This window comes from Benincasa hispida, chromosome 9 (assembly GCF_027475165.1).
Source record: "Benincasa hispida cultivar pf3 chromosome 9, pf3_genome.v1.1, whole genome shotgun sequence".
In the NCBI taxonomy this organism is placed as follows: Eukaryota; Viridiplantae; Streptophyta; class Magnoliopsida; order Cucurbitales; family Cucurbitaceae; genus Benincasa; species Benincasa hispida.
In genome coordinates, this window is record NC_143486.1 from 77,757,890 (window position 1) to 77,829,978 (window position 72,089).

The 72,089-nt window shown below is 31.7% G+C and overlaps 3 protein-coding genes, 1 long non-coding RNA gene and 1 pseudogene across 4 annotated transcripts; 4 read left to right on the forward strand and 1 right to left on the reverse strand.

The window, feature by feature from the left end:
- The first annotated feature begins 8,826 nt into the window (after window positions 1-8,826).
- TPR12 (Tetratricopeptide repeat (TPR)-like superfamily protein) lies at window positions 8,827-12,455 on the forward strand. The gene is made up of 7 exons (XM_039041077.2): window positions 8,827-9,135; window positions 9,525-10,390; window positions 10,475-10,843; window positions 10,942-11,275; window positions 11,363-11,567; window positions 11,654-11,754; window positions 11,829-12,455. The coding sequence occupies exons 2-7, from the start codon at window positions 9,546-9,548 to the stop codon at window positions 11,979-11,981; spliced, it is 2,007 nt and encodes a 668-aa protein (XP_038897005.1). The 5' UTR covers window positions 8,827-9,135; window positions 9,525-9,545; the 3' UTR covers window positions 11,982-12,455.
- A 10,685-nt stretch (window positions 12,456-23,140) lies between these two features.
- LOC150034082 (uncharacterized) lies at window positions 23,141-29,829 on the forward strand. The gene is made up of 8 exons (XM_090318345.1): window positions 23,141-23,358; window positions 23,824-23,966; window positions 25,968-26,037; window positions 26,143-26,207; window positions 28,755-28,824; window positions 28,940-29,014; window positions 29,094-29,185; window positions 29,615-29,829. Exons 1-8 carry the CDS (start codon window positions 23,236-23,238, stop codon window positions 29,697-29,699), a joined length of 723 nt encoding a protein of 240 aa, XP_090174471.1. The 5' UTR covers window positions 23,141-23,235; the 3' UTR covers window positions 29,700-29,829.
- Window positions 29,830-33,650: 3,821 nt separating this feature from the next.
- On the forward strand, window positions 33,651-34,716 carry LOC150034083 (uncharacterized; annotated as a pseudogene).
- Window positions 34,717-46,900: 12,184 nt separating this feature from the next.
- Window positions 46,901-51,595, forward strand: LOC120085417 (sulfate transporter 1.3-like). Its single transcript, XM_090317338.1, has 14 exons — window positions 46,901-47,251; window positions 48,015-48,379; window positions 48,495-48,543; window positions 48,637-48,844; window positions 48,963-49,137; window positions 49,233-49,298; window positions 49,390-49,503; window positions 49,586-49,702; window positions 49,793-49,919; window positions 50,031-50,317; window positions 50,426-50,616; window positions 50,776-50,861; window positions 50,969-51,045; window positions 51,150-51,595. Exons 2-14 carry the CDS (start codon window positions 48,035-48,037, stop codon window positions 51,291-51,293), a joined length of 1,986 nt encoding a protein of 661 aa, XP_090173464.1. The 5' UTR covers window positions 46,901-47,251; window positions 48,015-48,034; the 3' UTR covers window positions 51,294-51,595.
- Window positions 49,809-51,264, reverse strand: LOC150034084 (uncharacterized). Its single transcript, XR_016531789.1, has 2 exons — window positions 51,126-51,264; window positions 49,809-50,531 (listed from the first exon to the last, which is right to left on the reverse strand). It is a non-coding gene; the product is annotated as an uncharacterized LOC150034084 (long non-coding RNA).
- Window positions 51,596-72,089: the final 20,494 nt, after the last annotated feature.

The window sequence follows — 72,089 nt, forward strand, 5'->3', positions numbered from 1 at the left end:
GCATGTAGGTTTTTCATAGCCACGCAAATAGGTGAGTCTTCTCAATTTCTAATGGTTATTCTTTTTCTTACATTTTATTTGTTTTAATTTTTTTTCTTGATATTGTTAATTTATTTAATTTTTATAAATATGTTTAAATTAAATTTATAATTCACGTATATAATTAATTTTATTAATAATAATACTAATATAATAATTTATTTTGTTCTTATGAATTAATATGAAAAACCATCATCTTTAGAAAAAATGTGAATAACCATAATTATATTTCTTTTAATTAGTCTTTAAAATCTTTTTTTATCATATTTCTTTTTATTGGTAATATATATTGACATAATTAATTAATTATTAAAATTAATTTATTAAAATTATTAATTAGTCTTGAAAATATTTTTAATTAATTAACTAATAATAAAATATATTTTTTTCAATTGAATAATCTTGTCTACACTTCTAGTTTTAATCTATAATTATAGTTATTTTTTAAATTTAAAACATTGTTTGATGATTTAAAATCAATTAGTTTATACTAACTTCTTTTATATATATATATAAAAGGCTTATAATTGACATTAAACAATCAACTAGTTAACTCTTCAATTAACAAAACTACATAAAAAAAAGAAAGAAAATAGATATTTAAATTAATTATCGATAATTTTTTTTAATAAAAATTGATATAAATATGCAATATAAAAAATTTAATTGATAATAAATACATTAAACTGGAGGATGAATAGGTAAATTTATTAAAAGTTAATAGCTTAAAATTAATTTAATAACTTAAAGTAATAAAAATAAATTAACAAACAAAAATTAATTATTGAAATTATTTTTTTATTAATTTTATATTTTATAATGGCATAAAATAGTTGAACATCCTATTCTTATTCTCATACATAGCTAAATACAACAATCTTTGATTCCTAGACATTTACATCCTATTCCCAGTTTTCAGACATCTATAAAACCTTGAACCAAACGATCTATTAAAAATATTAAGACTACAATTGGAACACTTACTTAAGTTTAAGCTCCAATTTGATGAAATTAAAATGTTAGTATTAAAATTGATAGGATTAAATAACTGGATAACTTCAAAAGTCAAATTAAAAAAATAATAATAATTAATGGCTTTTTGAAGTTGGAAAAATTGGAAGGTTAGATTTGAGATGAGATAATAGAGCATAGGAAAGTGGAATAATGAAAGAATGAGGGGGATATTATGAATGGCAGAATCGCAGAGAGAATGTCTTGCAAAATATGAATCCCAATGTAAGAAGAAAAAAGAGGCAACAAAAATATTAATAGAAGAAGTAATTTAATAAAGGTAATTAGAAGTTGGGAAATGGGAAATTGGATCATGTGTCCAATCCAATCCCTTCTTCTTTACGTCCATTTTTACACACCAAATACGCATCATCTCAAGCCTTAAATCACAAGCCTTTTAATTTCCTCCAACAAACCAATCCCCTCCCATCCTCCATCCCCATGTGACACATAAATGAAACTATTTTTAAAATTCAACCCCCTTTTCGTATAGTTCAATAACTTCCAAAAGCCTTTCATTTTAAGTTCCAATATCTTTTCAACTCTAAGATCCCAAAATAACGTACCTGTACAGAGAACCAACCAAAAAAAAAAAAAAAACGAAAAATAAAGTGGTGGTTGAAGTTCTAAGCCAGATAATCATTTTCATTAGAGTTATTATTAATTTTGCGTTGGGTATTGAGAATTCCACTTGAAAAAATTAAGACCATATACATTACTTAAACAAAAACAAAAATCAAATGGAATCAAATATGTGTATGAGATTTATGAGCTATGATAATCTATTAATAATATGAGGTTCTATCTCAAAACTAATTAAAAAGGTGAGTAACTCTTCTATTTTATAAAGAGTATAAGATCTTTTAATTTTTCAATATAGAATTGCTGATTTTTGTAAAGTCCTAAAACCCAAAATTCTTCTTCAACTTTGCGTAACGTACGTACTCTTCCTCATACCAAACAAAACTCTCCCTCCAGGCGCCGGGCCCCACTCCTCCACCTTTTCACTTTCTCGCTTTTTTTCCCCAACTAATTAAGAAATCTTCCATAATTAAAAGAACTGTAATTAATTGAAGGAGATTTTTTTTTTTAAAAAAAATGACAAAATAACAAAATTTAATTTTGTTTATAGGGATTGACTGAAATCTATTAATATTTATTAGCGATAAAATCTGATAGAAGTCTATCATTAATAATATATAATAGACGTAGTATTTATCAGTATTTATTTTTATTTTTTAAATAATTTGATACTTTTCTAATTAATTTTATTATTATTATTATTATTATTATAGTCACTATTAAAATTAATTTTAAATTTTCACTTCATAATTATTTTAAATTAATTAATACACAAAGAGTAAATATATTAAAAGTGGAAAATAAAGAAAATAGACATACCACAATCAAATTTACACTACCAACGAAAATGAAATTAGATATTGTTGTTAATATACACATAGATAGATAGATATAAGAACGTTTATAGTACAAAAGTATTATACTTTCTTCATATTATAGTATTATATTTATAATTTTTTAGTATTAATAAATTTTACTTTATCTTTAAAAAAAATCTATAAGATGTGACAAACAATTTTGAAAGGTATATCGATACTTTTCTAACATCTAAAAATTTTCAAGATACATAAATAGGTACACATATCCATCTGATAATTAAGGTAGATTAGATTTAGGGATCATGTAGAAGACATGAAACATCTATCATTCATTAATCTCATCAATCAAAAGTATGGCTTTCAATTCTATCTCCATAACAACTTTTGAGCCTTTACATTATATATATATAAAAGGTTCGGAATAAAAATTTGGGGTCTTGAAGAAAAGGAAACTGTTAGGAAATATCAAATATGGGCCGATTTTGTGCCGTACTTCTAAATACAAAATAATAATGGACCCCAATATATATAAATATTTCCCCCCCTAAATTTTATCCTTTTTATTATTCTAAAAGAAAAAGGCAAAAAACTAGCTTTAGATGGGAGACTGTTTTTATTTAAGTTGAAAACTTTGACTGCATTTTCCATCTTTTTGCAATATCTTAAAAAAGCCATTTATTTATATTTATATTTTAACAAATAAACCATTAAATATTTTGCTTTTCTCTGTCGGCAAATCAATCCCCCTCTTACTGCATTCCCATTATTTATTCCATACTCTCTTAATATTCGAATATCGTATCCTTCTTTAAAAATCATAATTAAAAAATATATTTTTGAGAAACAAGAATTTATAGCATAAATCAGCTGAAAGTGATGTATATATGTAGAAGGAATTTTGAGATATGAAGAGGGGTTGAAATTTGGATATTAAATAGGGAAAAGGGAAGAGAAGTCAATTTAGGAGCTTGGTGAGCTCGTGTGCCAAAAGATGATTTTTCTTTTCTTTTTTTTTTTTTTTAAATTATTTAATTAATATATATATATAGTAATATATATATTATTATATATATATATATATATATATTTGTAATGAATTTGTTCATGTCATAAATGAATGTAATAGTGTTTATTGTAAGATGGATGTCCGGTGGTTGGCCATGCGCTCTTTACTTTATAAGATTTTCGGGAATATATCTTTGCCTCACCTTACACTAACTATAGGATAATTTTTAATATCACACAATTCCAAACTTTAACACTATTTTATAAAAATCTTATTTTGTTATATTTCAATTCAACTTTTTCTTATCCCTAGCATATACTAATTAAATTAGCGAAAATGCTTTCATTTTTTGGAACTATTTCATAGTATTTCCTCACAAAACTAGAATTTAAGGTTTGTGGGTCCCACGCCAAAACAAGGAATGAGAATTGAGAGGTTCCTCATTTAGAGAAATGAGAAATTCCCCCTAAAAAAAATGGCATAACTAATCTCGTTTTCATTTCCTATATTCGTCACCCGACAATTTTTATGTTATTTATAGGGTAAACACATTTTTCTCCCTTCAAATTTTAGATTAGATTTTTATTCCAATCTATTTGTTCCCAAATCTTAATACCTTTTTGCCGTTGGGTTTTAACAATGCACTTAATTGGTATTGAAAATTTGAGATAAAGATTTGAAATTCCAACTTTAAATTTTAAAAAAAATAAATGTCCATTTTGTTATAAAAATATTAAATTACACTAAAAAGAAGATGGCCTTACAACCGGAAGTCAATACATAAATAAAACATAACCACAAAAACAATAAAAAAATAATAATAATAACAAAGAAAACAATCAAACTCGTTCTAAAATCATCGATACAACACAAGTCAAGGAATTAGGTCGTTTTACATATAAATTTCCTCAATAGAAGTTTCAAGTCATTTAGAACAACATAAAAAAACATTACTTGAGGTGGGTGTAAAGTAGTATCATGAACGAAAAGAAATAATACCATATATATATATACTTGTTTTGGCCTAAGATATCTCATTTTTATCTGTTTATATTAATTATAGTTATCTAGTGACACGAGATTTAATTTGAATTTTTGTTATTAGGAGAGAAATTTAGCATAATAATGGAGAAATGGGTTTTACATTAAAAAAAAGAGTGGATTATTATTATTGTTGTGATATTGAACTAAGAAGAGTTAAAAGGAATTGCCGACCCACACGACACCGACAGCTTTTTAGTGAGACAGAAAGTCCACATTTTTGTTACAATGTTTATGTATGTACCACTCCCCTATATCTCTTCCCCTGATTCCCTAAACATATCCAAAAACCCTAAATTAAAATTCCCTCTATGCTTCAATTATATTTAGGCCATATCCTAATTCCAAATATTAGACTTCCCTATAATTATAATAACACCACCAAAAAAAAAAAAAAACAACCTCAAAAAGAAAATTAATGGATCCTTTAAATCTTATTGGGGGGTCCCCTTTTGATCCTAATGATCAAAACTTTATAATATGATTGAAAATGTTTTGAAATGGCAACAAACCCTACAAGCTTAAATTCTATAAACCCTTTGGTTTTTCATTTTTTTTTCCTCCTCTTTTTTGGCTGTTTCTTGGAATTGGGATCTTCGGAAATTAAGCTGTAATCCAGTTTAACAAACCGGATTTTTTTTTTGGCTATTATTTTCCCCTAATTATGAAAAGTGGAAGTTATCATTACGACAAATGCACAAATTCATTAATTTATTCCAACCAAAAGTCAAGTTCACTTCTCCTAATTGCTAACTTTTACCTATATATAATTTCGTTTACATCATTTTTTTTAAGGGTAAATGGTAAATTTAATTTCCATTAGAGGGATAAAATTATCGTAAATAATTCCTATCCTATAAATACTATTTGTGAGATTTTATCAAATTATATAGACTATCTATGATATTATATCAATTTATAAAATCTAAATTTTAATTTTTAAAATAATAAAAACTAAATTCGAACTAAATTTATAGTTTAATTTTTTCTTAAAAAAAAACTTAGTTTAGCTATTTTTCTTATCCAAAAATTTTCACAAAGAAAGGACAAACTCCCTTGTCATCATCAATGTTCTTCTAAATAACATATTAGAAGAATAGAGTAATGTTGATTATAAATGTGAAGACGACGTTATAATTATCACTTCAAAATTATTATATAGAAACTTGATCATATATATATATATTAAAAAAAACATCTCTTCAATCAAATTAACACATTTTTTTTTTAAAGAATATAGAAGTTGGTCTTATGAAAATACTGTGATATCACTACAAGTGATGGAAGAACAAGATGATAGTGATATCACTTTTAAAGAGTTTAGTGATAAGAGTGAAAATGACTTTAAATATTAGATTTGTAATTAAATAAACCACAAAATTTTAAACAATAAATAATTTTTTTTAAAAAAAAATTAAGTACATCAATGGTCCCTCTCTCCACTTGTTAAGTTTGATGTATGTATATTGAATAATTTTCAAAGCTAATTCTCCATCTCTATGTCCCAATCCTTGCAATCATTTTTTAGCAATATATTTGTGTGTTTTCTTGTTCATGTAATTGATTACCACAGTTGTTATATGTCAATTATTTTCAATGGAGATGATGAGATGAAAAGGAGGAATGTTCTTATCAACTGATGAGTTACCTTTTAAGTACTAAAGTTGGCTCTAATTTTATCTACCCAATTCATGACGTAAAATTAAAAGTAGATTAGAAAATAAAAAAGTAAAAAAGTAATAAAATCATATATATGTAATTCAATATTTTTCTTCTTTTGTCAAGTTTGTAGCTTTCATTTTCATGTCAGTTCAAGTATAATTCAATAGATAACCTAAGAAATATTACTATTCTAAAGGTCGATGGTGCGGTCATCATCTCAATTATTATTGGCGTTTTCTTTCTTAGAAAAAAAGAATCTTTCACAATTAATATAGAATTAATTATATATGTTAGGGACCTTTTTACTTAATCCTAGTTAGATTGGATTGATAAATATTTATCATAATTGCATTATGTGGCACATCAAATCCACCCTTAACAAACCTATGTCTAGTTTTTCATTCAACAAATATCTTAATTAATGTAAACAATTTTTTACCTACTCTTTATGATTACTTCAAGAATACAACTATTTTTAACAGAAAATAGTAACCTAATTCAAAGTAAAGGTTGAAAACACTAGAGACGATAACTTTGTTGATGACAAATTTTTCAAACTGTGTAAGATTTTCAATGGTTAAAGAGGTTTTACATAATTATAGTCAGAAACTTCCATCTAAACCTAAAATTATTTATTAATCAATAATTTAATTAAAAAAAGTAATTAGTTTGCTTTTTTAATTATTTTTTTAAAAAAGGAAAAAAAAAAAAAAGAACAAAACAAAACAAAGAGTTTGACCACCATGTCAATTACTTAATAAAAATGATCTCCGTTGTAGGAAAAAACCATCTTCCCGGAAAGACAAGTTAAATAATTAAGAGAAAATATGATTAAAGGCGAGAAGAAAAATAATGATAAAAAAACATTCGTTATTAAAATAATAAAACTAACAATAGAAACAAATTAAAACAATATTATATTGGAGTAAACCCATAATTTGTTTTTTTTTTTTTAATAAAAAAATAAAGTCGAATACATTGAGCCTTTGATTAGCAGTCTAATCTCCACCTAACAAAAATTAAGGTTGGGCCATGAAATAAAGACAGAAGAATTTCTCACATTTAATTATTTTGCCCCAACTAATACACGTCGCATATAGTTTTTGAACAAATCAAATTATATTAAAACACAAATTTCTCGACTCCGATTTTATATTGGAAATATATGGACACATCTTACAAATTTTAAATGATACACGAACATTACTTATTAATTTATAGATAAGATGAAGGATGTTGTTGGGTTTTGGTAGTTTCAGAGAAGAAGCACTGTTATCAAAGGAAAATAATATATAGAGATTAAACTTTGTTTTAATTAACGAATAATCAATCTAAAGTGCACCAGACAAGAACAACTTAATCATACATATCTCTTTTAAAAAAGAAATTCAGATGCTTTGTTTTTATGTGAAATGGGGCCACCAAATTTGGTGGTAAGATCTGGGTCTCTTTTAATTAATAAACATATGTAATTCATTCCAATAATAATAATAATAATAATAATAAAAGGTTTTTTTCCCCTTTATGCCGTAAAATTTATATATACAATAAAAGAAAATAGAAATGGGTAGGGACGCAATATTTGTTTAGAGATTAATCCCGCCCTGAGTTGAATCCCTTTTGTATGATTTATAAATTTATAAAATTTATAAAATTTGTCACATTTTCCTCTCTTACATACCAAACCAAAGGAAAGATAAAGTTGGTAACTTGGAAGCCACTCTAAAACTAGCCCATTATTTATTTATTTATTTGAGAAATAAAACTAGCCCATTAGTTTTTTCTACAACAAAAAATTATAAATAAATAATACCCAATACTAAAGCGTGGTTACTGAAGATACCCACATTCCCCCCCCCCCCCCAAAAAAAAAAAATAGACAAAATTTTCATCTTTATAAAAATACATAAGGGTCTGGCTTTCTACCAATATGTGTTGGAAATTTGATTTTTCTTTTTTAAAATTTTTTTTAAAAATTCTGTGATTCAAATATTGAAATTCTAAACCAACATTTTTATGTTACTACTGTATTTAAATTTTAAATTTTAAAATATAGAATTATATTAAATAAAGATAAAAATGTTATTAAATTATTTTTTAAAATAGAAATAAAACATGTATTATGTAATGTATTTTAAATTATATAATATTATAATTATACAATTTTTTTTGACATCAAATAGGTTCGTAAATCAATTAAAATAGTTTATAGTCAATTTTTATGGGTTGTTTTCAAATATTGGAAAATGAACCAAAATATTTACAAATAATAGCAAAATATCACAATATATCTACGATAGATAGATTACTATATGAGATATTTGTAAATATTTTTCGTAATTTTGTCATTTAAAATAATTTTTCTTAATATCTAGTGAGTAATTATAATCTAATTATATGATTTGTAAATATAGCATCAAACATATTTAAAACAACAGTTTAAATTAGAATCAAAATTTTGAATTGATTACCAACATATATGGAAAAAAAAATGAAATACAACTCCATTTTAATTAAAATTCATATTTTTTTTTTCGTTTTGAATTTATCTGTGAGATTCAAGTTGAGACATATTTTTTTTAAAAAAATGGACACATTATTTATTTAATTGTTCTCTCTTTCTCTATCATGTCAATTTTTTTAAGAAAAATTCAACCAATCAACTTTAAGATGGTAATGAATGTCTTTTTACCCACTAACTACGCTTAGATTGACTAATCAAAAGTGTCAATTGTTTATATGGAAATCATTTATGATATTAATGTGATTTAAAAGGAGAGTAATAAGTATATTGGGGTTGGTCCTTGTTTTGTAAGATTAGTGGAGCAGAAGAAATAATTGAAGAACCCTCTGTTCTTCTGTATATATAACAAGAATCTGCTCCATTTCCACCCACCCACCGCAAAACCTCAATTTTGCTTCCTTATCTTCTTCCTTGTTCCACTATTTTTCCTTCAAGCTTACAATACAAGAAAGGTATGATTCTAATTTTTTTAACTTTTTTTTTTTTGTTTCTTCTTTTTACTTCTTTTATGCATTCATTGCTTGTCTGTCTTGAAGTTTCTTTTGTTTAATGTTGATGACAATAGAGAGATCATTAATGAATCAACAATGTACCCGAAAATTGCTAGACTTAATATCATGTTAACTGCCACAAAAGAAGTATATATTAGTAAATTTAAAATATTTCTTTTACTATAAATAATGAACTATTGAGTACAAATTTATTTGTGAACATCAGCTGCCTCTGTTTTGTTTTGTATTCTTCGTTCTGTTCTTCAAAGTTTGGGAATCCAATTTTTTCTGCCTAGAAACTCAAACACCGTCTAAATCGGTTTTGACCCATTTTTTATTTTTTTGAACAGAATCAAATTGCAGTGAGAATTATGGAAAAAACAGCTGATTTCTCTCGTTGTGGTTTTATGAGAGGGATTTTTCAGCCACGGTGCAAATGGTTGAAGAAATCCTCTGTTCATTCATTACCCACAAACACCAACGAAAATGTCAACTTAAAATTACCCAAAATTGATAACCCAACAAGGGAAAGTCGGAGCTCTGTTTCCGACGATGCACCAAAAGCCAGAAGTTCAGTGGAACAAGATCAAAAGACCCCAAAAAAGCCCACTTCGGATCAACCAAGGTCTTCAATTTCTCAACAGAAGAATCAAAGTAGAAGACCTTCCGATGCTGCAAGAAGCTCCACATCGTCTTCTAATGGCTCTGCACAAGCCAGAGCGATGAATTATCATCCACAATTGAACGAACCCAAATCCCACATCCGAATATCTTTAAGTAATGGCGCGGTCTTGGGTAATTTGAAGCAAGTTGGCAGTGGGAATTTGTCGGCAAACAATAGTCCAAGGCTGAGAGAGATGAACTCAAGTCCAAAACTTGGAGGAAGTAGTACTGGAAGTAACAATATGGGGAACATTATTAGGAGAAATTCATGTGAATTTCGACAAATTCAAGGTTTGAGAGGTAGATTAGAGCCGGATGTTTTGAAATCCATGGGAAATGAAGCTTACAATAAGGGGAACTATGAAGAAGCATTGGCTTTCTATAACAGAGCAATAGATTTGGACTCAGAGAATGCTGTTTATTATAGCAACAAAGGGGCTGCTTTGATTGCCTTAGATCGTTTGATGGAAGCCATTGAAGAATGCAAAAAGGCACTAAAGATTCAACCTTCTTATCAAAGAGCCCATCATCGTTTAGCCACTACCTATCTCAGGTAATACAGCAAATCCCATTTTTCATGAACTTTTATGCCATTTGAAACCTTAATCACCAAAAATTGCCATTTTGTTGATTGTAGAATTGGAGAGCCTGAGAAAGCATTGGATCACATGGAACAATCTGGCCCTTACAGTGATATAAACGACATTAACAAAGCTCGTACTCTTCAGAGTTGCCTGAATAAGTGTAATGAAGCAAGAAAGTTACAAGAATGGGATACTCTGTTAAAGGAGACTCAATATGCAATTTCCTCTGTTTCCAACTCAGCTTATAAACTCTATGCCTTTCAAGCTGAGGCCTTAGTGAAACTCCATAGACATCGGGAGGCATATGCCATTTACCAAAAGGGTCGGACCCTTAGAACTAACTCTCTAATTAAGTCATTTAGTCTATCTGATAGTGCCCTTCTTTTATCCATCGAGGCACAAGTTTACATGACCATGGGCAGGTTAGAAGAAAGGAACAAAATTGATCTTCAAATTTAAACTTGGGTACTTTATTTCATTGAGGAATAAGTGTTTTGGGGTTGTGTTGTTATTTTTACAGATTTGAGGAAGCAGTAGCAGCAGCAGAACAATCAACACAACTTGATCCAACCAACAGAGAAACAAGTAGAGTTGCAAAATGGGCTAAAGTTGTTTCATCAGCTCGATTGAGAGGCAATTTACTTTTCAAGGAATCAAGATTCTCTGAAGCTTGTATTGCATATAGTGAAGGACTAGAAAACGACCCGTATAACTCGATTTTGTTATGCAATCGAGCCGCTTGCCGATCGAAGCTCGGCCAGTATGAGAAAGCTGTTGAAGATTGCACTGCTGCTCTTCACGCACAACCATCTTACAGCAAAGCCAGACTCCGTAGAGCTGATTGCAATGCTAAAGTAAGTAAATTTTGCCTCAAAACGCCTTCCTTTTTTGTACCCCCAATAACTTGTCTGTTAAAAGATATGGCCAAATTTTGTGATCAGATGGAAAGATGGGAAGCTTCAATTCAAGATTATGAGGTATTGATAAGAGAAACGCCAGGAAATGAAGAAGTAGGGAGAGCTCTGTTTGAGGCACAGATTCAACTCAGAAAGCAACATGGGGAGGATGTTAAAGACTTAAAATTTGGATCTAATTTGGTGTCAATTTCTAGCTATGAGCGTTTCAGGCACCTTGTTACTTCTCCTGGTAAGTTACTGTCAAAAAATAAGAAGAAAACTGATGTATCCATATAAAAAGTTTACATTTTTTTGAAGTAAGATTTGAATTGGCAGGGATGTCTGTGGTTCTGTTCTGCAATAAAGGCAATAAAAAACAGGGGATAGAAGTGTTTGAGCAAGTTTACAAGAGGTTTCCATCCGTTTACTTTCTCAAGGTAAATCTCTATACTTAGTATTTAGTTTCTGGTTCTGGTTCTTTAAATTGGTGCTAAATTTTGGAAACATTCAGGTGGAGATAGAAGATCATCCTTATTTAGCAAAGTTGGAGAATGTGAGTTCCATTCCAGCTTTTAAAATATATAGAAATGGAACCATAGTGAAGGAGATTCCAGCTTCCAAACCACATTCATTAGAAAGTTTAGTGAAGTTGTACAGCAGTTGAATTGGAGCAGAAAGCTTAGAGTAAAAAAAAAAAAAAAAAAACAGAGTTTGTTTTTGTTCACAAAAGATTGGGCTACTCCACTTGATTCTCCATTGGGCTTTAGACAACCCATTGACCCTTTATTGATTTTTTTTTTCTTTCTTTTGTTCATATGTACATATGAATGATGAAATTGGAAGGATGAAGAAAAAAACTTGCGTGGAGAATCAAATCTTAGATTATTATTTTTTCGAATCTTATTTGGTGGAGAAGAGAGAAAAAAGTAATCACTTCTAAGATTGAAATTGTAATTTGATTGGAGTGTGATTTGATCTTAATTAGTTTTTTTTCCTCTCTCTTTTGGTGAAAATTGTTGGACATTCTCACCTTCATTTATATTTTTATTAGTTTGAGTGGTTTGAGTAGTGTAATTTTATCCTTGAGGACATCAAGGAATTCATTTCATTGTATTAAATTAACAATTCCAATTTTTTAGAGGTTTTGTATCATTGATCTTAAAAGTTTGATCTCCGAAGGAAAAAAAGAGAGAAGAAAGTAGTACAAAATAGAGACAAAAACACAGAGAAAATTTATTGGATCCGTCCTCTATAATAATTTATACGTATTCTATTTTTTTTTTAATAAATAAAATGTACATATCTTTATATTCACATCTAAAAAGAAAAGAAGAAAAAAAATGTAAAAAGGAGTAAATGGAAGGTTGTAGAGGTGAGGCATGATTTGAGGAAAATGAGAAACACCGTATTATTGACTTGCTATCGCATGCCGGTAAGTTGGGGAAAATGCGGCAGCGCTGGGCCCAACGGATGACCAAAATGGTCGATACCCACCCCCTCAAATTTCTACTACTAAAAAGGTAAAAGAAAAATAATTAATACATTATTGGTACCATTCATCTTTCTACATTCCATTCCAAATTTTTCAATCATAATTGTCATATAGTAAATTATTTTGATTTTTTTTACAAAGGTATTGTAGTTAAAGTGTGGGGTGAAGAAATCGAACCTTTAAATCACGAGATTGATAGTATGAACACTATATTAGTTGAGCTAGTCACGTGGCAAATTATTCTTACTTATTTTTAAACAAATATTTTAATTCATTTTTCATGTAGGTAAAGATAGTGAGATGGATGCACCCAAGTAGTGTTTACAAATATTGGTAAGGAAAAAATGTAAATTTTATGTATACCCATCTATTGTCTATATTTTGTGAAGTGAAGGAAATTAAAAGAAAATATTTAAATGTCAAAATATTTACAAAAAAAAAAAAATATATATTTATATATATATAATATATATAATATATATATATATATATATATATATAATATATATATATATATTGATAGTCACTCATAAACTTTTATCAACGTCTATCAGTGATAGACTTCTACTACAAAACATAGATACTTCATGTGAGGCAAAAAAATCTATATTAGATTCGTATCATATACGGATACTTCCAATCTAAAATTAGGCAGTCTATTTAAAAAGCTCACTATTCGAGTTCAAAACTAAAAGTAAAAATAAAAAGTAAAAGACCAAACCCTAGAACCATCTTCACATTTAAATCCCTACAAAGTCTACTAAAATATAACCTACTTGAATATCTTCAACAATTAAATGAAAAAGTTTTTCGTTTATCTTCATATTTCTCTCTCTAATCTTTTTCTTCTTCTCTAATCAATACGAGTTGCTTTTTTATTGCATTTTATCGACTATTTTACTTCAACATCTTAGATGTTGCTTTTTGTATTGTATTTCAGTATTTGTATTGTATTTTGTACTACTATCATTTATTTTTATGCTAAATTTATCTATATTTTAGATTTTCTTAAGAAAAAAAACGTGTCTTCAATGTATCAATATCCTAGTTTTTTTAGAAATTGGTGTATCGCCGTATCCTATCATATCCGTATCTCGTATTTGTATCTTTATTTTATAGGACTTCTATCCGTTTCTATCACTAATAGACTTTTATCAGTCTCTATTAGCCTTTATAAAAAAAGAATAAACTTTTGCTATTTTATATAAATAATTTCCCTTATTTTTCTATTTTTGAAAATCTTTCGAAATTAAATAGTTTTCTTTTTTTTTTTTTTTTTTAGAAATGAAATTTGCAACCAAGTGAAGTATAATCCAATTAACTAAGCTCTATAGTCTCAATCATTCATAAAAAATTTAAATCTCCCATGATATTGAAATATTTATTTATTTTTATTATTGATAATGGCAAATGTACATAAAAACACGTGTCAATGTGTTATACCTCTCATTTATCTCAAATGAGTTAACGAAACACGATTCTCTCTTATAAGTTTTGAATTCTCAATTTGATACATAAAAGAACTATTTGCTAAAATACAAACTTTTAAAAATTTATTTTTCATAGGACCTAAGCACGAAAGTAAGCCAAAATTAATAGAGATATGTACAAATGACTTAAATCCATAAGATGAAATTATCAAAGCTTCTATTGTATATTCAACTATGCAACTTAAATCAACAAGGATTGTTTCTTACTATCAAATGAATAATAGTAGGCTCAAACATATTGGAAATCACAATTAAGTATTCGATTCTAAAACTTTCAATAATCTTGTAGAATCAAGAGGTTACTGATATTGGTATCTACTCAGCAAGTAATATCACTAATTGAAAATTTATGGACCTTACATAGACTATTTACCCTTTATATAGGTTACCATTTAAGAAATTGATTTAATTGATTTAATTAATTCAAACATCCAATCACCTCTCATAGAAAGAGTATAGTTTTTGAATTCTGGATCTAATGCATGACCATCTCCATATTAATTCCAATGCAGAGGCGTTACTTCTTTATGCTAAAACATAATCCTCTCTTTTACAACTACTCTTCCCTTCCTACTATGAATTTTACCTATAATATAATAATCCATTCTTCTTTCTATTGTCATTTAATAAAAACAAAGAAAAAAGAGAATTTGACTAAGTATTTTTTACTCCGTTGATAATTGAAGTAAAGATCATTGTTGATAAAAACCTCACACTTCTACCGCAAAAAATAAACAGAAAATAACAGAGAAAATAAAAGAAAGCAATAAATAAGAATACAAGAGGTTACGTGGAAAAATTCCCAATTGGAGAAAAACCACAGACCAGAAAAATTTACTATGTGAACAATTGCTACAATCACACATAAATCTCTCCCCAACTCCAATTACAAAATCACTCTCTTCAATACTTTGGTTTGCTTACACCATTTTTCTTTTACCCACTCTCAAAGTAGAAAATGCAAAAGAGGGAATTTAACTAGCATACATAACTTAAAGTACTTTGCTAATGGGAATGATTTAAAACAAAGGACATGAGTTTCATTTATAGGTTGGAGCCCACCCCCTCCCTAAAAAATTACGGAAACTTGTACTAGATAATACAATAAGGGAAATAATCTGACAATATAGTACATGTTTAAAATATTTGTAAATATGGAACATATTGACCGGTCAACTTGGATTTTTTTAAAAAAATTATCTTCTCATTCACTTTTTTTTCTTTTCTTTTTTCTTTACCCTTCCGTGTGTCACGATCATACTTCTCCAACCGTGCGGAACCATGATTCTCACGTATTCATGGTCAACCTTAAGGGAAACTCAAGTCCCAATTCACTTTTTGCTCGACCTTTTAAAGCTTCGTCGGACCTTATGTGAGGTTCCTTCATCCTCGTCGTATCTCTCTTCATCATCTAGGTTGCCAACAACATGTCCCCAATACTCTTACATCGCTTCAAAACTTCAATGGGATGAGTTGGGCCCATTCATTAGGCCAAAACAGACTTATAACACTTTAACGGGACTTATTGGGACATAACAATGCTTACTAGGCTCTATCGGTCTACTTTGGCACCTATCGGGCTTCTACCAGCCTAATGGTCGTCTACCAGGCTTTACCGGGCCATTACAATGCTTACTGGGACAACTCGGGTAAGTATCGAGCAAACCGGGAACTATCGAGTCCCACTAATGCTTCAGGATGCCATCTTGAGTGTCGGTATGTCATCATCTTTCTCTCTTCTACTCAGACATGCTTATCGAGAACCATTGTCAACCAACTCATAGGAAACAATCCAACTTAGGACTTCCCGGACATCCATCCATCCAGACATAATCAAGACTTAGACCTTTCCAAGTCCTTGTCGAATCAAAATAGTATATCGGGTGCTACATCGAACCTCTGCCCTATGGGAAAGGTCGTAATGCTAGCACACCCATGTCGTCCGGCACTGTCCATGAGATCTTATTCTTGATGAAAGATGCTCAAGACACTTGTCTTGTAACGCTCGCTCACGCCATGACATGCACATATAACATGGGGTAGCTCACTTAGGCCACAGGGCCTAGGAGTGGTGGAGAGCTGATACCATGCCTCTTCCTATAGTGCATTCTGAACATTTTCCTCTTTGGCACCCATGCATATGAACTTGGCAAACGGTCACTTACCAACGTAGAATGTCCGCTTCAATTGACATAAAATCCGACGTGCTTGCATATCTTATCAATATGCATCTAACTTTAAAGTCACTCATCCAAACTCGTGACAGAACCCTATCTTTCGAGGTCACGGTCTAGGCCCTATCTAGCCCCACACTAAGCTTGTTACTGACACCAATGATGATATGGTTGTTTGTCTTTCTACTTAATGTTCAACATGGCATGATTGGCCACTTATGTTGGTGTGCTGAATGATGTACCGTTCTCTTCGGTCGCATCATGACACTTCTCTTAGCCCTCTGTCTTTGCCATATGTGTCGACACTCACGTATCACCACTCCACTGTCTGTATAAGTGGGTTCAATCTACTATCTCAAAGTTAAATTATGACACTCTCCCCCACTTAAACTGTCATCTTCTCGATGACAAACTTGGGGGTGCAATCTGTTGGGTTGTATATAGAGATGTCCATAGGGCAGGGTAGGGCCGGGGATGCCATTCTCCATCCCCGTCCCCGCTCCCCATTTCATTCCCCATCCTCGTAAAATTTTCCACGGGGATCGGGGCGGAGATTCTCTGTGGGGAATCCATGGGGATCGGGTTCCCCGCGGGGAATTTTTCCCCGTTACTTTTTTTTTTTTTTTTTTTTGTAAAAGCTAATTAATTTAAATCATTAATGTGAGCAAATTTTAATTAAATAATTAACTTTATCACTAAATTGTTTATTATGTTTAGTTTTATATGACAATTTGAATTTAAAGATAAATTACTCAAAATTTGGCATAAAAAAGCTAATTAATTTTTTTTAGTAGAAAAAAATAAATATAAATCAAATTATTCACATATATAATCTAAATTTAAACATATTCATTATGTTTCCCAATAAATAATAAAATTTGAAATTTAAATGTAATATTTATATAATAATAATAATAACATCACATTAGATAATTATACTAAATAAATATGTAAAAGCTAATCGGGGCGAGGACGGGGAACGGGGCGGGGATGGGGAATGCATTCCCCGTTCCCATCCCTGTTTAGCTCACAATTTTTTCCCCCATTCCCTCCCCTATTCCCCGCCTAATCGGGGAATCTCCGTCCCGTTTGGGGCGGGGCCTCGTCCCCGTGGGGAAATTGTACATCTCTAGTTGTATGTCCTAAAACTCGTAGTTTATAAATAGTAAATATATATGAAGTTTATTCAGACAAGTTTTGTTGATTGTTTAATAACTTTAAATCCAATAAACTACGAATCCTTGCTTATTGTCATGAATACTTGGACTTTATGTGGAGACATAAACTTGATCAAGTTTGAGTAAAATAGCATAAACCGTCTATAGTATTTGGATTAGGTTGGGTATCTATTTCTGAAGATACTATTAAATACGACCCGCTTTATGATTGTTACAAATGTTGTAACGTGTCATAAACGATGTGATCAGTTCGTTCATGTAGAACATGTGAGTGAGGGGGTTCTACATATTGAGATTGTATAAGACAGACCATGAAATAATTACTGTTACGTATTAACACTGTTTATTGTTAACATTGATTAATTTCACTTATTGATGACCTAGATAACTTGATTTGAATCTTGAGTTATCTATGAACTCCTGTTTATTCGCGATTGTCCCTTGATCTGCATAGGTGAGGGTAAGCTCAACATCACTGCTCAATATGCCTCTTATTTCAGGGATAAGACCGAGTAGATGGCTGGGGAGATAGAATTTGCAAGATGGAATTCACTCCTACTCTTTTTAGGGATAGTAGAAAAGTTGTTCTCTTAAGAGCTGATCTCGGGTCTTGAATAAAGGGCCCCATCCTCTCGTTGGCCTAAAAGGGAATAGATTTAGTGATTAAGATCCTAAATCATTTGTTCATTAGAATGACAGTGGTACTTAAGGAGAAAAGACGTAACTCAGGGGTATATCAGTATCTGACCTAGCTGAGGTTATGAACAACCTGTGAAGGATTAACTTATCGATGACGATTATATCAAATTAATACATAATATATCTACAATGAGGAGAGTGCAACTACAGACTATAATGGATAGTCATGTTAGTTAATGAATGTTAATTAACTAGGTTAAAGAATTTGACTGGTTAGTCTTGGATCGATGGAGTCCATGATCTGTAAGTCCATCGGGTCTCCTTGCTAGCTCACTACGGACAAAATAGAAGAACTAAGCGAAGTAAGAATTTGAAATGTTCAAATTCGGGCTTTAGAAAAAATTGTATTTTATATAAGATTTAATTTAAAATTAAATAATTAATTTATTACTTTATTATTTTTTAGAGTATAATTGATCATTAGCATGAAAGTGTTTTTTAAACTTGATTAATGTGATTAATCAAAGCTAGGTGTCAAAGACAATTTAATATGTGAAATCAAATTTTTTTATTTTATTTAATTGAAATTATTTTAATTAAATAATTTCTAAATTTGAAAAATTGTATTTCAATTTTTTAAATTAGTTAGTGAAAAAATTCAATTGTTGGATTTTCCCAATAATTAAGTGGACTCTTAAGTGATATTTCCCAAGCTTGATACCTAAAGATTACATGCTAGTGGAGTTTGAGGTGGAAGACATGTAAGATAGGATTTTGCATGTATTTTTTCTATAAATAGTTTGGTTTTTTGATATTGTAAAATCTAATACTTCTTTGACCTTTGACCTAAACTTTTCCACCAAAATCTCTTTACTCTCCTTTTACTAAAGTGATTTTCCCTTGTCTTCACTAACAAAATGGTCTCATCTCCGTCTTCTTCAATCGGAGAATAGCAAGGATTTATCGTTGGTGGTGTCGATCAAGCTCGGGAGAGGAAGATCGCGGTGGGTTCTACAAAGGTTTTAATTTCTAACCCTTATGCATGTTTATTCTTGTTTTTTTATATGATTAGAAAGTTATTGATCCTTCCTTCCGCTGTGCATGTGCTCTTTATATTCCAACACAATCCACTTTCATTCTCGTTGGATTGCAACACTCTCCCTCACTTCATCTCGGCATCGTTCCGATAACGATCCAAACATGGGTTGGCTTGCTAACGAACTCGTTGAAATAATGTGCATCAAACCCAAGTATGGAAAGTGCCACTACGTATGAGCTATCTCACCCACGGGCCTTCTCGCGCCCTACTCTGAACTTGGCTTCCGATACTCGCAACATACGCATGACAAAAGCTCCGACATCCTCTCGCCTCCGCTAAAATGGGATATCTTTTCATCCCACACAACTTAGTCATCACAACTATAACATATACTTTCTGAGCACACATTATGATGCACCCCTCGGGGTGAGGCTCGCAGGCCTACCACTAAGTGGTCTCATCGTGGCACCTACCCACATAATTGTAAAGTTGGAAACAAAACACGACCCCCTATTTCACAGACACTACACTTCAGCCAACTCACTAGCCACCTTGTGTTGCAACGCTGCGAAGATGATTCTCTTGCTCTTGATGTAGCTTATTTTCTCTTTCTCTGAACTGTCAGACTGTTGGTTATCTCTAACCCGCTGGACTCAACAACTATGAAGCCATCCCACTTAGGCATGTAGAATGACCTAAGGGACATACTGGCTCCACACAAAGAGCGCATTCTTGCAGGACAATAACCTATTCTTACAAGTTACTTCTTAATCACTTGGCTCTGTTAGCCATGACGTCCGCCCATCTAGACTCATGATGCACAAATGTCTTGACTGGCGCATGTCTTCTTGACCCTGATTCTTCTGCCTGCAACCATTAGCGCTATCCCTCTAGTGGTAATGGTTCTTTCGAAGGCACACTACCTAGTACACCTTCTATGCTTCTTCTTGCCAATGGAACACCCAAACTCTTGGCAAACGAGCTTGGTTCTTACTTCCTAATGGGATGGATTTCCTTCATATGTGAAATCCGGCTTCGACCCACACACTAACTCTGATATTGACTCACATCTGCCTTGCCAAACTAGCACTCTTGACGCAACTGTGAAGTCTTCAATTCACTCTAAGGTTTCTTTCTCTCTACCTTGTCTGACTCCACTCAAAAAGTGTGGCTCTGATACCAAGTATCCCGATCGTACTTCTCCAAATGTGCGGCACCATGATTCTCATGCATTCATGGTCAGCGTTAAGAGAAACTCAAGTCACAATTTACTTTTTTCTCGACTTTTTGAAACTTCGACGAAACTTAGGCGAGGTTCTTTCATCTTCGTTGTATCTCTCTTCATCATCTAGATTCCCAACAACACGTCCCAAATACTCTTACATCGCTTCAAAACTTCACTAAGATGAGTTTGGACCCTTTGTTGGGCCAAAAAGGCTTATAACACTTTATCGAGACTTACCGAGACATAACAATGCTTACTGGGCTTTACCGGCCTACTTTGACGCCTATCGGACTTCTACCGGCATAATGGATGCCTATCGGGTTTTATCAGACCATTACAATGCTTATCGGGATAACTCAAATAAGTATCGAGCCAATCAGGAACTATCGAGTCCCATTAATGCTTCAGGATGCCATATCAAGTGTCAGGATGTCATCAACTTTCTCTCTTATGCTCGGACACGCTTACTGAGAATTATCGTCAACCAACCCATGGGCAACAATGTAATTCGGGACTTCCCGGACATCCATCCATCCAAAAATAATTAAGACTTAGACCTTCTGAGTCCTTTTCGAATCAAAACAACATACCGAATACTATATCAAAGCTCTAGCCCATGGGAAAGGTCGCAATGTCGGCACACCCATGTTGTTCGACACTGTCCATGAGATCCCATTCTCGATGGAGGATGCCCAAGACACTTGTCTTGTAACGTTCGCCCATGCCATAACACACGCATGTGCCATGGGGTAGTTCACTTAGGCTATAGAGCTTAAGGGTGGTGGAGAGTTGACACTATGCCTTCCCTATAGTGCATTCTAAACCCCACCTTCCTCTTTGCCACCCATGCATATAAAATGTGGCGAAAGGTCATTCACCAACATAGAGCGTCCGCCTAAAATTCGATTGACATAAATTCGACGTGCTTGCATATCTTACAATATGCATCTAACTCTAGAGCCGCTCATCCAAATTCACGATAGAACCCCACCTTCCGAGGTCACAGCCTGGGATCCCGTTTCGCCCCCACCGAGCGTGTTATTAGCACCACCGATGACATGGATGTTCAACATGGCATGTTTGCCCACTTATGTTGGTGTGCTGGATGATGCACCATCCTCCTCGGTCGCATCATGACACTTCTCTTAGTCCTCTATCTTTGTCATATGCGTCAACACTCACGTGTCGCTACTTCACTGTCTGCACAAATGGGTTCATAATCTACTATCTCAAAATTAGATTGTGACACAATGTACCTGTTCCCATCTTCTCCTTCACTTTTTTTCCTTTTCTTTCTCCTTTTCCCTTCAGTGCGCATGTTTTCCTGAGATCTATGCCACTGATTAACGATCGAAAGTCGGATATATTGCCATCATTCAGCGACTCCACGGTATAAGTCTGATATCACCACCACCGATCGACGCTCCATAACGGCGTACTGGCAGCATGAAGCTGCCAAAGTTAGAGGTTGATCGCAAAGAGAGAGAAAGATAGACCGAAGCTCCCTATAGAAGCGACAACGACGACAACACCTTCAACAACAGATGGGCAGACGATGCGGTGGCACTATGCAACGAGTGGCGAACGTGAGTGATTACGAAAAGTAAGTACGAAATGCAAGGGGTAGCTAATGAGGCTGGTCAGACCGACGCAAATGACGGTGTTGAGTGGCTGGATGGTTGGAACTGACAGATGGCTGATCGATGTGCGATACGGGGTGAGATTTGAGGCGTGGATGGCAACTGGAGCTCACTTGGGTAGTAGTGATCTTCAAGGCAAGGGAAACACGCGAGAGAGAGAAGGATGAGGGCATGCTTCTTGATCAGTCCCTTTTTAATATATATATATATATATCACTTCTCGAATTGAAAGCTAATTGATAGCACATTTCTCAAATATAAAGTTTGATAACAACTATCATTGATATTCACAGTTATTAGTGATAGCAACTGTTAGCATATTTCTAAAATGGAAAGATATCACTGATAGCAGCTATTAGTGATACAGCTATCACCGCATGGACTGGACATGGGTCTTTTAGTCTTTTATCAATTTTCGTTTTATATATATAATTACTTTTTCCTTGTTCTATAAATTATAATATTTATGGGCCGATGGCTATTTATACAAATAGTGCAAAAATTACGGATGTGGGGTCACATCTTGCTAGACCCAACAGATCATCTCTCTCACAAGTTACGTGAAATAAAGATAGATGATCCTTCTCCAATTTTGGTAACTCTTTTTTACCTTTATGTTTGATAAACAATTTTATTTTTTTATTTTCTCAAAATTTCAAAATCGTTGGCTTTTGTTGGAGGTAAACAGTTAAGTTCTTAATCAGATTCTGAAAACAACCGTAGATTTTTCACAGCCATTTAAGAAAAAAAATGGATTAATTTTCTAGAATATAAGAAGAAAACGTAGATAATAAAGACATAAAGACTTAAGGGTTGAAGAGTAATTATAAGGTTAGTTTTCAAAAATAAAATGATTTTTAATCGGAGGAGTTTGCCAAATCTGAGTGTGGACCCCACAGGATTTCTTTTGGTGCTTAAAAAACCTCTACTTAATTTTTTACAAGGTGTCATTTGTTTTTACTCTCATTTGGGATCTTAAAAACTTCTCCCATATCTTCAGCTTGATTATTATTATTATTATTTTCTTTTGTTTCTAAGGAAATGGAGGCTCAAAACATTGGTAGTGATGAATCTGTTTCCTCCGGGCCTTGTATTGATTTTCAGCTTAACTTCAACAACAATATCCAAAATAACTGTGAAATTACATCTGCCAATTCCTCTAATGTAAGTTAATTTCTTCTCTCTTTAACTCAGCTTTGTATTGAAAAATTTATATAAAGCTACTTTGCATGAATAAAGTGGTCGATAAACAAAAGAGAATAGAATTTTCGTTCTAGTTGTAAGAATTAATTAAGATGGCAGCAGATCGACTATATCTATGTGTGTTTATGTTTGATAGCTATTTATTCTATGATCTAATGTGTCATTTATTTGATTTTGGAAATTAACTTGTATCCCTTTTATTGAATTAACATTCAACAAACCTTCACCAATTTCAAATTTTCTGATAAATAGTTAAGCATGTATTTGAGTTTGAAAATCTTTCAATTGTGCAGCTTTATTATTGTATTATTCTTATGAAATGCATATAGATAGTAGAACTAATCCATATTTAAGGCTTGTTGCTTAATTAGACATAAAGTAAGTTAATTTGGATGAATTTGGAGTTTATGTGTTGATGATGATCAGGTGGGATTGGGATTATTGGGAGCAAGTGTACAAGATGGGGCAGTTCAATTACAACAAGCTGATTGCTATCATCAAATCCATCAAAATAGTCACCCAAATAATTCAACCATTGCAAACTTTTCTCCACTTGGGGATTTGTCTTTGTATGTCACCAAATCTTTCTTTTTATTTTGGTTCAACTATCAGTTTTTTTTTTTTTTTTTTTTTTTTTTTTTTTTTTTTTATTGATTTATTACATATAAATCATTTTTTTTTAAAATATTGAATAGGCTAATGACCTATTATACACAAGATTGAAAATTTATGTATCATTTAGTAATAATTTCGTTTTTTGTTGTCTACTTTAAATTTATGCATGTTTTCTTCTAATTTTGTAACTATGGATTTCACCATTTTTTTTTAAATAAAAAAACAATTGAATTTCTTGCCAAATTCTTAAAATAATAATAAGTTTTTGAAAACTATTTATTTAGTCTTGTTTGGTAATCCTTTTATTTTTTTGTTTTTTAAATTAAACCTATAAATACTATTTTTATTTCCAAATTTCTTCCGTTGTTATCTATTTTTCACCAATAGTTTAAAAAATCAAGTCAAATCCTAAGAACTAAAAACAATAGCTTTCAAAAAGTTGTTTTTGTTTTTGAAACTTGACTAAGAATTTAACTATTTTACTTGCAAATCATGATAGCAAGAAATGTGGATGATATAGATTTAATTTTCAAAACAAGATAGTTACAAAAAGGGACCTTAATTTTTCAAATTTTACTTAACTTTTTATAACATTGGTAGAAAGTAGATAACAAAACCTAAAAATATGTGGATGTAGAAGAAGTATTTTTAAGTTTAATTTTCTAAAAAAAAGAAAAGAAAAGAAAAAAGTCAAATGGCTAGTACTAAATGCACTCTTCATTTTTTTTTATTTTTTATTTTTTTTGTTTTTGAAATTTACAATGTTTCATATGAAAATTTCAATTAAGGTTTTCATCTTTATTGAAGAAATACTTGAATTCCTTGTTAAATCTTATAAACAAAAACAATTTTTCTTTTTAAAAAAATATGTTTCTTCAATATTCAAATGTTGGCTTAAATTTTGAAAATATAGAGGCTGTTTGGATTGAAAATATTGTTTTGGGTTTTAAATGTTTAGACATTAAATATCTAAGATCTAAATATTTGGATTTTAAATGTTTAGATAGTTAATGTCTGTTTGGATGTGCAGGATAATTAATGTTTGGAAGTTAAATATTTTTGTTAAATTTAATAATTTGTATATAGAAATTAAAAGTAAATAATTACTTACTTAAATGTAAGAGATCAATTAAATTTAACATTAATTAATCTATTGTTAAGTTAATTAGTTAAAATAAAAAATAAATAAATACTTTTTAACTAAACATAATTAACATAATTACTATAATTAATTAGAATATCGATAATTAATAATAATAATTTATATTAAATAGTTAAGATAGTATAAAATATTAATGGTAAAAATATTAGTTGAAATTTATTAAGTCTAAATAATATATTTATATTTAATACTTAATTAAAATTAATAGTAATGAATACTTAATATTAATTTATTAATTAATTAAGTTATATTTTTACTGTTCATTTCAGACATAAAAATCTCACACTTTTGCAAGGTATTAAAAAAAAAGATTTTAAAGTTATAAAAAATATCATGAATTTTAAAAAGTGAGTCTATGGAGCAAACAAAGATATTAAATATCTATATGAAATTTTATGAGAAAACCTATGAAACAAATGAGTCTAATTAATAGAAGGTAGATACCAAAACATAGAAACTTGTGGGTAGAGAAGTAATATTTATAAGCTTGATTTTTCAAATCTTAATGGTTAGCAAACACGGTCTTAAAGATCTTGATTTAAGAATCTATGAGATACTTTATAAAGTTATTGGCCTCCTCGATAGAAAATTAGAAATTCTTAAACATTTTAAATACTTTTTAAAAAAATTTAAAACTAAACCGATACAAACTTTAAAGCTGTATAATCCGGAGCTTTAGCCTTAATAATTTCTTCTTCTTCTTCATCAAGGATTTTGAAAATCCTTATTTGTTGTTCATTTTAAAAATTTTGATTTGTGTTTAGTGATTATGATCAAATAATTAATTTTGTAGATCACTTAACATGCATTCCGCCAACCCACATCGCATCAACATTACTCATAACCCCTCTGTTCAGAACTTGGTAATTCTTTCTTCATGGACCCCACTCTTATTTTAATTATTTTTTTTGTTGTAAATTATTTAAATATAATTTTACTTACAATTCTAAACGGTGTCGTTTTATCAGGCTGCAAGATCAACCCTTAATACAAGACGGCAGCAGCCACACTCTCACAATCCCAAGCCTTCCAGGTATATATTCTGATTTTAATTCCAACTAATCGGAAATCCAGCCATATATGCACCCATTTTCTTCACGCACAGAAAATAAATAATCATTCGGGTAAAATACCTTTTTGGTACTTAGATTTTAGGTATAGTTTCTATTGGTCCTTATATTTTCAAATATTACACATTTTGATCTTTAAGTTTTGAATTTTATTTCAACTTAATTTTTAAATTTCAAAATGTTATAATTTTATTCTTGATATTTGGGTTTCGTTTCAATTTGGTTCATAAGTTTTAAGATTTTACATTTTTAACTTCAATTTTTCATTAAATAATCACTTTCCATCATTTAAGTCGATTTCTATTAATTAATTAAAAATAATTATGAAATGCAGTTTTGAATTTAATTTTAAAAGTGAAAAAATAGTGAAACTTAATTAATTATATATTTTTTTAATGATTTTTACTTTATTAACATAAATTAATACTAAAAACAGAAAATGAGCGAGTTTAAAAGTATAAATCTCAAACATTGAATCAAAACTCAAATATTTGAATGTTAAGGGTAAAATAGTAATATTTTGAAACTTAAAGACTAAAACTTAAAGATTAAATGTGTAGCATTTTAAAACTTGAGGACTAAATAGAAATTATACTCAAAATTCAAGGACCAAAAAAGTAATTTCTTAATTATTTTTCTAAAAAAGTTGTCACATTAAAGTTTTGAAATTGATTGGACTGCACAAAAATAGATACAATTTAAACATCTAAATTAAATCTGTGTTCATTTGTTTTAGTATCTAATGTTTTATATATATATATTTCAGACTTTCAGTTTAGTTCTCATCTTTGAATGAGTTTCAATCTAGTCTTTTTAACCTTCTTTAATCATTAGAATGTTAGAGGGGATTTTAAAAATAGAAAAAAAAAACTATTTACCTAAAATAGAAAATTTAATCATCTTTGATAGGGGCTGATAATCTAACCGCAATAGAAACTTATATAAGTTTATCATTGATTCTATGTAATAGACGCTAATAGAAGTATATCTGCGTCTATGAATTTTTACTATTTTTATAAATAATCTGACATTGTTTCAGAAAACTTCAAATGCTTAAATTAGTTAATAATATATAAAATTTACAAAGATAACGATATCTGATTTATGTTCTAAATTTCTTAAGAAGTTAGCACAACATTCTATTGATGTGGTTTAAATTTACTAAATTTCCATCTAACTCATTAAATAACATCATGTCAGATAAACCTATAATCATTCAACCAGTTTCTATTATAAAAAAAAGATCAATCAGCCAGTTTCTAATATTTTATCTACAGAAACATTAGTTGAAAAATGTTAAAGCATAAATGTTAAATTTTTTGGGGAAATTTTCAGTTTACAATTTAAAGTTTTAAACCATAAAACTTCAAAACTCTGCACATTAACATTCTTCTTCAAACTTAGTTTGAAGAATATTGTGTGAAACATATAATTGTTTCAAATTAAACTTCTAAATTGTTATAAGAATCGATTTATACCCTTTATTAAAGTTACATTTGAAAATTGTCTATACATTCAATTGTTACACGCATTTAGACTTCTTCAAATATCAATTTAATAAAATAGGCACTATTAGAATTGATACATGAATCGTTTACAAATGACATCTTAATTGGAAGTCTAAATTAATTCGCTTATGAAAGTTTAGGAGTTTAATTGATTAAATTGTAAATCACACAATATTTATCCAAATTGAACTTAATGGAGGGGTGTAAATTGATATGTTTATAAAAGTTCAAGGTCTAAATTAATGTAACTATTAGTTAGTTTAATAAATTCTCAAAGTTTAAGGATATAAATTGATATTTTTCCTAAATTTTATTAAATAATAGATTAAAGTGAAATAGCAAACACATATTGAATCCAAAACTTCTCTTTTAGTAAAAGTTTGTATTTATAGTAAGCGAAGTATGATATGATTTCATTTAAAAAATAATAATAATAAATAAGTATGATACGATTTTAAGCAGGGGTACAAAAAGGAAGGAGTGGATAATCCCTCAGATTAAAAATATAGCTATTTCATGAAGAAGTTTATATTTTAAAATCTTCCCTCTAATTTTCCATTTCAAAATTCTGTGTCCCGAAAATTATTGCTATATTTGATAAATTTCATTTTTGATTTTTAGTTTTTAAAAATTAAGCTTAATTTCTTCCACTTCTTACGAAGATTCATATCAATCTTTAGTAAAAGAGTTGCATTCTTAGCAAAATTCCAAAAACAAAAACAAGTTTTCAAATTTTGACTTGATTTTTGAAATGGTAAAATTTAAATAACAAAACAAGAGATTTAGAAGTGAAGAGGTATTTATAGACTTAATTTTCAAAAATGAAAAACCATTACCAAACATGACCTAAATTTCTTGATTTCCCTCTATCCAATTTGAGTTATAAAAGATTAAAAGCTTATTATAGTATGACGTTAAACTACCTTTTTAATTAATTCATTCTAACTGCACTTAATTTTTTTAAATGAAATTGATTAATATATATCTATTTCAACATCTTAGGCTGCAGTCTCCACCAACAAATTTGCCGTATCATGATGATCAACCTGCAGGACCAAAATTCAACAGAAAGGTCAAACATATTTTTTTAACTAACAGTTAGGATAGAAATATATAATAAGCTTTGATTAATCCGTTGAGCTATATTTAAGTTATCATCTCGATTATATTTATTTAACTTTTGTTAGAGAGCTCGAAATGATACTCTAACGCATTGCATCGATAGAGAATACTCATCGTCACAGCCTTCTATACACGTCAAGGTAACATAATTTATAAAGTTTGTATTTGTAGAGAAAAATAATATGCAGTAATTAATTTTGTATGGCACAAAAATTGTAGGGTGGAATTGGGAACTATGGGATAATGAAGAATCAATCCACCCATGTTCTGTCTTTAATTGCTCTGAAGAAGAAAAATCCATCGGATGGCAGGTTGTTAATTTCTCATCAAATTGTAATTAAGGAAAATTTATTTTTTTAGTCTCGAATTTTGGAGAATAGAAGTGTTTTAGTTTTTGAATTTTCAAAATATATCTGTTAGATCTTTGAAATAGTTTTTTTTTTTATAATTATTTTAAATAATTATTTGATATTTTTGAATAAAAAATAATTTTAGAGAGAGAGAGTTTTTCAAAATTACTTTTTATTTGAGATATCGAATAATTATTCAAAATAATGAAAATATTATTTCAGAGACCTTTTAAAATTATCCTTATAATTTGAAAATTTCAGGAAAAAATGCAACTTAATAATAAATAAAAAGTTACATTTTGAAAAACCTAGAGATCAAGCAAATATCTTTTTCCCAATAACTAATTCTAATTGACCTAATTGATAGCTTCAATTTTCATTATTTTTCAGGCTTACAAACTCTGTCTATGATATTACATTTGAAGAAGTTGGTCTACCAATCGATCCTCATCTTCGTCTCTTTTTTTCCCAGTAGTTTTATGTTTTCACCATCTCCTATATTTTCTCACTTATTTAATGTGTATTTATTTTATTTCAAATTATAATGTAATTTAAAAGTTAACTCAACATAACTTAAGATTATAAATATTAGACTTTTGAACTTCTATCTTACTCACATGTTGAACTAAAAAAAAATAGAAACAAAAGAAGACTCGATACCTAGCTACATGTACTTTTGATATATTTACTAGTCGAAGAGACCACAATAAAAGCATAAGTGCTTTAATTTTTGTTTACTAATGTTCAAAGTCCTCATTTGAAGGGTATATACATGATATACTTATATTACTAAAAGAGATTAAGAAAAAAGAACTTTTTATTAGCTTTACCCAATTCGAATGAGATACTTGAAGATTTGATGCACACTGCAACAAAAGTATTTTACAATGAGATAACAATGTGAGTAAAATACCTTTTTTTCCCATATCTAATAGAGTATCAAGAATAAAGTTATAGTAATTGTTTGAAAACGAATTTAAAAAAAAAAAAAAAATTGTTGAGATATTTTTTGTTTACTTGTATGTGGAGTTTTTTTTTTTTTTTTTTTTTTTTTAAATATTGTGATTAGGAAAACTATTTAGGGAAATATAGTGGTTTTGAAACTATTTAGAAATCTATGATTGTTTTGGAAATTTCGAGGCAGGGATTTAGTTTAAAATATTTTGTCGAGGGTTCAACCCTCGACCTGTCGAAAATTAAAGAAGAGAGTTTGACCCTCGACCTGAGAAGAGGACGAGGGTTCAATCCTCAACCTGTTGAAAATTAAAGAAGAGATCGAAGGTTTGACCCTCAACCTAAAGGAAATTGAGAAGGACCTGTCGAAAACTAAAGAAGATCTGTAAGAGAAGATGAGAAAATTTTCGAGGGTTCAATCCTGGACCTCTGGAAAGTTATAGAACAAACTCTTGACTTAAAGGAAATTAAAGAATCGTTTAGTAATTATATACACGATCGTACACACTCGTTTAGTAAAATTACTATGCGATCGTTTAGTAATTCTTTATTAACATAACAATAGGTGCAAACTTCCAGAAAGAACAAGTGAATGATGAACAACTTCTTTATTAGAAACTAAACAATCACTTTCAATCTCTCCACGATCGCTCAGTATGACTAAACGATCGCTTACTATATCCTCTGCGATCGGCCACAAACTCCTACACGATCGCTTAACTATTACTATTACACGATCGCCTTCTCAGAACCTATACGATCGCATATCTTTTACTATACAATCGTATACCAAATGCTACACGATCGCTGAGCTTTACTACACGATCGCCTAGTGGAAGTAGATGATGAGCGGCACGCTACGATGGCCTTTCCGCGACAGCGTCTTCCGAACTCCCACTCTCGAGAGCCCTCTTTCCTCACTACACGATTACCCACAAACTTCTACACGATCGCTTAGCTATTACAATTAGACGATCGCCTTCTCAAAACCTATACGATCGCCTACCATTTACTATACGATCATGTACCAAGTGCTACACAATCGCTAAGCTTTACTATACGATCGTCGAGCTACTACACACTCGTCTAATGGAAGTACACGATGAGCGGCACGCTGCGATGGCCTCTCGAGAGCTCTCTTTCCTCACTACACGATCGCCCACAAACTTCTACGCGATCACTTAGCTATTATAATTAGACGATCGCCTTCTCAAAACCTATACGATCGTATACCAAATGCTACACGATCGTTAAGTTTTACTATACGATCGCATAGTGGAAGTACACGACGAGCGGCATGCTGCGATGGCCTCTCGTGAGCTCTCTTTTCTTACTACACGATCGCCCACAAACTCTTACACGATCACTTAGCTATTACAATTAGACGATCGCCTTCACAAAACCTATACATTGCCTACCTTTTACTATACGATCGTATATCAAATGCTACACGATCGCTAAGCTTTACTATACGATCGCATAGTGGAAGTACACGATGAGGCCTCGTTATGATGGCCTCTCGAGAGCTCTCTTTCCTCACTACACGATCGCCCACAAACTCCTACATGATCGCTTAGCTATTACAATTGCGATCGCCTTCTCAAAACCTATACGATCGCCTACCTTTTACTATACGATCGTATACCAAATGCTACACGATCACATAGTGGAAGTACACGATGAGGGCACGCTGTGATGGCCTCTCGAGAGCTCTCTTTCCCTACTACACAATTGCCCACAAACTCCTACACGACCGCTTAGCTATTATAATTAGACGATCGCCTACCTTTTACTATATGATCGTATACCAAATGCTACACGATCTCATAGTAGAAGTACACGATGAGGACACGCTGCGATGGCCTCTCGAGAGCTCTCTTTCCCTACTACACGATCGCTTAGCTATTACAATTAGACGATCGTCTTTTGAAAACCTATATGATTGCCTACCTTTTACTATACGATCGTATACCAAATGCTACACGATCGCTAAGCTTTACTGCACGATCGCATAGTGGAAGTACACGATGAGGGCACGCTGCGATGGCCTCTCGAGAGCTCTCTTTCCTCACTATACGATCACCCACAAACTTCTACACGATCGCTTACCTATTACAAATAGACGATGGCCTTCTCAAAACCTATACGATTGCATACCTTTTACCATACGATCGTATACCAAATGCTACATGATCACTAAGCTTTACTACACGATCGCATAGTGGAAGTACATGATGAGTGGCACGCTGCGATGGCCTCTCGAGAGCTCTCTTTCCTCACCACACGATCGCCCACAAACTCTTACACGATCGCTTACCTATTACAAATAGACAATGGCCTTCTCAAAACCTATATATTCGCATACCTTTTACTGTACGATCGTATATCAAATGCTACGCGATCACATAGTCGAAGTACCGATAAGTGACATACTGTGATGGCCTCTCGAGAGCTCTCTTTCCTCACTACACGATCATCCACAAACTCCTACACGATCGCTTAGCTAAGAATCTGAATCTCTGCAGCGCGCGTCAGAGTGATTTGAATCATCGACCTCCTTTAAAACGAATCTGAATCTCTGCAGCGTGTCAGCGTCTCGTCCCATCCCACATTGCTTTCCCAACTTGTGGGTTGAGTTTTGAAAACTCGACCATTTAGCTTATAACCCCACCGTCTCTTCTCATTTTCTCACACTGCTTTCGTTCCCTCATTCTTCTTACTGTCATTCAACCTTTAAGATCAGCCTCTCATTTTCTCCTCACTGACTTCGTTCTCTCATTCTCACTACCTTCAGCAAATCTTTTTCTCCTCCCACATTCGTCCATTAAATTGTGAGGTTTGTACCCTTTACTATACAAAATTTTATTTTTTTTTAAAGAATTATACATTTTGTTCCTATTCACATACTATTATATATATTTTTTTATATAGTTTTTATTGCTATTTGGGAAACAAAGAACAAAAAGGTAAGTTAAATTTGTGAGTTTACTATTTATTTATTACTAGTTTTATTATATTTAGTAGATCTATCATGTTGAATTCAATAATATTTACATATTGATGTTAGTAGTTCTTTCTCTATTATTGTTAATCTTAGTAGTTGTTATTAGTGTTAATCTTATGGTTGGGATGTTATACCAACATATTAATCTTATTTATATTGTGATTTTTTTCAAAAAGTTTAATACTTTTAGTTTAATATTTTTTTACCCACAAACTTCTTATATTTCCTATATATATTTCTTATTGTAATTTTTATTGTGGTTTGTTTTTGTTTAAGTTTGATAATTAGTAATGTATTGTTTGTCTTTTTTTTTTTTTTTTTAGAAAATGGCGGGAAAATGCTTGGGATTTTTGTTGTTTTCAAATGATAATATGATTGATGGTATTGATGAAGTTGACTATGACCAGCTACAGTGGGAGTTTTAGCATAAATGTGAACAGTGAAATTGTATTTAAACAATTCATTGAAATGGTTGGGATGTCACTTAGTGTAGATATGGGAACAAATCAGATAGAAATAATATATAGACATCCTAACCTAGAACGATCAGGATCAATAAGGTTTATGTCATTCCCTATTTCGAATGCACAAGCTATGAACTTGATGTTCTTAATCGCAATGCCACTGCCGAATTTAGTGTATTTGTATGTAAATGTAAATAGGATAGGGGTGGATATAAACTTGAATATATCATTTAGCCAGTTTGAAGATCCAACTGAATGTATTGATCCTGATCCGGAGTCAATTGCATCACTATGTGATAATGAAGATATGACGGTTAACAATCTGTATAGAGACTTCAGAACTGAAACGGATGATGAATTTGAAGAGTTGGATTTTGATGGTTGTGAACATGAGTTACTTTCAGGTACATTCAATGGTTTGGATATGAATGTACTGGATAACATTCGAGAACATGACCCAATTGTAGCCCCTGTGGACGTTGACAATACTTAATTGTATAAAGGGATGATTTGTTAAGACAAAGAAATGCTATAACACGCGGTCAAATGTTTTGCAATAAAATGTCACGCACCATATGAGATTGTTGAATCGACGCCGACAATTTGGACAATTCAGTGTAAGAAGTGGGAGGAAGGTTACAAGTGGAGACTTCGTGCAATAAAGAAAAAATCGCATGGCTTGTTCAAGATCACTAAGTATAATGAGCAGCATACATGTTTTTATTCAGAATTAAGTCAAAGTCATGTGCAATTGGATTCATCAATGATTGCACTAGAGTTCTGTGATGTCGTAAGAGAAAAACCATCTATCAGTGTGGCACAACTGCAGTTCGACATCAAATCAAAGTTTGGATATCATGTTCCTTACCATAAGGTATGGGAGGGCAAAAGAAAAGCGTGGGCTAAAGTGTTCGATGATTGGGATGAGTCTTACAAATTGTTACCCAGATAGTTGTATATGGTTAAGTAGACCAATCCCGGAACACGTGTAGAGTGGAGAGTGAAAGAAACGCTTACTGAAGGCCATGTTATCCTAACTTCTGTATTTTGGGCATTTGGTCCTTGTCTAGAAGCTTTTAATAAATGTCGGCCGATAATTCAGATAGATGGTACACACTTGTATGGCAAATATAGAGGAAAATTACTAATTGCTACATCAGTTGACTCGAACGGCCATCTTCTTCCACTTGCATTTGCCGTTGCTGATGAAGAGTCCGCAGATTCATGGGGATGGTTCCTGAAACACCTGAGAGAAATTGTAACACACGAAGAGGTGTGTTTAATTTTAGATCGACATGGTGGTATAATCGCAACAGTGAACAATTCAGAAAATGGTTAGACGAGACCAAAATGTCACCATCATTTCTGCTTACGACATATCGTCAGCTAATTTAATAAAAAGTATAGATTTAATACATAGAAAAATTATGTTTATCGTGTTGGGTGTCAGTTTCAAATTCGGAAGTTCAATAAAGTAATTGAAGATATTAAAGAAATAAATCGAAGCTGTCTGAGGTTTTTTTAACAACATTAGTTTAGAGCAATGGACTCAAGCACATGATGGAGAATTCAGATATGGGTAGATGACGACAAATCTATCAGAGTGCATAAATGGAGTCCTCAAAGGAGCTCGAATGTTGCCTATAAATGCTCTTGCTTAGATAACATTCTTCAAATGCGTAAATTATTTCAAGAAAAGAAGAAAAGAAATAAGGGATGCATTGGAGCGTCAAGATAAATATACCCGGTAATATTATTGTTATATATATATATATATATATATATATATATATATATATATATATGTTATGAACAATTTATTTCAAGCATATTTTATAATACTAAGTGGAGTAAAAATCCAGGTAGGCACACGAGAAAATAAATAAATGGGTTGCAAGATTTAGTAAACATGAAGTACAATCATATGATGGGTATGAAGGTGCGTTTCATGTGAAGATCGGATGCCATAGTCTCAATGCCAAAGGAGAAAACGTTCAAATATTGAGGCTAAACAGGTCTGAGCGATACTGTTCATATAATAAGTGGCAAGCATTCAACATTCCATGCTTGCATTTTATGGCTGTTTGTTCACATTTTAAAATGAACTACGAAGACTTTATTGCGGACTACTATAAATTATCAACGTATGCTGAATGTTACTCTCCTCAATTTCAACCTGTACCGCATGAAGATTACTGGATCACGCACCCTAATATGTCCGTCTTATCCATCGTTGTTGAGAAAACCTAGTAGACCAAAAAGTTCACGTTATCACAACGAGATGGATTGGACAGAACCATCACTCAACAACGATGTGGATTTTGTAATCAGTTAGGCCATAATGGAAGGAAGTGTTCTTCGTTACTAAGACGGGCTCTAGATAGTTAGGGATTGAAAAATAAATATTTTTTTATTATATATTCATTTTATTGTATATTCAATTTTTTTATTATAATTTATTGTATATTCAATTTTTTATAATAATTTATTGTATATTCAATTTTTTTTTATTGTAATCTATAAAGTCATACATTATTCTTTTAATTAAGTTGTATGTTATTTTTTTAATTAAGTTGTACATTATTTAGTTGAGAAATAAATAATCTTTTTATCATGTATATTTAATTAAGTGTAGATACTTTTATTGTATATTCAATTTTTTTATTATAATTTATAAAGTTGTACATTATTCTTTTAATTAAGTTGTACTTTATTTAATTAAGTTAATTAAGTTGTACATTATTCTTCTAATTAAGAAATAAATATTTTTTTAATTGAGAAAATATTTTTTTAATTGAGAAATAAATATTTTTTAATTGAGAAATAAATATTTTTTTTCTTTAACCCAGGACCTGTTGATCCTGATGTTTTGTACGACCAATCCATTCATCGATCATTTATTGTATGGCGAGATCGTACTACTGGAGAAATATCTTGCAGGCATCGAGAGGCAGTTCTCCAGCGCACTATCCTACTCCACCCTCGAATAATACCACTACTGCGCACATCTAGATTCTATGGGGTTGCTAGATTGGGATTTATTCAGTTGGACTGGCATCTGATTACAGCCTTGGTCGAGAGATGGAGGCATGAGACGCATACATTTCATATGTCTGTTGGAGAGTGCACTATCACTCTACAAGACGTAGAAGTGTTGTTAGGGATACCTGTTGACGGTGAGCCAGTCACTGGAGTGATGTACGATGACTGGTCACAAATTTGTCAACTGTACCTCAGTGTGACCCCATCTGCCGACAAAATTAAAGGATCAAGGTTAAGTTTGATACGGTTAGGAACACAATTCCGTGAGCTCACATATGATGCAAATGAGGAAACCGTCATAAGATATGTGCGAACATATATACTACAAATGATGGGTGGAAGTCTGTTTTCCGACAAATCAAGTCATTTTGCTTACTTGATGTTCCTGCCACTATTAGCTAACCTCTATGATGCGGGGCAGTATTCGAGGGGTGAAGCATGTTTGGCATGCTTGTATAGACAACTATGCAAAGCAACAAGACCTGAGTTTCGAGAGATAGCTGGGTCTCTCATACTTTTCCAATTATGGGTTTGGGAGCGATTTCCAACAATGCTCCATAGCTACAACATGTTAATGATGCTCAGTTAGCTGGACGAGCCTACTGTCAATTTAATTTTTATATCACTGATTTAGTTAATTTAGATTCTAAATTATCAATTTAAAAATTTAAGTGGAGAGACAAATTTTGTGTGATTAGGACAGCCACACATGTATCAACCAATATAGATACATGTTTGATCTGCTTCAACCTGATCAGGTACATTACACTGAACCTAATTGATTATTGTATACACAATTTTATTGTATTTGTCTTTAATGTTCTCCAATATAATATTTTGTGTTTCAGGTTATTCGGGAGCCGTACAAAATTATTATGCATACTTTGCCCAATTTCTGTACGAATGGTCAAAACATATAGCGAACGATGAGTCATCTCATATGTTTTCACATTGGTGAGTGGCATCTTCCTGACAGGGTGATGAGACAATTCGATTTTCAGCAGGATGTCCTATCGCCTTGTAATACTGAACCCCTACTGCATGATATCGACTTAAGGACTGTAAATTGGTTCGAAAAAGTTGCACATTTGGTAGTGCGATGGCACTATCGTGCAAGGTTTATTGCAGTGGAGGTTTCTATTGAATAGTTTGATAGAGATGTCACTCAATACTACATTCTTTGGTATAATAATATTACAAGGTGCTACGTCACTCGTCCGGGAGCAGCTGTGGGTCATAATGATTATTATCTAATTATTTTTAATTTAAATTTATTTTAAATATATCTAATTGTTTTATAATTCACAAAGATCGAACAACAGAGACTCCATGATGTTGCAAATGCTCCAAACCAGGTTCTTGCTATATGTAGTGACAATCAAAGCTACATGGAGGAGATGCATTATATGTACGATATACCTATTGTCCTCCACCAACTCCTAGATGTAGAAGACCTGTACGAGAAAAGGATGAGTTTGATGAGGTTGCCCATAATGTGGAAGAGTTGCCCTCTGTGATGCAGACGCAGAGTCAAACTAATTATGTTAGTCTGATGATGATGATGCCAGCATTTGGTTTAGGACATTATGACTCGGAGGCTGGTCCTTCGTCTTCATACGTGCATGGACATGGTCGGGGTCATGGAGAGCATAATAAATATTTATATCATGAAGCGTCTGCAGAGGTACCAGAGCAACATCAAGAAGAACCAGAGCAACCTCAAATTCGAAGTCCACGATGACAACCAGCTCGAAATCGACGATGTCCGCCTTGTGGGACACATTGATTTTTGTAATTATTTTTATATAAATGAGATATTTTAATTTACACTTTTTTTTATGAGATATTATTTTTTTAATTTATTCTTTTTAGAGTTTAAATAAAATAATAAAATATTTTTAGAAATTATTTTTATAAAATGGAACATTAAAAAAAAAAAAAAATAAGAAGAAAGAAAGGAAACACAAAGGTTGAATGTTGAAAATTCGTCCTAGGTGGGTCGAATTTCCAACATTCAATGTTTAAATTATTAAAAAGAAAAAAAAAGGTATAGGTCGAATTTTGAACCCTCGACCTATTAAATAAAAAAAAAAACTACAATATTTTTCTAAATAGTTTCAAAAGTACAATATTTTTATAAATAGTTTTTAAAACTACCATATTATTTTAATTTTACCTTTGTATGATCCAAATAAGGGGAAAATAGTTATTTCTAACCTAAAATGTTTTCGAGTGACCAAAACTAACTTCTTCTAATTTATTTGTTGAATTTTAAGATTTTAATTGGAGGCTCTACAAGTACCTTCTTAAACTTCAATTTTATGTTTTCCTCTTACAAGTTTTAACCAATATTTGTGGTATATTTATTGTTATTTTTAAATAAACAAACTTGAGAAATAAAAGTTTCATTGGGATTTCTCGTAATTGAAAATTTTCTTTAAAAGGTTATTGCGTGATTTTTTTTTTGTAAGAATTAAAAAATGGAGAAATTTCTTTAAATATCAATTGTTAAAGAAAATTGGTGGAATTTTTTTTCCAATAGTAAATAAAAAATTAAAAAAAAAACCTTAAGTTTAATTAGAATTGAAATTGGTTAGAAAAAAATTAATTAAAACTTACCAGAATTGAAATCGGCAAACTTAAGAAATGAAATTGGTTTAAGTTAAAAAAATTGAATTAGCTAAAGAAAATTAAACTTAAACTTACCAAAATTGGAATTGGAATTGGGTAAAAAAAAACTACTGAAAATTTTCCTGATAGGCTTAAGCTTTAAGTTTAACTTTAAAGAAAAATTTAATAACAAACAAAATAATTGGCTAAAGTCAAAGTCTATCTTACAGAAACGATTAGATTTCCCATAAAGTTGACTTTTCTATATAGTTGACTTTGATTTTGGATAGTTTTTTTTCTTTCTTTTTTATCGATTAATTTTTTTTCTTTAAACTCTCGTTTATTTGTTTTTTTTTAACCAAATTCCAATTTCAATTTGTCCGGTAAGTTTAAATTAGTTTAATTTCTTTAGTCAATTTCATTTTGTTTAATTCAAACCAATTTCGTTCTTTTAAACTTAAATTTAGTTAGTTTAAGTTAACCAATTTCAATTTTTATAAGCTTTAGTTTAATTTTTTTTCTAACCAACTTCAATTTCGGTTAAACTTACGGGAATTCCCTGGATAGTTTAAGATTTTTTTTAAAAATTTAAAAATTTTTTATTTTCCATATTTAATTTTGAAATGGAGAAAAAAACTTCCATGAATTTCTCATAACAATTAAAATTTACGGGAACTTCTCAATTTTCCAATTTTTATGGAAAATCACGCAAGAATTTTTTTGACAAGAAAATTTTCAATTACAAAAAATCCAAACGAAACTTTTATTTATCAAATTTGTTCCTTTAAAAATAACAATAAATCTTCCACAAATATTAGTTGAAATTTGCCAAAAACACGAAACAAACAAAATAGAAAATTGAAGTTCAAGTTTTAAAATTGAAGTCGGGTATAAAAAATTGTGATTGTAACTATGAAATTGTAGGCACTATAATGAAAGACAAAATAGTATTTTCATTACGTGGGACCCTCCATTGTTCATCTTAAAAATTATTTAAAAAGTTAGAAAAAAGTTTTTGAAATGGTAGTAGGAATTTCTCCAAATAATACACGGTCTCAAAATTAATGATAGATGTTTTTTGGTCTCAAAATATATCTAAACTAACAGAGCGATTGACTCACGGTAAAAGTAAAGAGTTGAGTTGGTAATTATTATCTGTATTTGTTGTGCAAAGTTTGAGTTGGTAATTATTATCTGTGTTTGGAATACATAGTTGAGTTGAGTTGAGTTTGAAAGTCTATGTTTGGGTGCAAAGTTGAGTTGAGTCAATGTATCTGATGACAGTTTTTGTAAATGAGATTGGTTTTTTTTTCCTTTCTTTTTCTTTTTCTTTTGTTTTTGTTTTTGTTTTTGCTTTTGCTTTATTATTGTTGATGAATTTTCAACTATACACGGTTTTCTCAACCCTTTTATGACATAAACTGGAAAAACTTTATTTTTCTAGTTTGTAAAATATAACAGATTCTTTTCAACGTATTCTTTTCAAAAACTGTAAAAACTCTAATTCTCTTCAATTTGTAAAACATACCACCAAAATACATGTCATATTGCAACTCAACTACTTATGAATTGGTATATTGTATGTATGCAATTGAATCTTGCTAACTTAACATTATTATAAAAAAAAAATTAACATGTTGTACACATAAATGTTGAATAACTAGATAATTTAACAGCTTATGTTTATATAATATGGATCGTATATGTCGAACTGAAATTGTACATAGAATAATTACCTTCCATTTCATAATGATGACTAGAATGTGATAGTGTAGTACAGTTACATTCTTCTGAACATCACAAAAATTATATCAAACGACCGAAGATGTGGCCGTTCCAAAAAATAAAGTGACAAAATATATGTTTTTAGGTTGAAATATTAGGCTCATTCTAGTGGGTCTGAGCAAGTAGGCGTGTGTAGTACTATAGTCATTTCTCTTACGGTACAACGAGGAAGAAGTCCGTCTTTTGTATGTCCGTGTCTATTATATCAATTAGGTCGCATCTATCATCTTTAGTCAGCCCTTCAAGTAGGCGTGCCTATTATATCGATTTTCCATGCAACGAGTCTGTCCATGTGCGTTAAAAATAACAGGGTCTTAGTTGTAATAACATACCAGAAGTGGAAAAAAAAATCATAAGAGATGAAGAACAAATTATAAGAGTAAACCATAGTCATAAAAATACAAGCTAAAAAGATGCCCAAAATGATGGGAAGTTAAATCAGAACAAAAACGAACCCAACAAAGTACAAAGCCAACAATAATTGGAAAATCAAGCATGCAAGAAAGAATAAAATATGAGGGAATCCAAACGAGAACTACAAATCTTAAGCCAGAAACCAAGGATTCGAAATAATTTCAGATCTATAAAAAAAGAAAAAAGAGAGAGAGAGAGAGTTAGATTTGCAAGTCAAAAAGATGCCCAAAATGACGGGAAGCTAAATTAGAACAAAAGCGAATCCAAAAAAGTATAGAGCCAACAACAATCGAAAAATCAAACATGTAAGGACGAATAAAATATGAGGGAATCCAGTTAAAAACGTACAAATCCTAAGCTAGAAACCAAGTATTCGAAAAGATTTAAGATCTTGAAAAAAAAAGTTAGATCTACCAAGAAATTGTTCATATCTACTATAAAATAAAAAAAAAAAAAAAAAAAAAAATTAGACCCTACCAAAAATTAGTTGATCTACCAAAAAATAGTTCATATCTACAAGATCTAAAAAAATAGTTATACAACAAAAATTGAAGAAGAGAAATGCATCGTTCAACAAGAAAATGCAAATATAGAATGAAGTCTGAGAATACAACTCATACGAGCTAAAATGAGGAAAAAGAGACGAGATGAAGGAAGACAAACTAAACGACGAAAGAAGAGAGAAAATGATAAGAGAGAGAGGTGAATAATGAAAACGCGTGAAGGGAAAGAGAGAGAGAAAATTGGGAAAAGTAATTAAAACGCCTAGAAAAAGTCATGTGAAACGGGAAGAGAAAGTGGTAGGTTAAAATGGTGGGTTTGTAACCCACCGTTTTCTTTCAAACGGACATCAAACACCGGGTGGACTTTTTAAGTCCACGCAACCCAAGTCTAGTGGCTATCAAACAACCCCTAAGCGAGTTTGCCGAACTTTGACTTTTGATTGGACTTAATTTTAGCTTCAACCAACATTAGCCACAATATTAAACTATACTTACTAGTTACAATTTAAGGGAAAATATCTTTTTAATTCATAGATTTTAGGTTTAGTTTCTATTTGACTCTTAGGTTTCAGAATGTTAAACATTTAGTTCTTAAGTTTTGAGTTTGGTTTCAATTTAATCCCTAAGTTTCAAAATGTTAATCCCTAAGTTTCAAAATGTTACAATTTTACCCTTGAGATTTAAATTTTATTTCAATTTGGTCTGTAGGTTTCAAGATTTTACATTTTTAACTTCAAATTTTTATTAAAAATACCCACTTCCACTCGTTGACGTCAATATCTCTTAATTAATTTAAAATAATTATGAAGTGAATTTTAAATTTAATTTTAAACACGTTAAAAATAATGAAACATAATTAATTATAATTATATTAATTATTTCAAAGTTATTAACTTACATTAGCACTAAGACGAAAAATAAACATTTAGTGAAAAATCGAGGTTAAAAGTATAAAACTTGACATCTAGAACCCAAATTGAAACAAAACTCAAATATTAAGAGTAAAATTGTAACATTTTAAAATATGTGAACTAAATTAAAATCAAACTCAAAACTTAAGAACTAAATGTATAATACTTTAAAACCTACACATCAAATAGAAACTAGACCCAAAACATAGGGACAAAAAGATATTTTTTCCTACCATTTACATGGTGTGGATTTGAAAAATATACACAATATTAAAATTGATGTTATTTTGATTTTTAATTTAAAAAATTTCTATAAGATGACCATTTAATTTTTTTTATTGATTTAAATTACACATTACCTTTTATATTCCAATGTAAGATTAGAAAAAAAAAATGGATTGTATAGAAATGTTATTTCAGATTAAATAAATACAATAGATAAGGAAAGAATAAATTCTATTAAATTAAATAAGAGACAAAATCAATGGATTTAATTTAAGAAGAAAAGATTTGACAACATCGGATATGATTGTGGTTGAAAAAGAAATTTTGGATCAATTACAAATTGTCTTATCATTTACTAAATTAATAATGAAATTTTAAATCATCAAATTTATGACCAATTAAGAGATGACATGTGTCCGAAGACAAATTATGTGTTTTCATCACAAACATTGGATTGAGTAAAATTAATTTGACCAAAATATTATAATTTGGGCTATAGTGCAATTAAGTCCAAAAATAGGTTTAATTTGACCTAAATGCCAAAGTAGACCCAAATCCAACTAATTGAGTCCAGGAGCCAAACCCATTACCAATCAAGTCTAAGCCCACGAGGCCCACCAGAGAATTCTATAAATAGAGGAGCTGATCATCTAACAAAATCGTCAAGTTCAAGGCTGGTCATCTGATCATCTAACAAAATCGTCAAGTTCAAGGCTGGTCATCCAAGAAGATCGTCAAGCCCAAAGCCTATCATCCAACAAGGTCTTCAAGCCCAAAGGTCAGTCCAAAGGTCGATCATTTAACAAGATCGTCTCCAAGAAGCTCAACAAGCCAAAGGTCGATCTTAACAACTCTAAAGACCATACAAGAAGATCAACCAGTCAACTAGCCCAAAGGCCAGTCATCCAATAAGTCAACTAGCCCAAAGGCCGATAATCCAATAAGTCAATAAGCCTAAAAACCAATCATCCAATAAGTCAACAAACCCAAATGTCAATCATCCAATAAATCAACCAGCTCAAAGGCCAATCCTAAAGGCTAATAGCCTGATTATGCAAGAAGGTAAACAAGCCCAAAGACCCCAAAAACCGATCATTCAATAAGTCAACAAGCCCAAAGACCAATTATCCAAATAAGCCAACAAGGCCAAAGACCAATCATCCAATAAATCAACAAGCCTAAATGTTGATCGATCATCCAAGATCAAGCCCAAGTCCGATCATTCAAGAAGATAATAATTTTAAACATTAAAATTTACTTTGAAAGCATCAAAAGATATTGTATTAGAGATTGTACTCATTATACTGAAATTAATACAAATACAAAAGTTCAAATTCCACCAAATGCCGATCATTCAAGAAGATCAACAATTTTAAACATTAAAGTTTTACTTTGAAAGCTTCAAAAGATATTATATTAGAAATTGTACAAATACAAAAGTTCAAATTCCATAAAATGCCGATCATTCAAGAAGATCAACAATTTTAAACATCAAAGTTTACTTTGAAAGATCAACAATTTTAAACATTAAAGTTTACTTTGAAAGCGTCAAAAGATATTGTATTAGAGATTGTACTGAAATTAATACAAATACAAAAGTTCAAATCTCACAAATAAATTTCTCATGAAATCTCGTGGTAACATGGTTAATATAGGTATGGAAGGATAAATGATAAATTTTCAAAAGTGAGTGAAGCAATATTATTGGATTTTTTATCCATTAACAAAAAACTGTTATTAACTATAATTTAGCAAACATTAAGCATGGTTTAAATGTAAAATCCTTTCCAAATAAGGTTGATGAAAATGATTTTAAATTATAACATATTTCAAATGAATTCAGTTATTTGTAAAACTAAAATGATTTGAAATCTGGAGTGATTTTAAATTTTGTTTTTATGCAAGTAATCTTTCTAGCTAAGATGATTTTATAGGATTTAGATTTAAAGAAAAATTAACCTTTCATATGCTAGTTTAATATATTATAATTAAACATCTTATTAGTTAATATTTTGACTTTTTTTTTTCATTATTATTAACCAAACACAAAATTTTAAATATATTTATTTATATTTTTTTCAACCCCACCTTTGTTCAAATCCAACCCCAATCATTTTTTTATTATTATTTTTTACTTTTTTCGTTTTCGTTTTTTTCCTGTTTTGAAAATTTCAATCTTAAATATTAATAGTGTATCACTTTACTATAAAAAGAATATTATAATCAATACAACATCGAACTAACAAGGAAATAAATTTATAAAAACTCATTTTTTTCCTCTCTCCACCCGAGTTCAAATATTCTATAAAAACAAATCTTTTCTTTTTCTCTCTCTCTCTCTTTTTTTTTTTTTTTTGATATATGATATTGTTGTTTTCTTAATTATTATACCATATTTTACAATTTTTTTACTTATTCTTTAAAAATTGAAATTGAAATGATTACTATTGATTTTAAAAACTTTATTAAAAAAATATATTATTAATTAATTATAATAATATTAAATATATAATTAAATTATAATAATATGAGATATAAAAAATCACAATATATATAAGATTTTATGATGAGTGATACTAAACGTGGTGTAGTTAAACTAAATAAAATATAATTTGAATCGTAAAATATCAATCATTTTAAAATTTAACTTTATAAACTAAATTTAGATAATATTTAAATAAACCATTTTGTTGTTAAAAAAAATTAATATACCATGTTTTATAAATAGAAATATTGAAATTATACAATTACTTCATTCATCAATTGTTTAACGTTGTACTAATTATAGATAAAAAAAAATTTGTTAAGCTACCACTATTATTCCAAGCTGGCATACATCAAATGAAGTTATACACTTTATTTATATAAACAAAGAACAAACCGTTACTATTTTAACTCCATTTATTTTCTATTTATTTTTCGTTAGTTGTATGAAGTTGGGGTACATAGTTCGAAGATAAAGACACGGACTCTCAAATAAAAAAAACTATATTTTTTACCTAAATAGTTTCAAAAGTAACCTTTTTACCTAAATTCTTTTTAAAACTACCCTAATTTCCTAATTAAACCTACATTTCCAGTTCAATTTCATAGGTTTGAAATGGTCGCCCAGTTACATATTGAACAAACGACCAAAAACCGACCAAGTTCAACATTATCCGACGTGTCTGTTGGTCGCCCAGTCACACTACAAAGTAGCCCCTACCAACGAATAACAACTTTATATTTTAAACATTTTTCTTTCCCTATTTTCCACGTGGCTCAACATTTTCTTCATAAATTTTCGTTTCTTTCTCAGCAACTAAATGCACAACCACGTTAACATTAATTAGTACGTCAGTTTGTATTTTGTTAGAGAAACGGCTACTGTTCGTTTGGATAGTTTAAGCTTTTCTGTTAACCATTTTATCTATAAATAGCTTTGTATCCTTCTTAATTAAAATGAGAATTATCGAATTTTTATAATATACTTTTAATAATCTACCAAGCAAAGCAATATTCACTGACGAAAGAAAAAAAAATCACTTAGGTTATAGGTATTATTTATCTATTATCTATTAAGTAAATAAAAAGGACGAGAAAAAGAAAAACTTATTCCCTTTTTATTAAAGATAAGAAAGAAACTCACATGCATGCGTGGCTAGAATCTCCAGAACAGTTTTTGTTTCAACCCAAAAATAGGAAAATTTGTGGGTTCATTGTATGTGGTCATCATTTCGTCATTTTTATTTGGCTTTATATAATATAAATAAAATCCCTTGAGTAATTTTAAAATTTAATTTTATGAGTCCTAGAAGAAGGATCTTTCAAAGAGAAAAACGTTTAGAACCATCAAGTGTGGGGAAGAACAAGAAAGATCAGCAAGCAAAAAGGTTTTGCCAGATAAATCCACAAACTCTTCCATTGCAACAATTGAACTCAATATTCATCAACTCTTCTATTATTTATGATCGCTTGTACGGCAAAATTCCTCTTTTTCCCCCCTTTTTGGTGTCAAAATAATCTCTTCTTATTAATCAACAGCTTTGAACAAAGGGAATACATTTTCTTCCACTACCCAAAGCTTCTTTTTTTTTTTCTCCTATGAGAGGCAGAACGAAGGACACGAGACAAAGGTACTTAGTAGAAGAATATAACTCTCACATTATTATTCTTCCAATTTTTTAGGAATATTATGGAGTTTTTTCAAGCTACATTGTGAAAATTGATGATAATCAAAATCATATATATATGCCACCTTCCATGATTAGATGTTTTGGAATTGGATGATTAAGTTTTTGGACCTTCCTTAATATATTATGAATTTATGATTATTGTTCTTGAATTTTAGTACCATTTTGGAGAATATAAGGTAATTTTTTGTTCTGTTTGAGGGAATGGATTGAAATTGACCCTTTTTTTCTGGTGCATTGTCAGCCTCTAGTGTCGGACTCAAGTACAATATAGTGATTATTATTATGATGAATGTTAATGGTATGTCTGGAATGACCTTTTTACGGATTCGTTAAGGCTCTTTTGTGGTCCTCAGGAAAAAAGAACAATATATACAAGTAAAAGCAAACAAAAGTGTCGCAGAATTTGTGTAGTAATTTTAAGGTTATTCGAATAATGTTAGTCTTTCTGTCTTTGTATGTGTGTATGTGTATATATAAGAAAGAACTCGGCTACTAGTTTCCGTATCCAAATCTTTTCTCTGCATTTTCCCTAGGGGTCAGTTTTCACAGTCTATAGTTAAGATTTTAGTTTTTCACTTGTATTAGATAGATTGATTTAGTGTTTGAATTGAATGTATCTAAAATTGTAATATTTGTTCGTATATCCATGGCCATCTGTTTCTTTTGGATTCTTATGTTTTTAACAAGTATCCTACAAATTCAGGTGATAACCTGACAGTTAAAATGAGTGACATGAGAGAGAATTCAGCTGATGAGGGACTTGAAAGAAAGGAGATGGATTATAGATGTTCGTCTACAGATAATGAAGGAGAGGATGAGAGATACATTCACAGAGTTGGGGTTCCACCAAAGCAAAATCTCTACAAAGAAATCAAATCTGCAGTGAAAGAAACATTTTTCCCAGATGATCCTCTCCGTTCATTCAAGGATCAAACTAAGAAGCGGAAATTTATCCTCGGCATCCAGGCTGTTTTTCCGATACTTGATTGGGGAAGAACTTATAATTTGGCTAAGTTTAAAGGAGATGTTATTTCTGGATTAACTATTGCTAGTCTTTGCATCCCACAGGTATAAGTTTTAAACTTTCATAGGGAATTGATTTTGATCAAGGAAGATTCTAAAGAGGCATAGTTTAAAGCATTTTACTACTTGCTAATGACTGATTTCTTTCTTTCACTATCAGGATATTGGGTATGCCGAGCTTGCAAATTTGTCTCCAGAGTATGGTTTATGTAAGTTTTTGTGCTTTCTACTAACACCTGACAATGCTGCTTTTTAAATATTTTCTTGTGAGGTTAATCTCATTCTTTGTCAAAATCTTGCAGATTCCAGTTTTGTTCCACCATTAATCTATGCACTTATGGGTAGCTCAAGAGATATAGCCATTGGTCCAGTTGCTGTTGTTTCTCTCTTGTTGGGGACACTGCTTCAAGAGGCAATCGATTCTTCTACGAATCCAGAAGACTACAGGCGGCTAGCATTTACAGCTACATTCTTTGCAGGGATCACACAAGCCACCCTTGGAGTTCTGAGGTGATTCAATACTTTCTTTACAGCCACACTTGTTAGTTTCATATGCCTTTATATGTTTCTATGAAACCCCCTGCTCAAGTTCCACTTTATGGAGTATAAATTTAAACTCTCGGGACAGGTTGGGATTCCTTATTGACTTCTTGTCTCATGCTGCCATTGTTGGCTTCATGGGTGGAGCTGCCGTCACCATTGCTCTCCAACAACTAAAAGGCTTTCTTGGCATAAAGAAATTCACAAATAAAACAGATATTATCTCTGTTATGCAGTTGATATTTGGCACGATACAACATGGAGTGAGTTCTACACCTCTGATTGCAAAATGAAAAATTGTTAGTTTCAGCATGTTTGAGTTCCTTTCTCACTGAATACCTTGTATACTTTGTCACAGTGGAACTGGCAGACGATAGTGATTGCTGCAACCTTCCTTGGTTTCCTTCTATTTGCAAAATTCATTGTAAAGTCCCTTACTTCCATCACCAATAATATAAGAACTCATCTATTTCTCTACTGCCCCTCTTAAGATTGTTCTCATTGATATGGAGCAGGGGAAGAGGAACAAGAGGCTCTTTTGGGTGCCTGCAATTGCTCCACTTATATCTGTTGTACTGTCCACCCTTTTGGTTTACATTACTCGTGCAGATAAGGAAGGAGTTGCAATTGTGAGTATATGAATTAATACTGCGTCAAGATTGATCATTTTACATCTCCTTTTCTTAATGTGTCTTTTACTATCTTATAAAGGTGAAACACATAAAGAAAGGAATCAATCCCCCATCTGTAAAGGACTTATATTTATCAGGCCAATACCTTCCGAAAGGGATTAAGATCGGTGTTGTGGCGGGAATGGTAGCATTGACGGTGAGCCTACTCTAAAACTACTTTACTGTTGGAAGAAAGTCTATTAGTCATTCTTTGTGTTCATGTTCTGAATTTTTGTTTGATTTTTAGGAAGCCGTTGCGATTGGAAGAACGTTTGCTTCAATGAAAGACTATCAAATAGATGGGAACAAGGAAATGGTAGCAATGGGAGTCATGAATGTTGTTGGTTCAATGACTTCCTGCTATGTAGCAACAGGTGAGAAAGGAAAGAAAAGTAAATATATCAGAATAAGAGCCTCATTTGACTGCTAATTATCCTAAATATCATGTCATTGTCAAGTGATTGTGTCCATATCATTGCCTGCAGGATCATTCTCTCGATCCGCTGTAAATTACATGGCTGGCTGCCAAACTGCAGTCTCCAACATTGTGATGTCCATTGTAGTACTCCTAACTTTGACATTACTCACCCCACTTTTCAAATATACTCCTCATGCGATTCTGTCTGCTATCATCATATCCGCTGTGATCAACTTGGTCGACTTGTACGCAGTGAAACTGATTTGGAAGATTGATAAATTTGATTTTGTTGCTTGTATGGGAGCCTTCTTCGGTGTCATCTTTTTCTCTGTTGAGATAGGCCTTCTTGTTGCGGTAAATAATACCTACCTAACTCCATCTAAAGCTCCTGAATATCAAAACAGATTTTTTTTTTTATACTAACTTCTTTTAGTTATTTCGTTTTTCTCTTACTTTTTGTAGGTATGCATTTCCTTCGCCAAAATTCTTCTACAAGTTACCAGGCCAAGGACTGCAATTCTTGGAAAGATCCCGAGGACGACCGTTTACCGAAACATACTGCAATATCCTGAAGCAACCAAGGTTCCCGGCATTTTGATAGTGAGAGTTGATTCGGCAATTTACTTTTCCAACTCCAATTACATCAAGGAAAGGTATAGATATAGATGAAAGTCACCTCAAGCAGCCCAACACTGTCTTGTTTTCACTTATTTTAAAGTTCAATGTCTTTGAAATCTAAGAGAATACAACTTCATAAGCAACATGTATTTGTAAATATTGAGAAATGATGCTGAATTTCGATGTCTTTACAGGATATTGAGATGGCTGGTTGATGAGGAAGAACAAACGAAAAAGTTATACCAGAACAAAATCCAGTTTCTAATAGTTGAAATGTCACGTAAGTATCTGTTTCAAGGCATTTTGAATCTAATTAAACAGTGAAGAAAACATTCGAGACACTGCTGGGCCAATTAAACTAATTTCTGTTTGTGTTTTATGCTGAAGCTGTTACTGACATAGACACCAGTGGTATACATGCTTTGGAAGAGCTAAATGGGAGTCTCAAGAAAAGAGAAATTGAGGTAAAAACTTCACCTTTTACAGAATCATCTAACTAGTTTAATATGTGACCAATTAACTTTTTGAAAGCAAATCTCCTAACCTGAAGTTATGTTGGTGGAAACAGCTCATTCTAGCAAATCCGGGGCCCGTGGTGATCAACAAACTTCACGCGTCGGAGTTTGTAGATTTGATAGGCCAAGACCATATCTTCCTCACAGTTGCAGATGCAGTCTCATCTTGTAGTCCGAAGATAATGAACGACGTTTGACAAAGCAAAATAACAAAAAGTTAGGGGTTGGTTGTTTAACGTGAGACAAGATAAGAGGCACTCACCAAACTGGGACATATATCGCTCAACGCACACAGTATTTGTAAGTAATGGGATGATTAAGGGAGTGGAGTCATTTCCATATTCCAAAACAAAAATGGAAAAAAAAGGGGGAAAAAAAAGGAAAGAGGGTTGTGTAAAATGGGAAAGTGGGATTGTATCATGTTCTTGAGTCAAACAAGAATGTGGAAACAATTTGAGATAGAAATTGCATCATCATTCATTATTGAATTATTTTGTTCCATTCACAGAATAATGTTAATGTATCAACGAATAGAAAATGAAATTGACACAGATCATCAGAGTGTTAAAGTTGTTTTTAGGATTTGACCCAAAAGAAAAAGTTGATTAAATTTCTTTAAGGAAGCAACAAGCAGCAGCCAATAGCATGAAAACCAAGCTAAACCCACCATTGAGAATGTGGCCGTCATGGAAAATGAAAAGTTGCAACTCATTAAAGGGCAATGGGGGTTGCTTGGAAATTGTGATCATCAATGTCCACTTGGTCATAAATGATAGTTAATAAATGGAATCCAATAAGAAGAGCTGCAGAGTAGGGGTTGAGTTAAATTTCAGGAGAGATGATGAGTTGTGAAGTGGGGAATGGAAAATGGGGAAAAAACCAAATCAATCTAACCCCACTCGTTTGCATCAGCATGAAGTGAAATTATGAAATTGACTTCATTGTGTGTATTTGTTGATCTTATAATTGAAGAGATTTTTGTATGGATGATCTTTTTTCAATCTCTTAAATGATTAATGATCTACTCCTACAAACGTATCAAAAACTCATAATTTCACGGAGTACTCGCTACTCATTAAATCTTAGTTACCTCTTTTCTTTGACCTTGTATCGAGTTTCACTTCCATTAAAAATACTAAATAATGAATATCAAGACTGAAAAACAAGAAACGGGTAGCATTAGCACAGTTTAAGAGGAATGCGTATACAAGGGATGAATTTCATAATTAAGCAAGTAAAACGTTGCAAAATTTATATTTCTAAGAAGTTGATCAATTACATTTGAATTGAATCTAGTAAGAAGAAAGATCATAAGGAAAAAAAAAAGGGTTTGAACCACAAAGAAACACACAGAAACACAAAACACACAAAAAACGAAGTACGAACCTAAATCAAATGACCTAAAATCAAACTGCTGTAATAAAACAAAGTGAGAATAAAATGACAGTTGGGGCATTTGCGTTTTTGCGTCTCCCCATTCCTCCATTCCCCAATCCATTCTCACAATTTCAAGATGCTTGTCAACTCATGCATCAGTCTCACAATTAAAAAGTGTGAATTTTATATTTTATTAATTTAAAAAAAAAATCTTATACTAAAATATTATGGAAAATTTTTAAAAAATCATGTAAAATCTCCTAAATAAATATCGTAGGCTCAAGAGTTCACAACTCTACTATTTTTGCAAACACCCTAGAAAAGGAACAAGAATAAGAGAATAATAAAATTTTTACCCATAGATTTTAGATTTACTTTCCATTTGCTCCTTATATCCCAAATATGTTTTGAGTTTTGATTTTGATTTCAATTTAGTTCTATGTTTCAAAATGTTATTGTTACTTTTGAAATTTCAATTTGGTCTCTAGATTTTGAGATTTATCTTTTTTACTAAATATTCACTCTCAATTTCTAGTATTGATGTCTATTAATTAATCTAAAAGAATTATAATTAATTAAGTTTCATTATCATTTCCATTTATTATAAAAATTAATTTTGCAATTTCACTTCATAATTATTTTAAATTAATCAACATTAACATCAAAATCAACATCGAGTATTATGTTAAAAATCAAAATAAAAAATGTAAATATTGAAACCTATGGATTAAATTGAATCAAAACTCAAAACTTAAGCCTATTTTAAAACTGAGACTAAATTAAAAATAAAACTCAAAACTTAAAAGATTAATAATATAACATTTTGAAACTTTAAGGATCAAATGAAAATTATACTTAAAATCTAGAGATGAAAAGAATGTTTTTCTCTAAACACTAAAAGTAAAAAGAATACAAATAATTTTCTATCTATTCCCCACGAAGTTTTCACTGGGGTTGGCGGCGAAGATGGGGGAAAATACCCCTGCAGAGACGGGAATGGGGACAGGGTCGGGATACCTTCTCCGTCCCTGCCCATCTTTGATCAGGGATCCGATTATAATCCCCGATTTGACCTCCATCCTCGATTAAACTGGAGATTCCCCACCCGATCAGGACAAGGACCCACGTGGACCCGATACCGCCGAAATTTTTGTCAATCCTAGTCTACACTGGTGATGAGCAAAAAAAAAAAAAAAAACTAGGTACGTGGAGCTAAAAGAATTAGAATAAAAAAGTTGATTAATGTAACCTTCTTCTTCATTTGTGTCCAAATGTTAATTTTTGTCAATTCGATTCTAAATAGAGGTTCAAAATTCCGTCCATGCCTCTAAAATGACATCTCAATTCAAAGTAAATAATTTAACCTCAATAGAAAGTATAGTTCAGTCAAATGTACATATGATATAACCATCATCTTTTTCACCTTTTCATATCATCTGCATTATCATCTTTGTAGTTCGTATTACTCCCGTGATTGAATCAATAACTTTTTTTTTTTTGTTTTTTTGTTGATGTTCATGAGTGTTCAAGTCAATTTATGTGCACCTCGACTAATTTCACAAGACAACTACAATATTTGGATGTCAAGGAAACTTGCACAATACTAAATCCTAGGTAGTGGCCACCATGAACTAAACTCATGACCTCTTAATCATTTATCTAGGAGATGGATTGAATCAATAATTTATAATAATTAATTTATACTTCATATTAATCAAACAATATTATTCATTATTTTATTAAATAAATTTCAATTCATTATTTTATTAAATAAATTTCAATAATTATTGAAGCATAATTTAATAATGTATATAATAAGAAAACATGTTAATATATGTTGCTACATATATTTTAAAAGTGAGCACACTTTTAATTGAATCAGCACTACAAGATGTATTATAATTGAGTTGAATTCCAAAAAATTAAATAATTATGAAATTTGCAATATTAAAATCCATTTTTCCCTTCTAATTTACTAAAACGAACAATCTTTTAATCAAATAGATCATTTAAATACGTGCCAATTTCACTATCTATCTATATCATTGTGAATTGCAAGTTGAGTATGAAGTAGACTATCATCTCAGCAATTATGAGCCAACTTTTTTAACTAAATAAATTATTATTAAAAAAAAAACTTTAACTTTTTTTTCCTTAAATTAATATGATATTTTATATCATAGTCTCTAATGGCCCTACTTCTACAATTTGTCATGATATGTCCATCAAGCATACAACATAACTTAGATGCAAGAAAAAAAAAAAAAAAAGGTAAGAATTACTTTCATTACAAGTTTAACTATTTTAAGTTATTGTTGGCTTTTCAATCTTCAATTTCTTAACTATTTTGCTTATTATTATTGAATTAGTATGGATGAAGCAAATTCCAACGAAGGAATAGAGCTATGTGGAAGCCTTTCGTTTAAAATATTTCATTATTATTTTAATCAAACTTTTTTAGTCATAGACTCTTATAATTATTATGGTCTATCATAAAGTTATTACATTCATTTTGTCTAATAAAAGTTTGACATCTTTATCTGCCTAATTACAAGAATTAAAATATCAATATCGACGAAAATATGAATAATTGAATTTTACATAAGTATCAATAAAAATATAGATAAGAAGCCGATGAAGACAATGGATATTTTAAAAAAAATTATGAAAACAAAAATAAAAAATAAAAAAATAAAAAAAGTAATGTGTTTTTTTTTTTAAATACATATTTTATTTACATTAGTGACACATCTTGCTTATTCGTTTATATTTTATGAATCTTTCTTACAATATAATACAAATACTAATTATACATTCCTCATTTCTTACGCAAACTCATAAAAATATAGAAATATTAAAAAAAATAATATCGACATGTAAGTGAAACTTTAATACCATATCTAACCAAGATAAATATTATGCTAGAGGAACTTTCAAGCATATATAAAGCAATTTTGTTCCCTAATAAGTAATGATGCATGGTATTAAAGAAAGAAAGAAAGAAATAATGCATGGTAAAAAAAAAATATCTACCGATAAATAGAAGTATGATATTATCCTCCTGTATATATATATCTTTTTAGTATAAAATTATGAAAAGGAAGATCAAACCTTCACTCTCTAAAAAGGAAAGTCATGTTAATGTCCATTTAACTAAGTCCATTTTAGATAATCCTTCTAAATATAAACTATGGAAAGATGGACTCATCAAATTCTAAATCCCAAAGAAAATTTTCTTCTTAGTATCATAATTTCATTAGAGCTATATCATATGTACTTTTGAACAATTTTTATTCTCCCCATCTTAATTCAAAACGAAAGAAAGTAATTTGTGATTTTTCATGGTCATTAAATATGAGATCCTAGATTTTTATGTAATTTAAATATGACATACCAATTGATAGAGTAAATTTAATATGCAGCGGAAGAAACAGAATCAATAAGCACTCTAATTACACTTAATTTGAATTTAAAACATGCTATGGAACAAAGTTTCAAAAATGGATTTTAAGAACACAATACCTTTGAAGATTCTCTTCAATTACACCTTCCTTCCACGAATTAGATTTTCAAATCAACAGAGGACTACCACAAAGGTCTTATCTACTATTCTCTAACTTGAATTGAGAGGTGAAATCTCTGAATTTGAGTTGGATTTGAGTGAGATTGAAGAGGGTTTGGAGGGTTTGGCTTTCTACAGAAATTGTACACTTAATCAGTATCCATAAAACTATAATTGAAGTTCAAAACTTCATTTTATACTGATAGGCCATGCATTATTGAATAATATAGCTTTGAAATTGAAGTAGCATGAGGTGTATTTTCACTTTGAAATATTTTATTCAATTTTATTAAGTTAATTGATTAATTTATTTAAATTAAAAACTAATTTTTCAAAATCAATTTTTAATTTAAATTTTATAATTTTGAACTTTCAAAAGAAATCCAAAATTCTAATTAATTAAATTACCAATTTTGAACAATTTTCAAAATTTGAATAATTAATTAAATTAATTAATTTAATTTAATTTAATATAAAATATAAAATATTATATTTCACCTCATCAAATATTTAAATCATTATTTAAATATTTTGAACTCTCCAATTTCGTTTGATTTCGACAAAAATTAAATGTTTCAATTGTATCAAATACAATTAATAGAAACCTTAATTGAATTTGCAGAAGAAATTCAAATCCTAATTTTGAATCTCAACATTTCATATTCACTCAATTCACTAATCCAAGATTCTTTTACAATTTAGTAGAGGAATCTTATGGACCTATAGATTATGAGCTTCAACGATTTGAGACTAATTAGCTAAATTCTTTAGACCAAATTAAATCAATATTTGTTAACTACCGAGACATACTACTATAACTTGATAGTTGCACTCTCCTTATTGTAGATATATTTTTGTCCACTTTAACCATGATTAGTAAGTCGACCCTTCACAGGTTGTTCGTATTCACAGCTAGGTCAAAATTATCGTTTTATCCCTACAAATACATCTTGCTCCTTAAGCTCCCACTGAACCTCTATTGAACAATTGGTTTATAGTCCAACTAATAAACCATGTCCCTCTTGATCATGAGAGGGTGGAGCCCCATTGTTCAAGACTAGAAATCAGTACTTAAGAGAATAACCTATTTGCTAACCCTAAACCGGGTAGGAGTGAATTTCATCTCACAGAACTATGTCCCCAGCTATCTATCCGGTCTTATCCCTAAAATGGGAGACTTATTGAGCAGTGCTATTGGACTACTCTCACCTATGCAGATCAAAGAATAATCTCGAATAAACGGGAGTTCATAGTTAGCTTAGGATTAAGATCGAGTTACCTTAGGTCATTGAATTTTGCAATAGTCAGTTTTAACAGTAAACAATCGTTATAAAGAAAGTGACTATTTCGAGGTTCGGTCTTATGCAAACTCATTGCATAAGATGCCTCCACTCATATGTCTCCACATGAATGATTTTGGGATCACATCATTTATATTAATATACAAAACGAGCCGCATCCAATAGTGTCACCAAGATGAGGTACCCATTCTCATCCATATACTTATAGACCATTTTGGCTATATACTAAAACTTGATCCTATTTTATGTCAACCATAAAGTTAAATATTCATATTATAGCCATGTATTCGTTTATTTGGATTTTTATAGCAGAATGCAATATCAATAACAATTTATTGAATAAAATACTCAATAATACTTTTATTGATAAATAGAATATGTTAACAATATCTACGAACTACAAGTTTTAGGACATTCCCAATAATCTCCCGCTTGGACTAATACTCCAGTGAGACAAACGTATAATGTTTTACAATGTTGAGAAAAATAGAGAGAAAATACAATAAACTAGGGCATTCATATGCCCTTTGACATTATACATTCTCCCACTTGCCCTAGATTATGATGCTCGTAGTCCTAGTCCGACCAGGTGGCCCTCGAAAACTTTACCTGAGAGGGCTTTCGTAAATGGATCAGCAAGGTTATCTTCTAAGGCTATCTTCATGACTATCACGTCTCCTCGGTGTACTATCTCCCTAATGAAATGGTACTTTCTTTCGATATGTTTTTCCATATTTGTGACTTCTTGGTTCCTTGGAATTTACAACTGCACCGCTGTTGTCGCAATATAGGGTATACAGATGCAAATTTGGAGCTACTTCCAAATCTGACAGAAACTTGCGCAACCACGCTACTTCTAGCTACTTCGCATATAGCTACATATTCTGCTTCCATCATGGAGTTAACTATACAACTCTATTTGATGCTTCTTCATACTATAGCTCCTTCGTTAAGAGTGAAAACTGATCCTGAAGTAGATTTCCTAGAATCTACATCAGTCTAAAAATCAGAATCAGTGTATCTTGTAAGGATCATATCCTTAGGCCCATACACAAGTATATAGTTCCTCGTTCTCCTGAGATACTTAAGGATGTTCTTAATAGCAGTCCAATGACTATGTCCAGGGTTAGATTGGAACCTGTTGACGATTCCAGCTGCAAAAATATGTCAGGACGTGTACACAACATAGCATACATTAGACTCTTAACTGCCGATGCATATGGAATTCTTTTCCTTTCCTCAACTTCTTGAGACGTCTTAGGACACTTCTTCTTTGACAAATTAATTCTATATCTAAAAGGTAACATACCACTTTTGGAATTTTCATATTATATCTTGACAACATCTTGTCAATATAAGATGCTTGAGATAGTGCTAATGTTCTATTCTTGCGTTTTCGAAAAATTGGATCCCAAGAACACATTGAGCATCTCCCAAATCTTTCATTTGGAATTGTGATGTTAACCATCTCTTTACATCAGTAAGGAAACTTGCCTCATTCCCATTGAGCAAGATATCATCAACATAAAGGACCAGGAAAGCTACAGTTTTGTTGACTATTTTCTTGTATACACAAGGGTCGTCAACATTCTGTTCAAAACCATAAGACTTGATTACAGTGTCAAATCTTATATTTTAGGATTTAGAAGCTTGTTTTTACACATAAATGGACCTTTTAAGTTTACAAACTTTTTGTTCTTGACTCTGTTCAATGAACTCTTCTGATTGAGACATGAAAATACTTTCATCAAGATGGTCATTCAAGAAAGCTGTCTTGACATCCATTTTCCATATTTGATAGTCATAATATGCAACAATGGATAAAAGTATTCTTATTGATTTTATCATGGCAACAGGAGAGAAGGTTTCTTCATAGTCAACCCCCTTCCTTGGAGTAAAACCTTTTGCCATAAGTCTGGTTTTGTAGGTTTGCACTTTGCCAGTTTTGTCTCGCTTTCTCTTGTAGATCCATTTATAATCTATAAGTTTAACCTCATGTGGTTGATCTACAAGTTCTTAGACAAAATTGAAGTACATTGACTCTATTTCCACGTCCATGGCTTTTATCCACTGTTCCCTATCAACATCATCCATTGCTTGTTTAAAGGTTAATAGATCCTCTAGGCCATCATCAGGTATGATGTCTTGAGTTTTTGTTAAACCCATGTAACGTTCAGGCTGATGAACAACCCTCCCACTACATCAAAGCATTCTCAACTCTTGAGAAGGATGTGATGGGGCAATAACTATTGTTGATGGACCAACTTGATCAACAACTTTTGTTGATTTGTCTACAGTATCTTTGGTCATTTCATTCAGTAGTAGTTTATTGTGAGGTTGACGATTCCTAATATGACCTTCTTCCAAGAATGTAACATTGGTCGATACAAATACTTTATCTTCTTGTGAATCATAGTGTTGGGGTTGATGCCCTAAATCTCGTAGGGTCCTATAGTTTGTAAACATTGCTGAACAAACTCTTTATTGATTAATAAAATATATGATATTTTATTCACTTTATCTATACAATATGTGATATTTTAGTTGCATTAATCACAAACCAATAAATTAAACACCCAAAATTATCATTGTAACTTAAACATGTATGTGGAGACATATAGGTAGATCATGTTTAAGTGATAACCTAAATGGTCTATAATAGATGAATAAGACTGGGTACCTTATCCTGGTGACATTACAAGTATGACCCGCTTTGTAGGTGTTACAATTGTTGTAAAGTGCTACAAATGATCTAATCCTGATCATTCATGTATTAGGCATGCAAGCAGTGATACTCTATATAAAGGAGTTTGTATAAAATCGGACCATGAAATGTTTAGTCTCATTATATAACATCGTTCATTATAGAGATTTACATTTCACCAGGATGACTATAGGTAACATGACTTAAATCCTGAGTAAGTTGTGAACTCCTACCTATGAGGGCAGTCATTTGATTTGTATAGGTGAGAGTGGCCAGATCACCGACTCAACAAGCCTACCATTTTGGGGATTTGTCTGATTGAGGAGTTGGGAATACAACTACACAATATGAAATTCACTCCTTCCCCGAAGCAGGAGTAAGTAGATAAATTGCTCCCTTAAGGGCTGATTCCAGGTCTTGAACAATGTGGTGTCACACCCTCTCCTAGCCCGAGAGGGTTTAGTCATAGTAGGACTATGATCTATTGTTCATTAGAGGGATCAATAGTACTTAAGGAGTTAAATGTAACTACAAGGACAAAACAGTAATTTGGCCTAGTTGTACTTACGAGCAATTTGTGTAGGTCATGTACTATTGATTGGTTATATCTAATAGACATAGAAATATATCTGTAGTGCGAAGAGTCAGCTGTCAATCTTTAGTGGAGTGCCCGACAGTTAACGGTGAATATTGTAATTAAAGAGTTTAATTAATTATTCATGTACCGTTGGAGCTTCAAGCTACAGGTCCATGAGGTCCCCTTGGTAGCTCAAAAAAATTTAGTTGAGAATCAGTTTTTGGGTTAATTTAAATGGTTCAAATTGATAAGAGGGATTTAATTATATATGATATAATTAAATTGTTTCAATTATATGTGATATAATTGTCATAATATATTTGATACATTATAGCTTAATTGGAGGAAATAAATATTTGAATGAGATTCAAATATATTTTCTATGAATATGATTCATAATTGTTAAATTTAATATAAATGAGATTTATAGTAAATGTCATAAAATAGAGAAAAGAAACTATAGTTTATATTGTATGTGATATAATATTAAAACTATGGGTTATATGTTATATTTGATATAACATATAATTTAAAATAAATATAATATGATAAGTTAGTTATCATATTTATTTATATTATATTATTATTATTTGAATAATAAGGAAGGGAGTTACAACTCCCTTCCCCATTTTTTCTCTCCACCTACTTTAGTGAGTGATTATGTTTTTTATGGCAAGAGGATTAAAAAGAAAATTAGTTTTTCTTTCTCTTCCCCTATACGAACGTTGTTGTTGTTGGACGATTGAGAAACTTATAGAAGTGTTCTATCTTTTGTGTTTTGTGTGAAAGCTTTCTCAATCTTCTTCTTCCTCCACCAAAACTTATCCCTCCTAACCAAAATAGTTAGAGCTCATCATTCCTAGGTTCTCACCCTGAGAATACCAAGGACTCCTTTGTGGTAGTGTCCGGGTTTTGGTTCGAGAAAATCTTGAAGAAGGTCTTCAAGAAGTTATTGATTTCGTTCGAGGAAGGATTCGTGAAGAAAAAGGTCTTCAAAGGTGAAATTCTTGAAACTCCTTTTCTTATATAGCATGTTGTAATTTATTTGAAATTTATATCACTTGTATATTTACTGTAAAATTAGTATTCGATAATTAATGCAATTTGGACGATCCGCTTCCGCTTAAGTTCTCCTCACACGAGTTCCATCACATACAACGGATACCTTTTGTTTCTTTAAGGTATCCTACAAATAGGCATAATTTTGAACGTCATTCCAATTTCTTAGGGTTTTGCACCAACTTGTGTGTCAGGAATCCTTAAATTCTGAAGTGACGTAAACTACTTTTACGTCCTTTCCATAACTCATACGGTGTTTTTAAAACACTTTTTGAGGGAACCATGTTCAGAATATATACGATAGTCTGTATACCATACCCCCAAAAGGATTGAGGTAACTGAGCATAACTCATCATCGAATGAACCATGTTTAACAAAGTTCGATTTCTCCTTTCTACAACACAATTTTGCTGTGGTGTTCTAGGTTCTATGAGTTGGGATTGAATTTCATGATCTACTAAATAGTTATGGAATTGTAAATCCATATACTCACCACCTCGATCTGATCAAAGTATTTTAATTCTTTTTCCTAATAAGTTTTCAACTTTTATCTTAAATTCTCTGAACTTTTCGAGAGTTTTAGACTTGTGACTCATTAAGTAAATATAGCCAAATCTTGAATAGTTTATCAACAAACTTGAAAAAATATTCATATCCTCCTCGAGCTTTGACATTCATCGAATCACAAAGGTCTAATTGTATAAGTTCTAGGGGTTCTTTGGCAGAAAGACCTTTTCTAGTAAAATATCTTTTAGTCATTTTTCCTTCAAGACATGATTCTCACGGCGGTAAAAAACTGTCTTCTAACTGATTTAAATGACCATTTTTATTAATTTCTCAATCCTGTTGAGATTTATGTAACCAAGTCCAAGATGCTAAAGATAGGTGTTGGGAGAAATTTTCCGCCTTTTATTTTGAGTTTCTACCGTTTTAAACACCTCTATATTTAAAATGGCTTTTACTTCAATTGGTTTTGATACATACAAGTTATTTTCAAGTGTAGCAGAACAAATATGAATACCTCTTGAAAAAACGAACACTTCGTTGATTTCAAAAGATACTTCATACATATTTTCTGATGAGCATTCTTTATTTTGGGTACATAATATGGAGGTCAAGTTTCTTTTCATTTTGGGTACATAATATAGATTCTTTAACAAAGCAAAAGATTTTCCAAAATATAACTTGATATCTCCCACTGCTTCAGCTGAAATGACTTCCCATATTCCCACTTTGAAAGTCATTTCATTTTCTGAGAGTTAAGTCCAATAACTAGTTTTTTTATAGAAAAGTACAAACATGATTAGCGGCATTTGAATCTAATATTCAGGTTAAGTGAGAATTTTCCACTAAACATGTTTCAATTACAAGAAAATATGATTTACCTTGATTTGCCTTTCCTACTCTCTTTTCAGCCAGATATTTCAAGCAGTTGTGTTTTTAACACCCGTCTTCTCCACAATGAAAACATTTTCCTTTAGGACCCTTGGTTTTCTTAGCAGCAGGTTTCTTCTTCCCTTTTACCTTCTTCTTCATTTGAATACTTTTATCTTTAGAAGAGGAAGGCACAAAATTCTATTTGTCTGAAGGCGTCGTTCCCGAAGATGATCCCTTCAGAAATTTTTTCTGTGAAACAACGTTTGCTTCACTTTCTTTCAATTTCATCATCGATTGATAAGTCTAAAGTTCATTCAGTAGAGTAGTCAGATTGTAGTTAATCTTATTCATTACAACGTTAGTTTGGAAGGTCAAAAAGCTCTATGAAAGAGACTCCAAGATCATGCTAACTTGGCTGGTCTCATCTATGATAGCGTCGTGAGCTTCTGCAATATTAAAATGGACTATCATATCCAGAACATGCTCTCTAACATTGGTCTCGTCTTTCATCCATGAGTTATAAACATATTTTATAGCCTTATGTCATACTGAAGATGACGATTGCATGAACATCTCTTGCAATGACACCATGATTTCACGGGCAGTAGGCATGGGTCCATGTTTCTTGTTGAGCACATTAGATATGTTCGTTAAAATATAGGCTTTCGCCTTCTCATTAGCCTATACCTATTGATGACGGGCAAAAATGTACATTATTATAAGCCTTTGATTTAGAATTATAAGGGTTATTAAGTAGAATATGTAATGATTATACTAAGAATTCATGAGAAAACGAGCTTGCATCAATTGGCATTAAGAATCTCGGCTAACTCATTATTATGCGTTACTTTACATCCAAATGTCTATTTTTGTAGCTAATGCAAGAATCAATCGCATGTGGTGAGTCTCGCCATCACAAAGGTGTCGCGTACGCGATCGCATATGCTCGATGCATGGATGTTGCGGCCATTAACCACATGCGTCCATCGCATAGAGGTTGTGGCTATAGAGTATAACCATAATAGAGGGATGAACGCAAGGGTGGTGGAATGTGTTGATACTTTGGAAACCAAGCATGAACGCATACCTCGGGAGTATCAAAAGGTGATGTTGACATTTCACCTACCTCGCCGTTTGTAGTAGAGATTCAGAGCAGGTCCATCACGCCATTAGCTGCAGAATTTTAGAGAAGGACCATTAATGTTGTCGGCGATCAAGCACTATAAATAGAAGCCTTAGAGCCCAACTTCAGATCATCTAATGTTCCTTGCCTGAAGGCATCCAGGGTTTTCTGCTTGAAGGCATCCGAGCTTCTACCTTCGGGCAGATCCTTGTAATCCAGACCAAAGCGTGAGAAGATAGTCTTGAGAGTTCTTCATCCCTTCAACCATTCCGAGTGATGACCGAAGTTTTACCAGAGTTAGATCTCAAGAGAGACTACTCCACCGCCCGTCCATGGCACCACCGACAGCCTTGACACACATCTGATGGAAGTAAGACATTGCTTCCATCTGACCCTCCATATGTCTTCTATCTTTGTATTGTATTACATTGTGGCTTAAGTGATTAATACATTTTGTGATCAATGCATTTCTATATTTTCCTTCGATTCCATCTCCATCTTCATTTACTTAGCATCTTTTACTTTCATTGCACCACTAAGTAAGACTGCTAAAGTATCGCATACTTAATCATGCGACATGGACATATGAAGCATGTAGCAAACCACCAAGAGGTGCGTTGCGTGAGTGTTATAAGAAAATCTTATTTCCTAGTGTGAAGCTGTAGCAACGCTTGTCTATAAGCGGACGCATGCTTGTCTATGAGTAGAATCAACAACGACCAACTGCCCGGGAAGGTAAGTAGTTGAACGCATTAAGCAAAGTAAATAGTGTTCCTAGAGATATGAATAATCTTATTTCAACCATGTTTATGTGATTACTTTGTCTTATGAGTATATCATTCATCATTTAGGCATACTTGAGAGAGTAGTCTAAAAACCAAATCTAGGCTTGAGAGAGTCAGATTGGATCGCATAAGCAAGAATAGAGGCTTAGAGATAAGCTCTGTTTGTTATTGCACAGCGCATGCACCCTATAGGATGCGGTCACAATGCATGCGTCCAGAAGTAGGATATGGTGGTATGTGGTCATCTTGTTTATGTGTGAGAGTACGTGAGCAGGAATAAAGACTTAGAAATAAGGCCTTTCGACACTATCAAATATACATCGCATGTATCTTCGTTAAGTGTGTGTAGCATAATCACTTAGTTTACGTTGGCTGGGGTTACCCTTGCGATCAAGCTTATTTATGCGGTGAAGTCATCCCCGCCATTTTATCTATTTTCTTATGCATCTTATTATGATTTAATAGTTGTCATGTCTCTATCTCTCATAGTCATATTTCCACTACTTAATCTTTAGTTAGGAGTAGGAGTAGCGCATAGCCCATAACCTTCAATATTCTTTTATTCTTCGCCGCAAACAATTTACTTCATAACATTTAGCTACAAGTCCCTGAGTTCGACCTCGGATCACTCGAGAAACTTACAATTGTTGGGATTGGTGTCCTAATTCTCCCGGAGTCTCGTTGTTTTATAAAGTAAGTGTTATTTAATTCTAGCATTTACTCATATCCAATGAACAAAGCTCCTTGGTTATCTTATGTGAACTTAAGCATGTATATGTGATATACAAGTGGATCATACCTTAAGTGATAATCTAAATCGGTCTGTAGTATAAGGATTAAAGTGGGATACCTGATCTATCTGGCTCGCTTTGTAGAGGTTTGCAAGTGTTGTAAACTACTACAAATGGTAGATCCTGACCATTTGTGTGGAGACGTGGAATGAGGGTGTCCTATACCAAGAGTTTATATAATACCTAAACCACGAATGACTAGACTTTATATATAATGTCGTTGATACTAGAGACTTGCATCTCACCTAAATGACCATAGGTGACATGACCTCAATCCTGAGTGTTTTGTGAACTCCTGCCTTTGCGGGCGGTCCTTTGATTAGTGTGGGTTAGAGTGACCAGATTGCCAACTCAACATGGTTATCTTTTTGGGGAATTGGCTGATCTGGGAGCTGGGAACTCAATCTACAAGATGGAATTCACTCGTTTCCCAAAGCAGGGATAAGTATAGAGATTGATCCCTTAAGGACTAATTCCAGGGCTTATACATAGTGGCCATAGCTTCTCTTTGGAAGAGAAGACTTAGTCATAGTAGAACTATGACTTATGTTCATTAAAAGGATCGGTGGTACTTAAGGAGACAGATGTAACTACAAGGGCATAACAGTTATTGGCCCAGCTATACTTACGAGCGATTTGTGAAGGGTTGCCGCACTGCTGATTGGTTAAGATGAACACATAATATATCTATATTGAGGAGAGTTCAGTTGTCGGTCTTTAGTGGAGTGTCTGGCAGTTAACGGATGGTGGATCCCGTGACTAAAGAGTTTAATCAGTTATTCACATACTGTTGGAGATTTGGATCTATAGGTCCATGAGGTCCCTCTTGGTAGCTTGGATTCTATTGAGGATTAGTTTTTGGTGTTGATTTGAAATGTTCAAATTGACAAGAGGTATTTTGATTATATGTGATATAATCGGATGATGTATAAGATACATCTAGTGAAGGATTGATGTAAATGAGATTTACATTAAGTACCACGGAATAGAAAAAGAACTATGGTTTATATGTTTCATGAGATGAAATATTAAAACTATAGGTTATAAATATAGTATGATAAGTTCGTTATCATTTATGTTTATAATAATATTAATTATTAAATAATTAATACCTTTTCTTTTAAATAACCAAAGTAGTGGGTGGTTATTGGATCATGGTAATCGTGAGTTTAAAAGAAAAGTGGTTTCTTATTTTGAATAGAAGTTTTTACAACTATTTGAAAAGGTTTTGAGTTTTCTCTCGGTGAAAAAGACACTCACGAATTCGTCAAGTAAATAAGGATTTACTAAACGATGGCTGGGTGAGCTAACCGATCGTGCAGGTGCTAGCTAAACGATCGTGCAGTGTTTACTAAACGATCGTTGGCCCAAGGTACACGATTGTGTAGAGTCTGTACATGACAGGCCGAGCTAAATGATCGCATAGCTTTTGCTAAACGATTGCATAGCTTTATCTAAATGATTGGACATCAACCTATACTATAGGTCTCAGTCATCTCCCACTTGCCCAATCGTGTACACAATCATTGTTTCCTCCGTTCTTCTGCCTCACACCAAGTTCGAACAGAGCCCACCCTCTGGATTCTCACACCGAGAATACCAAGGTCGCCTTATTGGTGGTGTCAGACTCAACTCGACACCATCAAGGTTTTCTGGAGGTCGTTCGTGGTGCTATAGAGGCCATTCGTGTCACTGAGGACGAGTGCGATGTTCGTTCGCTGTTGCGGAGGAGTTTGTGTTCGAGGAGATCATTGAGGATGAGCGCGAAGTGTTCGTGCGGTGTTCGTTGCAGTGTTGCGGTCGTGTAGATCGAGTGTTTGTGGTCGCTGTTGTTCCAACAGTCGCGTATCGGAACGTGGAGAAGTTTCTGCATATGTGCGTAGAGTTCTCTTTATGAATTTGTTGTTATGCTGTAATTTCTGGAATTATTTGTATAACCGTTTGTTTGAAGTCAACTATAAATGTATTGTTGATTCATGATTGTAATTTGGAATAGTCTTGTTCCGTTGCTCATGGAAATCCTGTTTCTTATTTCCTTCAGCAATCTCGTTATACTTGGCGAGAGAGCAAGAAAACTTGTGGCAGGAACGCATGGTCATTGCATACATTCTTAGACGCATATTGCAAAGATCCGGTGCATGACCAGCGACGCATGGAGAACGAAAAGTGAACGCATATTTATTTACCTCTATTTCCCATGCCATCACCCATCTATCATAAGCTTCCCAAACATTTCAGTTAGCATTTGAACTGGGAAAAGGAGGGCATTCCTCCGTTAAAACAAACCTTAGATCGTCAACCACTAATATTGTGTTTATGTTCGATTTCCAGTTAGAGTAATCCTCTCCATTGAATTTATCAGAAGCAAGAAGTTGTATAATTGAATTAGACATTGCTGAAAAATAAAGAAAAAATTCTATTAAACTTATTCATTTAAATCCAATTTTAGCAAAAGTAATAAAGTACCCGTTAAAACAAACCTCAGATCTCCTTCTCTTTATTTAGTTTCAACAATACTTTAGTGAGTTAGAATAGATACTACCGAGGGGTAGCCAAATTCTTCTTCACTGGAGCAAGATAAACTTGATCAAATACTATAACCAGAATAACTCTTATTTCTATAGTTGTTTCGTTACCCTTTTTTTGTCAAGAACTTTACTAACATTTAGTAATTCTTGTAAGTGGGACTCGCATTTTTAGATCTTATAGAAAGATATGAATATACCCCTGAATTGGGAGATAATGTTCAAAACAGAACTCTAAAACCCTATTCCTTTATGGAGCTCGAGTTGTTCCGAATCCTACGTTACAACCCTCCAAAGGGATCGCTGCAATTAATGACTAGCTAGAGCCGCCTAAAAACGACAGCAGGCGCAACATAGGAAATCTCACGGTTCAAACTAATGGAGTAGACCGTAGGATATGTTGACACATTTCTTTCACCCACTTACTATGAACTACTTCCCCTATTACCTTGTTATTGACCCATACAAAGACTTTCTAAATGGAGCAGTCGCGGTAAAAGCAACACGAAGCCGAGCATGGATCCCACAGTGTGCACTCTAGGGGACGTGAGAGTTATAAATGGTATATCGTATATATTGTTAATCTCTTAGTGAAGCGTTCTAAATATTTGGGTATTCTTTTATTTAGGTATATTTCGAATTTAGACAACCTAAGTCTATGTGGTAAATCCAAGTATAACGTTTATATTTGGATTTGAACCTACGATGTCTAGACGTTAAACCAAAACCTCACACCGCTCTCGTAAGCTCATAAAACCGGTTAACAATGCTCAACATTTCAGTCATAATCCCCAAGTAGCAGGTGTTACGTAAACCGTCAACTCAAATACCACAAACCTTAGACAGGATTATGAACCGATTGAATTTGTAACCCAATTCTATAAGATAACGACCTGTTTTAACTTATTAAAACAAGTTGTTAACCTAAATGAGCATGTTGTTTATCTTTGTTATAGATTTTAATGTCTAATCCAATTTTACAACAACTTATAAACTAATAGACATGCTTTCAAATCATAACATACATCAAAGGAATTCAAAACTAACATAACACTTATACTAAAATTTAGAAACCCAAAACATGCATACAATATATTATAACTAACTTATAACATAATATTATGCATGTAACATACTTTCCTGTGGTGGGATTTTAATTCTTAATGTCATATTATATCCATAAATGTGTTTAATTCAAATATAACATACATCACATGCATAAAAAAATAATTAAATAATACCAATATGGTTCAACTTGGGCATCCCAAGGAAGCAAAACAACTAAAAATTACAAAAAAAAAAAAACTAAAAACAACTTAACCTGACCCGAACCGGTCTGGAACTGGCCTCCAAACCTTCAAAAGATGCTAAACCGGTCCAAAGATGGTAGAACTGGACCATAGTGGTTGAAAATTGGTCGAACTGGACCTCTTGCATGAACTGGCTCCAATGCACGCGTTGTTGGGTTGGGATGGACAGCGTTGCAACGTTGCCTGGACAGAAGCTGAACTTGAGTTTTCTGCTATGGTGCTTGCCTGCCTCAATCTTCAATTACAACCAAATTTTGACTCTATTGACTCTAATAAATTACAAACTCTAGATCACATGTATAAGCTCATCAAACTAGAGCCAATTACAAATTAAACTTCATAATTGAAGAGAAAACTAATGTCAAAATTGAATTTCAACCATATTAGTCACTATTTCATACATCCATAGAAATTCACCCATCAAACTCAAATTAACAATAATTGAGTGCTTAAATCATGCTTTGATACCAATTGATAGAGTAAACTTAACATATAATGGAAGAACGAACTCAACCGAAGAACTATAATTGAAATAATCAATAAGCACTCTAATTACAATACTTTAACATGCACTCTAATTACATTTAATATGCACTCTAATTACACTTAATTTGAGTTTAAAACATGATATGGAACAAAGTTTTAGAAGTGGGATTCAAAAACACAATATCTTTGAAGATTCTCTTCAACTATAGCTTCCCTCCATGAATTAGGTCTTCAAATCAACATAGGACTACCACAACGACCTTCTCTACTAATCTCTAACTTGAATTGAGAGGTGGAATCTCCAAATTTGAGTTGGATTTGAGTGAGATTTAAAATCCACTATAGGTTATGCATTTAATTCATGCATCATCTTTATATTATACGTGATATAATATATTAATTTGCATGATTAAATTACTTCAAGCATGCTCATATATCATATAATATAAGAGTTATAACATATGCATGCATTAAAGCATATCCATGCATCATTTATATTATAAGTGTTATAATCTAAGGTTGTATGTTAACATGCAATGTATGCTTAGTTCATTACTTGTCTTATAAAAGTTATAAATTAGTAATGAATGAGCATTGCATGAAGCATGACACCTAGGTTTATTTATAAAAGTTATAAATGCCTGATGTATGTCTAGCCAGTAGTTTTAATTGTTTCATTCTTTATAAGAGTTATAATTAATGAAATTAGAATTAAAATCAATAAGAAAAGTTGCATGCAAATCTTAGGCTTTAATCATGTTTTAAAAGAGATTTAAAATTTGATTGAGATAGACCTAAGATCAAGTTTCTAATAAGATTAGAAACCTAAGTTTAATCCATTAATTCGGTTTAATAGGATTAGATTGACTAATAAACGATTAAATATGTAACAAATGTATCTAAGGTGAAGGATCTCTTACCGAAGAGTTCCATGAGTGCGTTCGGATCGCTACAATTTCACCGTGACCAAAATACACAATATACATTCAAACACACAGTCATGCAAACAAACATTAATTAATGGCATGCTTTGAACAAAAAATAACAAAGGAGAGAGTTCACATACTAGTTGAAGACAGTCTTAAAACTTTGGAACTCAACGCAGCAAATGACCTCTACCTGATCAACCAATGCCCACCAGATCCATCGACTACAGCAGCACGAACAACCGCAAAAACACGAACGACTAGAAAAGAGCCCCAGGTATTCTCAGAGTGAGAACCCAAATCGTGGTCTTTGATGAGTTTGGTAGAGGAAGGAAGAAGAAGAGGTCGTGTAAGAGATAAGCAAGTGGGAGGGAATAAGAAGCTATAGTATAGCAAGATGCTTATCGTTTAGGAGAAACTACATGATCATGTAGATTTTACTGAATGGGCGTTTAGAAAACAGAAGGCGATCGTTTAGCAAACACAACACACTATACGATCGTTTAGGCAAGCTAACTAATCATTTAGGACTTAGTGTGTGATTGTTTAGGCGCTAGGTAGACGATCATTTAGGCGTAGAGCAACTATCTTATAGGCTCTCGATTTTAAAGGAACGATTGCATTTTCACCAACGCGCTCTTTTCGATATTTTTTTGTACGAACGATTCAAAATGAAACAAATTTCATTTTAATTCATCGGTTACAATAACCAATGCAGTTCCCACTAATGCACATCCGAATGTGATTTTGGATTAATTATCATATAATTAACCAATTAAAATATTAATAAATATAATCATATTCTATTTTTAACCTATAGTTTGATATCACATATTTACTATAGTAATTTCTCCTGTACTTGATATAAATCATATTTATATCTAATTTCCTCCAAAATAATATATCTCATACATTTAGCCAATTATATCATATATAATTAATCAGTCCAATTATATCATATATAATCGAACTTTCTCTTGTCAATTTGAACATTTCAAATTAACCCAAACACTGATTCTCAACTTTATCCAAGCTACCCAGGGGACCTAATAGACCTGTGGCTCAAAGTTCCAATGGTGCGTGAATAGCT

Coding starts and splice junctions, on each gene's coding strand:
- TPR12 (XM_039041077.2), top strand. CDS start 9,546: ATGGAAAAAACAGCTGATTTCTCTCGTTGTGGTTTTATGAGAGGGATT. Junction 10,391..10,474: donor TTAGCCACTACCTATCTCAG/GTAATACAGCAA, acceptor TGTTGATTGTAG/AATTGGAGAGCCTGAGAAAG. Junction 11,276..11,362: donor GAGCTGATTGCAATGCTAAA/GTAAGTAAATTT, acceptor TTTTGTGATCAG/ATGGAAAGATGGGAAGCTTC.
- LOC150034082 (XM_090318345.1), top strand. CDS start 23,236: ATGGAGGCTCAAAACATTGGTAGTGATGAATCTGTTTCCTCCGGGCCT. Junction 26,208..28,754: donor CACAATCCCAAGCCTTCCAG/GTATATATTCTG, acceptor TCAACATCTTAG/GCTGCAGTCTCCACCAACAA. Junction 29,015..29,093: donor AGCCTTCTATACACGTCAAG/GTAACATAATTT, acceptor CAAAAATTGTAG/GGTGGAATTGGGAACTATGG.
- LOC120085417 (XM_090317338.1), top strand. CDS start 48,035: ATGAGTGACATGAGAGAGAATTCAGCTGATGAGGGACTTGAAAGAAAG. Junction 48,544..48,636: donor GTCTCCAGAGTATGGTTTAT/GTAAGTTTTTGT, acceptor AAAATCTTGCAG/ATTCCAGTTTTGTTCCACCA. Junction 51,046..51,149: donor TCAAGAAAAGAGAAATTGAG/GTAAAAACTTCA, acceptor TGGTGGAAACAG/CTCATTCTAGCAAATCCGGG.